Source organism: Lottia gigantea (assembly GCF_000327385.1).
Source record: "Lottia gigantea unplaced genomic scaffold LOTGIsca_4, whole genome shotgun sequence".
Lineage (NCBI taxonomy): Eukaryota > Metazoa > Mollusca > Gastropoda > Lottiidae > Lottia > Lottia gigantea.
Window position 1 is genome coordinate 1,966,858 of NW_008709379.1, and position 56,247 is coordinate 2,023,104.

A 56,247-nucleotide genomic window follows, 5' to 3' on the forward strand; every position below is an offset into this window, starting at 1 on the left:
ATTGGAAAAATTTTGAGGTGCCGAAATAAAGTAAGACAGAACTAATATATTTTAAAAGTATAACAACTTAGGCTCTCGAGAATCCTTCCTACCAGCAGGTCCTTGACCAAACCTCTTGGATTACCCGTACTTATTTAAAGATCGAGATGAGAACTCACCATTTGTTCGTACAAAACAAATGACGAAATATAACGAATCAAAGCTCTAAGTTACTGTGCTACAGAACCTCCAGTACACGATGTCAAGATCATTCATGAACAAATTTCAAACCATCAAGTAAAAATTAAAAAGTGTAAAACTATATAAAGACCTGCATACTAATTATTGGCATTGTGCAAGTCATTAAGACTATCAAGGGGTTGTTTAGCTTATAGGGATTGTAAAGAGGTTTTCTAAAAATGATAGGGCACACTCAAACTCTTACTTTTATTGCAATTGTAAGAGCCATAAAAAAAACACACTAGAGCCACACGTGGCACAGAGTGGGACTTTGCAGAAGTAGGCGACCTCCCAAATGAGAGTATCAGAAGATTGCCAAGGTCTTTGGCATTGAAAAGGAGACGGTCAACAAAAGTCAAGGTTACGAGATACAAGTCATCAAAATGTTAAAATATATACGGCTATAAAACCGGAAGTTGAGATATTACAGCAAATATAAAAGTATAAATAGATAGTCAATGTGAATGACCTTCGATCCTACAAAAGTCAAGGTCAAACAAGGTCAAGGTCAAAAATTGAAAATTTAGAATTTACAAGACATGTTCCTTTTTTTGGAACTATAAAGCTGAAACAATCGAACTTCTAAGACAAAATGTCTCAAAAGATGAGGTAATTGTATGCAAAGTTTCATTTTGAACAAATGTATTCTTTACGAGTTATGCCTCTTACCAAAAATGTCAATAATGAATAATTTAACCCGGATGTGCCACGCCCACCTCATTTATTTGACATAAGTTTATTGATATTTGAAATGTTATGTTATGTACCAAATTTCAAGCTTCTACAACACACAGGTAAAAAAAATATAGGTCAAGAAACGTCAACAAAGTTCAAAATCTAAAAATGAAAATAACCAAATGTTAAAACCCGTTCCTTTTTTGGAACTATAAAACTGAAACATTTGAACTGTTAACACAAACTGGCCAAAAGGATGAGGTAATTGTGTGCAAAGTCCCACCTCAATTTTTTTGTCATAGGTGAATTGATATTCAAAGTGTTTAGTAGTATTCCAAATTTCAAGGTTCTACATCAAATGGGTAAAAAGATATACAAACACCAAGCTCAAAGAGACACAAATATTGTAAAAAAAACTCTCAAATTTCAATTTTGCTTTAAAATAACGATTGTTATATATCTATGTAAAGTGCATGAAAAGCACATTAGGAAACCGAAAAAATTTACTCTCTATGTTAATTAGGTCACGTGCTAGAGCAGTCCAAAGTTGAGAATTTGGTTTTTCTTGGGCATCTATAAAACCGGAAGTACATGTCGGAGGTCAAATATCAAAGTATCCTAAAAGCCCTATAAAGGTCAAGGTCACATGGTGTGATTGTTTAAAGCTTAAAAAAATTTAAACCGGAAGTTGCAAAAAATCAAAAGCGAAATTCAAAATTCGGCTCCAACGTATTTTGCGCAATCGGTTGTAGAATACATTCACATCAAATTTGAGCATATCAACTTTTACCCTGAGACCCCATTTTGAGTTTTACGAAAGTGTGTTTTTTCAATATGGTGGCCTAAGTATCACTTCCGGTCTGGATTTTTTTTTCTTCGTTTTTTTTGTAATAGCATTTACTTACGATCAGCATAAATTTCGTTGACCTATTTCAATTACACCGGAAGTTATTCGACCGGAAGTAAATTAAAATATTTGACAGTTACATGTTATTTACTTTAGTGATGTCTCTTTGCATTTTAAATTTCAGATCAATCGATCCAAAAACAAAAAAGTTGGAAAGAAATTGCAAAATTTGATCGAAAAAAGTGAGCGACGAATTTTCGAATTTCGTAATTCTGCAACTGCTATCAGATCAGAAAGTCCACAGATAACCGACACGAAAATGCGCCTTCTAGAGCCAATTTTCAACTTTTTGCACATTTTGAACTGTGGCACTTCCGGTTTTGCAAAAATGTTCCAATATATATTTAAGGAACACGTTGCCACTACAGAAGGTCTGGAGAAGTTGAATTGTTGGTGCAACTATTAAGAAGGGATATTTCGATAACACCTCGATAAAACCTCTTTACAATTTAAAAAAGATAGCTTTTCAGACTATATAATCTTTTATTGAATGCTTGAACACTGCCCAATTACATATACAACAATACAATAATTCTGATATTTCCCACAGAATATAGAGCAATGGAATGGTTCTGAAACTTCCCACACAATATAGAGCAATGGAATGGTTCTGATACTTCCCACAGAATATACAGCAATGGAATGGTTCTGATACATCCCACAGAATATACAGCAATGGAATGGTTCTGATACATCCCACAGAATATACAGCAATGGAATGGTTCGGATACTTCCCACAGAATATACAGCAATGGAATGGTTCTGATACTTCCCACAGAATATACAGCAATGGAATGGTTTTGATACTTCCCACAGAATATACAGCAATGGAATGGTTCTGATACTTCCCACAGAATATACAGCAATGGAATGGTTCTGATACTTCCCACAGAATATACCGCAATGGAATGGTTCTGATACATCCCACAGAATATACAGCGATGGAATGGTTCTGATACTTCCCACAAAATATACAGCAATGGAATGGTTCTGATACTTCCCACAGAATATACAGCAATGGAATGGTTCTGATACATCCCACAGAATATACAGCGATGGAATGGTTCTGATACTTCCCACAAAATATACAGCGATGGAATGGTTCTGATACTTCCCACAAAATTTCCAATGGTTAATTTCAAAATGACTTTAAAGATTATAGATAATAAAATTCATAAAAGAAATATTGTACAAAATGTTCATGTTAGTCTAAGTAAGGTGATACGTGGAATAGGCCTATTTATCACTCACTATTTTGGTGTCCGCGTTATCTATAACCAAAACTTTTTCGTCAACAAGAGGTGCGCATTATATACGGGTAAAAGGATTTTTCCAGATATTGATGGGGTAAGAAAAGGGTGCGCATTATACACACTTGCGCATAATATTATAAATATACAATATACAGCAATACAACAGTTTTGACACTTCCCACAACATATACACCCATATAATGGTTCTGATAAACTTCCCACAAAATATACAGCCATAGAATGGTTCTGATAAACTTCCCACAAAATATACAGCCATAGAATGGTTCTGATAAACTTCCCACAAAATATACACCCATGTAATGGTTCTGATAACGTGATATTCAGACCATCGATTGTAAGTTAATATTTTTCTGGAACAGGAGAGGTCTGTTCTTCAAGATGACACAGTATTCGGTTTTTAAATTTACAGCTTGCTTCTAAAATCCATTGACGATACTTCTTCATAGAAGCCAAGTAGATGATTGGATCGACTAAAAATCCTAACATTAGCATGTATTTGGCTATTAAGATGACAGTTGTATTAATGGTCACACCAAGTAAATATAGCACCATTACTACCTGAAAATATATTACAATACAACATTCTTCAAATATTCAGTATTTAATAATGGTTTTCCGAAGCAAAAGCCCCACATACATTTTGAACTGCAAGAATCTTGACCAAAACACGTTTACCTAAAATCCCTCATAGGTGATTTGGATTTAAAAATATCATAATTGTCATCCCTGAACACTTTTCTCTAACAATAATGATTCGAAAAAACCGTACAAGCAAGATTCTCCTGTCAATCAAAAAGAAAGGCAAATTCGAGGGTAAAATTTGTGTAGTATTGGACTCCTAATAAGAAAAAGAGTAGGCTAAGCATGTTTTAATGACAATCTGCTTGATTTGAAAAACAAATGCACAAGTAACAAGATTGATTGACATGGCTTGACCCATATTTGCACAGTTTAGTTTACGTTTAGTTGTCCGCTCTCTTCAAACACTCTTTAGAAAAACAGTTTATCTGCCTTCCGTAACCTATAAAGATATGACTGGTTCCAGAGAAACAAAATCTTATAAATTCTAGAATCAAAGCGCAGGAAAGGCGTCCTCACTGCGCTGCTTGTCTTTTTATCGCAAATGGTCACAGTAGCATCAATATAATTATAATAGTGTACTAACCCCCAGTGGAACCCAAAATAAACAGTAACTGAAACATAATACCAAACACAGTTTAGTCATTTGGAACTCTGCAGGATAAAAATTCTTCTGGTTTTTTAGACCATTAATATTTGGATGAATAGCCCGGTTCATGATGCTTATTAGTCTCAGCACGACACAATTCCATATTAAGGTCAAGAAATGAAAAAATAGCCTCATTGTCCCTATGGCTATAGTAACTGTTTTCATTGACGCTGATGGTATAAGTAGCATAACAATGCATTCTGTGGATTTTTCAATATTTGCACGAATATCATTTAAACCCAGTGTCGGAATAAGGACAGAAATAGGCATAAATATAACAATCAGAAAACACACAAAAGGATATAAGATAAGTCGATGACAGTTTCTATGGTACCAGAATGGAGCTCCAAGGGAAACGGCTCTTTCCAGTGCCAACAAATTTGTCACTAAACAATGCATTAAAATCAAGAAAACCTCTGTAAATAATGAAAAGGTGCATGCGACGAAAGAGTCTGTGGTAGTACGCAGCAATAATTTGACAATCACCGCCAATAACTCTAATACATCGACAATTCCTATTAAAAATAACAATTTCTTGACCAAATTGTTTCGGATTTTTAAATCCTTCCATACACAAACTAAAACGACGAAATCAGCACACAGCGTTATTACGCATATTGAGAAAGCACCGATAAACTCAATAGATTTATAATAATCCATCGTTAGGGACGTCTGACTCTAGCAATGAGCTGCTACGAACTGAGGTTTGAATACTGCTGGGTGCGGATAAATAGCGAACTTGTATCATTCAACTCAGGAAGTCTGACTCCGCAATGCCAAAGTTTGTCACGTGTACAAATAATCTTCAGATAATTACATTATTATTTTATAACAGTTTGAAATATTTACAGTTATTGTAATAGATAATACACATTGATCTCCACGATTATCTCTTAACGACAGTCTATTTAAAATTAAACCAAACTGTCGTTCCGTTTTTTTATTAGCTTTTATATTTAATATAGCCACTTCCTTTAGGGTCTGATGACGACCTACTTTCGTCAGTTTAATGACACAGGTACCCATATCAAATTCCTGCCCTCTCCATCGCTGGGATTTTGTTTAATACTTTTCAGAATACACCTTTTGTTCGAGTCACAATATTTCTACGTTAGAAAGGACAGAAAGTTGATTGGTTAGCGGCGTCATCAGACTGACGAATGTTCACGAAGGGCGTCCTTAAACTGAAGTGACTATATTAAACTTAAAAGATAATAGAAATCGAAACGAATGTTTGCTTTAATTCTAATTGGAATGCTTTTAACGACATCCCTGACAGTTCACGAACCAACTAGCAAGACTAGCAACTAGCAAGCCTTTATATCCGAAACAATTGTTTAGCCTACTTCGAGCTTTTACGATATTATAATATGGCATCATCTGATTCGAGGAGGGGGTTTGGTATATAAATATCAAAGCAGATTTGAAATTCATTCGAATTCTACATTTTTTGAAAGAATTTTTTAAGGTGTCTGTCTTGGTAAGTCTGTCGTTCGTATCTTGTACAGTGATAGACTAGACAAGAACGAGGTGTGAAAAACCTCTTGACATTTAGACGGACTAAAGTATCTATATAGAAATCTGTTACTCTGTTATCAGAGGTGGTGCCAGTTACACAGGTATAATATTGAACATTAACCCTCATAGCTTATAGTCATTGTGGAAGATAGCATGTCAGAAAATAATATAACCCTTTAGAGAATGTTTCTTATGCGTTTCCAGAAATGTACAGCATTAGAACACTTTTCCCGAAATGTACAGCGGTAGTGAAATGGTTTCGATATTTTCCCAATATGCACAGCAATGGAATGCTTCTTAATTCCCCTTTAGATCCTTTTTCATAAAATCAGTGCTTAGGGTTAGATTTTGAATTACACAATTGTGAGAAATCATTTGATTTAATGTGGGCATGTTCTTTTTTCATTCAGGTATTTTTGAAACTCGCTTAAAAAATTGCCCAATCATCAAGAAAATCTATAGACCTCATCAAAAATGAAAAAAAAATAGGAAGATTTGTAATCTGTAAATTAAACACGAGATGGTGCCCGTCTTATAAGTTGAGCTGCAGACCAATGCTGCAAATCGAAAAATGAGTTTTACGTCCTACTACTCTACATCTGAAAATAAAATAAAAAATTTGTGTGGGTCAATGTATTCACTGTTTTGTCGTAAAAGTGCTTTATATAAGAGAAGCACTGGTATGTAGCCTTTATATTACGCTCGAAATCGGCTAAACGTTATTAAAAAAGACAATTTTCAACTGCTTTAGAGAGTCACCATTGATCTAAAATGTGTAGTAATACTAAACTAATGTTATAATATCGGCCTAAAGAAGTAAACGTCAACTTGGGTGGAAGTGGTTGTAGGCCTAAAAAAATCGTAATTACGATAGCACAAGCATAGGGTTGGTTCATATGCAATTTAATTATCACAGTTTAGCATTATCTAATATGATGCGAGTTAAGCTGTATCAGGTGGTAAAGCGAAAAGTACGAAATTATCAAAATTATTCAATTCTATTAGAAACTAATTTGTAATAATTCATACTACAAAACATACCCTCAGATCAATATGATTACAGAATTGATTTGTTTTTATTTCATTTCACAAATATTCAAAATATCATTATCAATATTGCGAATCAGTATCCATAGCTGAGACAATTTCTATATATATTTATCACACCTGAAGAAATCTCGAAGCTATCACATGTCTGGATAAGGCGACGATAAAACTTCTTAATTGAAATTTTATGTGATAGACAAAAAAGTCCCTAAGAAAAGTTTGATCACAGGATGTGAAATTATGTGAAGAAATCGACGAATTGATGAAATTAGTTAGTAAACAGTAAATAAAGGAATATACTATTAATGGTAATGCCAAAATCATCTTTAAGTTTTTAGTAGATCGGGGATTCTCCACTTTAGAAAATTCACAATGAACGTGGAATTTGTTAAAGTGATAGGGAAATAAACAGAGTTGGCCCCCTCGTTCCTCGGACGTGATAAGTTAGATACCGGCACCTTTAATGTCGGACATAGCTGTGGTCTGAAATTGTTAAATTAAATAAAAACATTGTCGGCTGTCTCGAATGTATGTAACATGCGAATCTTGACCTTATGGCCAAATTCTAGTGGGCAAACTATGACAACCAGAATATTGTAGAGAAAGTTTAGTTGTAGTCTGTAGTTGAATTAATAAAAAAAAGAGTTGCCTCCCATACATTGATAAATGAGCATATTCTAAACGCAAGTGTTATTCCACTTTACATTTAGGTAGTTATGAGGATTAAGATCTCATTCTTTTTATTTCAAAAGTTTTTTTTTTCTAAAGAAATGAAATAGACTGTCAATGTTTATGTGTTGCATTGTGCGCAGATATCGTTATGGATTATATAATCTACTCTACAGGGACGAAGATTTATAGGGGGAAGGGGTAATAGTAAAGATTACACTGGAAATAAGGATACTGCAATTGATCAAGGATCGTGATAAGGGTTATTGTAATAAAAAGGTTGAAATCCCTGTTTTAACCAGAGAAATGGCAACATCTCGGTACAGTAAGATACCAGATTTAGAATTTAAAATTTATTTGCTTTCGAAACTGATACTGTTAGGTTACTCATGCCATTTACAGCTAATTCAGTGTTACGTAGAATATTCTGCTTCTGATTGGACAGGTGAATTAAAACCAAGATGCCGCGAATTCTCATAGTTTTAACACGCATCATTATTAAAGCTATCATGTTCTAATAAGACAAAATTTTATTATTTTGCATTTTCAAAATACATTTTTATCAGAAGAGATAGCTTTTATAATTATAACTTTATAAATTATGTCCTTTATGAGTAGAACCTTAAGGATGAGCTTAAGGTGTAGCAAATAAATTGGTTTTACTCAATGGGCTTAATAAAAACAAAACCTGTATCATTTATACATTTTCTTTATTGTATTTATTACAAGGAATATAACAAATATAGTACACGGCCCACATTTTAAATTATTGCTATCATTTTCATTTTAGCTCACATTCACACTCATTTGTCACTGAGTGATCCAGTCTCTTTATACTGGATAAAATTTCTACAACTGTATAGTGTAGGTCATCCAGACCTAATTATTTTAATAGAAAATTACCACTTTGATACTTGAGAATGCTTCCAATATTTATTTAAACAATCTTTTATTCTAACCATAAATTCCTTTCATCTCTTTTGCAGCCCTTTTTGGTGCTTGTTTAAATCAAATTTTCAATCCAAAACTTGACATATATTCTATATAATAATATATTCTCTACTTTAGATAATTTAATTTTAAAAAAAGAAAAATTTAAGTACAAAATTTCTGTACATAATGAATTAAATATAGATCCACTCAAATATTCATGAGATGTACATGACCTTAGGATGAAATGAACACATTCATAACAATGACAAATTTAAATATATCAAGGACAAATTCCTCATATCTTTTCTAAAATTCTCTTCTGAATTTTTCTACCCCAACTTTGCTAGCAGGAAATTTTCTTTACAAAAAATTGCAACTGAGTATTTTCTCATTTTCATTTCTAAACAAGAATTCACAATATTTTCATGCAATAAATGACAGTTGATAAACAATATCAAATCTCTGAAAAATTATTCGTAATTTCTTCAATGGACCACATCACTGAGTTACTAAATCAAACCATCTTATTTTGAGCCTATATAGTTTAAAGATATAATCAATCCATGTGGGGTTCTATTTTGAACCTGGGTCAATGAGTTCTATTTTTTCAATGCAGAAAGAGAAATTTTAGGCTGAACAAATTCTATAAATATTGTGATAGCGAGACATTCTATTCTAATCACAATCAATCTAACAAATCACACAAAATAATCACAAATCTCAATATCTTGGGTCTAATCATGACAAGTTCATTGACATTTGGACATAGAAAGTTTGATTTAAGTAGCTTGTTATATTTTGCTGTGTATTTGGAACAATATAATTATGTTGTTTGTTTCTAAAAAATCTCATCGTTAATGATAAAGCTCACAATGGTTAAGCTTTAGGATAGATAATCCCAAGAAGAACATCATGATTAATGATAAATTTGACCAGATGGATAGATTTAGGATAGATTTGCTTTAGAAAAATATCATGATTAATGATTTAGCTTATGAATAAGCTCAAGATAATGCTTGTTGATAGTATTGGTTGATATTCCATTATTTCTGTTGATCCTCCATATCAATGTCAATAATAAACCCAAGATACTGTATTCAAATTGTCAAAACAATTCCAAGATAAAATTTTTCTGTTTTTAAGACAATCATCCTCTCAAATTTAACAAACATGCACTAAACTTTTGTTGAAAAAAAAGCTCTTTCACACATTATTTAATAAATTTATACATCTTCATACTTATTAACATAATTTATGTACATACATTATCACTCCTCATTAACATATCATTTACATATGCCTTGAGTTCAGATGGATATCAATTGAATTAATAATTAATTATGCATGCAAAGTAAAATTGTATTTTGGAAAACTTTAATCTCATTTACAAATTTCATGATTTAGAAAATGTATTCTAATTTGTGGCCAAAGAGAATTTGCAAACTTTTTTCTCGATATGGAGTGATAATGTTTCATTTGGTTTCAATTCAGCTATCACTTTTGACTATTTACATAATATATAAAAAGAAAATTATTTACAAAAAACATCAAGAAGTAAAATTTTTTTCCTATTAATAAAACATATTGAACGAAAAACTACACGATATAATGATATACACTCAAAGCTTGGAAATACTTGAAAGTCAAATGCATGTGTTAATTTCATCTTGCAGTGACTATTTCTCTAAAATTTATGAAATACAAAATTAAGACAAAACAAAAGATAAAAGGAAAACATCTTCTAAAAAAATTATATTAAAATTTCAAAAATATACATACAAGGATTTGTTTAAAGAAAAATAAATATAAGTCTCAATTGTTCCTAATTTGGCTTTGTTTATCTGGGATATCTCCAAATGGAGGGCTTTATAGTGCATCAAAATTCAAATTTAGCACACAATTCACATTCTTCACAAAACCTTGCAATTTTATATGTGCAAATTTTTGCATAGCTGAGAAATTAGCAAATATAATGAAGCACAGAATGGTAAGATATTAAAAGCAAATAAAAGCAAAAAACAAAATTTGTGATAGTTCTAGTTAAAAGTTAGCACTGCATATTGCGTAGAATAAAATACAATATTGCTGCTTTCTATTTGCATAATTGTCTTCCATTTTCAATTTCATCCATTGTCATTTGGCTGTTCACAACACCTCCTACTTCTTTCTCTGTCTATCAATAGCTCTTCTGTTCTCCTCCCTTGTAATTATTGCTTTCTGTAAATCTTTTCCTTGTTTCTATAATCATATCATGAGATTCTGCATATGAGTTAGCACGCAGTAATACTTAAAAGTTGATTATTGAACAACTAAATTCATAACTTGATGGACATGTCTATACTTTTCTTTTAGTCTCAATCACCCAGATTGTTTTGAACTTTCTGGTTTGAAAGTTCAATAAATATTTGTTATTTACATTAAGGTAACAAATGTTTTAAGTGTGGCTTCAAGCCAGAGTTACGTCATATTGTTACTTTCGTACACTCGCTAGGCGTATAAACGTTTTCTCGCGAACATATCAATCACAACTATATTGTCCACAATAGTTTATCAACCAATAGAATACTCTGAACTAAATCTATAAATAGATATACAATTCAACCAATCAGACACTCTGTTTCATTATTCTGATGAATTGAGTTGTTGTAAGGAACGATATTATTGGATGAGCAGTCTGTTATTGTAGGATCAGAACTAAGGACACTACACTATATAATATGACCTTTGGAATTGTGTATCACATGATTAAGGTTGACCAATCACAGTTTAATTTACGAACTATGATATTGGCCAATCAAACACGTCAATAGGAAAAATCAACTAATCACAGTTAACAACTATACAAGGAAACCTTCAGACATTTGGGTGCCTGCAATCTGGGCACGTAAAGTTTGAATGCTATTCATAATTTTTTTCTGGTGTCCAACAAGGTTTATGCCGAGATTAATTAAGTCTTTGACGGTGATACGTGATATTTGGTCCATGGTGAAATAGTTAGCATGTATGAAATTGTCTATATAACGTTCCATTTTGATAGAAATTAACCATTCTTCAACACTTGTAAACTGGGTCATATCAGGAATATTTGGGTCAATGAAATTGTGTGGCCTGAAATAAACAAAGAGTTTTAAATAAATTTCTGAAACAATCATGCTCATGTTTTACATTTCAACGAGGTTGTCATATACATGAATATGTGTGGATCATGCAATTTATTATACAATCATTTGGAAGCAAACTTCACATCTAACTTTTCTGCTCATTAACCTTAATATAGATTAATGAATGAAGGGTTGAACCACAAATAAAAAGTTTCTAGAACTCTGCAACTATTCCATTCTCCCATTCAACCTTTCATGTATCTGATGAAACTATGAGCCAGTTGATCTAAGATCTGCTAAAGGATGGTTGATTCCATGTTAACATCTGCTCTCAGATGACTGAATTTGGTCTAGAAATAGATTTTTATATATTTCTTACAGACTAATTTCTTACCTTGGTTTTGCCATCTTTCTCAGCAGTTCTGGTGCTCTGATTAGTTTATCTAATGTTTTTACGATATGAAAGAATTTTGGTCGATGTGATCTTTCTCTCTGCCAGCAATCTAACATTAGCTGATGTGTGGCTTCAGGACAGTCCTATAAAAATAAACGATATTCAATATTTAAAGAAGAAGGCCATGCTTTCTCACTTGAGGAGTTCACTATTATACATTTATTGTACCCGATTTTGTCATGCTTCAGACAATATTTTTGGTTAACTGAATTGTTTTCTGTGATATCCGGCATTTTTCCAAATTTAACATACCATAGGTGGAGGAAGTCTGTATCCCTTTTCAACTGCTTTAATGACATCTTGATTGGACCAATTCCAATATGGCCGCTCACCATATGACATTATCTCCCACATGACAACACCATAACTCCAGACGTCTGATGATGATGTGAACTTCCTGTATGCAATGGCTTCTGGGGCAGTCCATCTCACTGGTATCTTTCCTCCCTGGAAAAAATAGAAAATGGTTTTCAATTATTTTCAAATATAACCTAAATATGCACATTTTCTTACTATAATTTGTGTATTAATATTTTTAAAATAGATTATTAGAATAGATAGATAGATAGATAGTGGATGGATAGATAGATAGATAGATAGTGGATGGATGAAAGCAAGGAATGAAGGAAAGAATGAAACAGATTAAAATATAAAGAAAAAGCATCTATAAAGAAAAAGCTTAAAAGAATGTTTTGTTAAATGCCGATCTAAATTCCAAGGATTCATTCCACTGATGAAGCTACATTACAAGACCCTTAACACTATTAGCACCGCACTGGGAATATACACACTTGCTAAGGGAGCTAACTATAAGTGTTTGTTAAGAGAGCTAAATTATTGCATAAAATACACTACAGGAATCTACTGATAAACAAACAGGGAAAGCATGCTAGGAACCAATACCTCAGGGAAAATAAAAGTTCAGTCAGCAAACATGCAATAGTATAAACATGCTGCCTATGTTTTGCGTATATCAGAGTTAGATTTTATTGGCTTGCATGACGCACTTCAAAAGCTTTAACTTTAGATGTCATGCTAGTAGCAAATAGGTATCAAACATTATCTAAGTCATACAGATATTTAAACAGAATTTCTTGATGCATGTTTTCAATACTTACCCTGTAGAGTTGTTTATTTCATTGATTTTATACTACCAACGTCTTACCTTATTTTAACTAACCCTCATCCCTTGTTTAAGACCCCTGCCATTCCCCCCTCCCTTTTTCTTTTAAACAATCAATTAAATATGTGTGTTATCTAAATTTGGTAGTCATGACTGACAAGTATGAACGCTTCCTCAAGTCAAAATTTACAAAAAATATTCATGAATATCGAAGGCCTGCATACCTTCAATATACACTTAATATACCCTAGATCCCAATGGTCAATGTTTAATTTTTCCAGATCAAAATACATTACCTTTAATCATTTGAAAATTATTTTTGTTCTAACGAATTACATATTAATTAAGGTTATTAATTTAGAGATTATCGAAGGATTATCAATATATTAATCATGCTAAATAATAACTAACTACAACCAAGATCAGAGATAGAACTGAGTTCTTGACAACTGGAGATCAACATACAGGATTCACTTCAAATGATTAGTAACAGACAGTAGAAACTACCCAAAATCATTAATATCATGTCAAATAAAGTTTCAAGATTTTGTTTTTGCACTTGAAATAGGGATTATTGAGAATCGTGTTCTTGTGCTGTTTGAAACATTGTTCTTTTTTCCATGCAACCTCTAGTTGTCAAGAAAGCAGTTGCAGGATATAGAATAATGAGTTATAGAGAGTAAAATGAAGAAGATTTCAGATAAATTTGTTATGTTCTGGCAAGGTTTTGGTCATCCAATTTATAACGAGAAAAGCAAGTGACAATATCATAGGGGAAAGGTTAGTGTAAATCACAGTTAGTGAGAATAATAACCGACTCAAAACAGTTTCTAAGTCATAGGTACCGCATTGGATGACCAAGAACCTTACTTAATCAGGCAAAGATACTGGCACTTGTGCACAATCAAAATCATGATCACAAGTTTCCCTTAAGAAATTAAATCCACCTCAAAACAAATCGATTGCTCTTTGGAAGTGTATACATATTTTTGTTCAACAATACCTTGCTATAGTACAAAAGAGATTATTCTGAAACTATAGTTTTAAGATATCCAGAAATGACATCTCCTGTCATTAATATTCCAGGTTGAAAAGGCAGAAGAAAGGAAAGTAATTATTTTGAAGCCATACCTTAGTTGTATAAGCACCATCAGTATTGTCTGTTTCTATTTCTCTTGATAGACCAAAATCTGCAACTTTACACACCAAACTCTCATTCACTAGAATATTTCTTGCCGCTAGATCCTGAAAAACACAGAAATTTCAATAAATTAGTTTGATATTATGATCAAGCATGCTTCATGTATAGCTGGGAAAAAATAATTGAGCACATCCCTTATCTAAAGAAATTCCACATTTCATTGTCGAAATTTGAAACACATAGAATGTTATAGTGCTCAAACACATAAGGGAAATCTATTGGTACTGAATAATGATGTACGATTCTACAGATTGTCTGTACACTGTACAATATATTGTCTACTTACCCTGTGTACATAGCCCATTTCAGACAGATATTTCATACCAGAGGAAATTCCACGCATCATTCCAACCAATTGGATCACAGTAAATTTACCATCATTGTTTCTCAAGAAGGTATCCAGAGATCCATTGGCCATAAATTCTGTTACAATCATTATCGGATTATCTGAAAAAGGAAAAAATAAACCTGTATTTCAACAATTTGGGGGGTTGTGCCTTTCAACTGAAACATTTTTCAAAGAAGAAGTGAAGTTAGATTTCAGTTTTGGCCTAAAAACCATAATAATGCTCATATGCTCATTAACATCCACTTTCAAACCAGTTATCGTGAAGATAAATTCTGTATCCAAAAGGTATGTTTAAAGCCCAAGATAAACTTTTGTCTAATTGATATGATTTATTCAATTTATAATATAAAGTTTCCAAGACTTACTTTTGGTAATGACACCTTCCAGGAAAATAACATTAGGATCATCAAACTGACCCATGATGCTGGCTTCAGTTAAGAAATCCAGTCTGTTTTTCTCTGTGGCACCAGGTTTCAATGTTTTAATGGCAACAGTCATCTCTGGTCGTCCTGGAACTCTTAATTTACCTTTACAAACATCACCAAACTCACCTGCAAGTATAATTTTAGATTCAGTCATATAATTCACTATAGTAGTGTCTTTAAAAAGCATAACATTTCAAGGTGTTTTAAGGTATCGTCAACTGACATGCTTTGCCCTAAAACTCTTGGAAGTTTTACGTAACTGGGTTAATCATGGAGCCAAAAAAAGTATACTAAAAAATTCAGGCTAAATTGTCCAAATGGGTAGTATAAAATCAGATCATATTTCATATATGGTTAGTTTTTGTTATTTGCCTGGTGCAATTAAAGTTGTGTTTATTTCTTTATTTGGTTAAAAAACTAGAACTATTGGACTCAGTTGACCTTCAAGTTACTCTATATTTAACTTCTCCCAAGTTGGAATAAGAAAGTCTAAAGACCTACCTCCACCAAGAACAGATTCAATCGTTATATGGGAAATATCAATTTCTCTGGTAAATTCTCGGACAGCTTGGTTAGGATCTTCATAGGTATGTGGATCTATATAGGTTCTGACAGAACTGTGGATGGAACCAGGAGATGGAAACAGTGGCATCGTCACTGAAATAGAAAATGCAATATAATAAGTAATAAATTCCATAAATAGATGCTTTGGTATATCCTGTGTTACTATAAATAGCTTAATTCCTATGACTGTGTCATTCTGAAAAATATGTTCAGTAAGATATATCAACAAAAAATATATATCATAACTGAATCATTCCCATTGGCCAATAAAGTGATGATATTTAACCAATCAAACAACATGTATTAGAAATTCCTCAGTTAGGATATCTTAGTTTTGATCAATGATAATTCTGCTGTTTCCATGTTGTCTCTCCCATGTGCCATAAAGCAACAAAATGAAATGACTAAGCAACCAGATGGTGTTTTATATAACTGAATTGTAAAAAGCAACATGAAATGGTGAGAATATAGGGAATGGAGGCAAAAACAAAGGAACATGAATTTTTAACATGAAATAGAGTGGGTGATAAATAGATACAGATATGTAGGTAGCAATAACAAAAAAAATAGATAAATTGATAAGATTTCACTAAAAAAATAGATGATTATGATTGGGAGGAGGAAATTTAAAACATGAAAGAAGGTTGATAATGAAGAGAACAGATGAATAAAATCAATTTGGATAAAAACATGAAAATTTAAAAGATGAAAAGAAGGAAAGGACAAGAGAAAACAATAGGAAAAGGAGGGGAAGATAAAAAGAGAGGATGAATAAAATGAATGAATGAATAAAGCAATGATACTTACACCCACCATTGATATGAGGTTCCAACTGGGGATAGTGTAGAACTGGAGAGAAAATAAAATAAAGCAGATGAAAGCAAAGCAATAAAAAAAATCACAATAAAAAATTCTAAATTTTAGCTCAATATTCAACTTGTGCATTTTAACCACAATAATTTGCAGAAAATGACACCACCACGAATTAGTAGGATTATTGTCTCATTTTGTTAAAATTCCAGAAACATAAAATTGCGTCTGACCCTGCCAAAATCAGGTCAAAGGACGCAAATTAAATGAGGCATTGTTCTTTTCAAACCTCCAATTTACAACTGAAGAGTCTTCAAATGAGCTCAAATAGTAATGATTCTTCAAAGTCAATTTAGAAAGCAAATAATAATTTAGCTAACGAAATTAACGCCAATTTTTCTTTCTTTATCATTCAGTTTTCTCCTAGTTATTTTCTTTAAGTCAACATTTCACGTACAATTATTATTTGAAATTCTACAGACTCAAATCCTGTGACTGAATCTTCCTGATTTCCTTAATCAAAAATAAAACGGTAATAATATTTAATTTCTCTCTGAATATTTTGTCAAGTTTAGATTAATCAAAACAGACATGTAACAGCATTATTGTCACTGTAACTGGCATTACGTCTTAACTGACATGTCAAATGGCATGTCAGCTGACTTTATGACATCCCAAATTATATTAAATATTCACAACAAAGGTGTTCAATAATGTTCTGCCTTGTTACACATTTCTTGTAAAGATTTACTTGTAAAGATCTGAATGTATACTTTTAGATTGAAATCAGAAATTTTTGTCACATTTTTTGAAAGTTTAATATATTTTAGTTGTCATGGTAATCATATATTGAGCTAATATTTATCAAGTAAGCACAACAAGCATGATCTATGGTATGGTATGCACAACAATTAATAAAGCATTATCAAATAAATGGTACATTTCTATAACAAATTATGCTTAATAATGAAATTGGACAATACCCATAGCATCTCCTTAGCCAAAATCTTAATAAAAATGTACCCTTTATTGTTTGAAGTAGAAAAAATCAAAAACTTGATGAAAAAGATAATGGTCTGTGTAATATTTGAGTGAAACCAAGATATTATAGTTATAAAAGGAAGAATGATTAGTAAAACAGAGGGTACCTAAAGATATCTATTCTTCAAAACATGGTATATGTATATCAACTTGCAAATAATTTACCAAGTTTTCAATGCTGTTGTTTCATGAAGTTTATCTTTGAGAATTTATCTTTTTTAAAATTGATCCATCTCATGATAGTTTTCATTGTCACTATGATTTGATTTACGCCCGGAGTTAAAACATTAAAATATCTCATTAAGAACAAAGAGATCAAAGATGGCGGTGATCAACTACTGATTGTTTTGTTGTTTTTTATTGATGTTTTTGACAAGCCTTATTAACATGTACTTTTTCTAATTTCCAAAGAAAGGAATTTATTAAGTTGTAAAAAAGGCCATCAAAATGACTAATTAGCTAGCGAGTTAATTGCCTCGCATAAAATTTGTTGTCTCCTTGTCAGGACTCGGTTAGAGATGGTTAAAAGACGAAGATTAATGATGGTGGAGTGAAAGACAAAACACAGTGATTAGTGCTAGTGTTAGTATGGCGGGACAATGAGAATGAATTGTTAGCATGGAGTGAAAAAGATGTACAAACACATAAAACAAGGGGTGGTTATGAGAAAGGAATATGATGTGACAAAGATCGGGTGAGGCGAGTGTCCCGATAGGGGAGATAAATCATATAATATGGTAGAATGAATTACATGCAGGATTAACCAAGATAGGAGAGAGACATTAAAAACAGCGTCGTTACGAATATTAATAAGAACAAATTTAAACAATGCCATGTCAGGGGGGACACAATTTACACCAAGACAAACTGACAACTTCTTATAATAACCATCACAATTGATGCAATGTTCTATTCAATTGTCTTAAGATTTCATCAGATAACGACAATTTCTAATCTGTCAGAAAAATTTAACGTCATTTTTCAGAACAATAAAACTCTCTATGTGGACATTTAGGCCAACAGATGAGATTAATTAAGAACTGACAAAAAACTGAAAAGGGAGTATTTTGGGTGAAAAGATTAAAAATTCCGATTGTTGACTCTAGTGTTCTTGCTTCGGTTGATTTGAATATCTTTTGCTTGTGAACAATAAAACAATGGTTAATGAATCACCATCAGCTCCTGGTCAACCCAAAGACATGACAATAACTTTCCATTAGACAAGTTTACTTTCTAAAACAGGACAATAACTTTCCATTAGAACAGTTTACTTTCAAAATATCTTTCATGTTCCACTGCAGACTACAACTATGACAAAGTCCCTTTCAGTAAAAATTCAAAAACTTTACCAATATTTCTCTTTTCTGTTGAAAACATGACCAGTAATAGACTAATGAATAACTCAAAATTGAAAAGTATAAATTTGATATGTTCTCATTATAATAAAGTTAATCAAATTGTCATCAAACTACCATCTGGTTTGAAAACCAGAGATTTTCATGACAAAAAAAAACGACTTAAACCTTAATCATAACACACTTTATGATCTAATTCTATCTAAAACACATCAATTTTATCATAAATTGTCATATCTATTTCTGATTTGAATAAAAACTCATTTCAGGTCATTAACTATGTCTTTGTTTATCAATTTTCAATTAACTATGATGTATCAGACACAAGCTTTATGACAATTACATTATATTTATGGCCAATATTTAACAAATCTGATAAAAAGATTTTAAAGCATGAAATCATCACTGCTGGACACTGGTGCCTGTGATCTAATAATATTTCTATTAAAATAATAATTCTATTTATTATAAACTTCAGATAAACCATTTTCAAAAGTCAAAAGTCATAAGCAAAAAAAAGTCTAAAAAGGTGCACATATTAGTAAACAGAACAAAAGCCAAAGGTTGTAATAAGAAATATAAAATCAAAAAAGCATATCACAATGACAGCCAAAAACCACTCATATTTACTAATAATGTGGGGTTCATTATTAACAACAGAGATATTTTAAAAAGGTGTTCAAAGGGACACAGACGTCAGTAAACCAAGAACAACACAATAAGGAGGAAGGAAGAACCTTATCTTTTCAACCCTAATGAACAATAGTGAGAAACTATATATAAAACTATGATTTGAAGACTATCACCAACTCACCATGCAGATTCAATGAAGAAATAGAATAATGAAAATATTTTGATATAAAAAGTAGTAAACTTACCATGTCCATACGGTGTATCACATTCTTTCTTTTCATTACAATTCTGACGATTCCTGAAAATAGACATCAATTAGTTACATACACAGTAAAGGACTGGTGGCATTGGACCAACAGGATACATGTAGTATGTAACATAATTCAAGTAGCATTGAACCAACAGGATACATGTAGCATTGGACCAACAGGATACATGTAGCATTGGACCAAAAATAAGGAAACAAAACTGATCTGAATAAACACACTTCTATTTTGATAATTGGATAAGACATCTAATAATCAAATAAGACATCTAATAATTAAATCAGACATCTTATGTAAAATTATCATCGTGAAATCTTTTCAAAACGGGCAATTACTTCGATTTAGAATTCCAATAGAAAACATACAACATAATTCATGGGTAGGAAATCTATTGAAAGGACGATTTGCCAGAACATGAACATACATCAAAATAAAGCTGAGTTGAATACCAAATCAATTGATCTCGGAATCTAACACAGTCACTAATAACATGGGACTACTTTTATTTATCGTAGTAATCTAAGCGTATTAATATTCAAGTCACGTTTAAAATATACAAGTTAGAGTAATGAAGATGTCAAGACAGCAATAAAATTCTACGCCAGAACATCATTCTAAATCAATTTCTGCCTCCACTTCTGCAACGGACATGAGAGCAGACGCAACTTAACGAGATTTCTTACCTTCGGAGGAGAATAATAATCATGATGGTTGCTATGGCCATACATAGTATCACAGCTACAATTGATCCTGCGATTATTCCAATAGGGGGATCTTTTAATTCTTTATTCACTGTAAAATATGAAATGTTTATGTAAATAAAGAACTGTTGGTAAATGTCAAATTACTATTTATAGACTTGTTGATATTGACTCAACACTCAACATCTTTCAGACTGTTTCCGGATATGCAAGTCGGAACATTTTTATATCTTATGCTCAGTTACATGACTTGATAATATTTTCAGCTTTCAAGATGTGCTTTAAAGTTCTGTTTTAATATTTCTATATCACTCTACAATTGATGTATTGAGCACTATCTTAACAGTGGTATTTCTATATCACTCTACAATTGATGTATTGAGCACTATCTTAACAGTGGTATTTCTATATCACTCTATAATTGATGTATTGAGCACTATCTTAACAGTGGTATTTCTATATCTCTCTACAATTGATGTATTGAGCACTATCTTAACAGTGGTATTTCTATATCACTCTACAATTGATGTATTGAGCACTATTTTAACAGTGGTATTTATATATCACTCTACAATTGATGTATTAACCACTATCTTAACTACAATTGATGTATTGAGCACTATTTTAACAGTGGTATTTCTACATATCTCTGCAATTGATGTATTGAGCACTATTTTAACAGTGGTATTTCTATATCACTCTACAATTGATGTATTAAGTACTATTTTAACAGTGGTATTTCTACATATCTCTGCAATTGATGAATTGAGCACTATTTTAACAGTGGTATTTCTATTTCACTCTATAATTGATGTATTGAGCACTATTTTAACAGTGGTATTTCTATATCACTCTACAATTGATGTATTGAGCACTATTTTAACAGTGGTATTTCTATATCACTCTACAATTGATGTATTGAGCACTATTTTAACAGTGGTATTTCTATATCACTCTACAATTGATGTATTGAGCACTATTTTAACAGTGGTATTTCTATATCACTCTACAATTGATGTATTGAGCACTATTTTAACAGTGGTATTTCTATATCACTCTACAATTGATGTATTGAGTACTATTTTAACAGTGAGAATTTTTGTTATTTTTCGTATATATTATTGTTTGATACTGTAGTTTCAATTACTATCATTCTTCATCAAATAGAAATGGATTGCTCATGTTTGTATTTTGAATCAAAACTAAATGTGCACAAACATCTTTGTTTAACTTTCTTACAATATATCAGTAAACAAAAAGTGAGTATTGAAGTTAAGTATTGTAGTAAGGGTTTCAATTTCTATCTGACTATGTGAATTTCCGAATTACTGTCAAACTGAATAACTCATCAATAAATAGACCATATATTCCCCTCAAAGAGAATCAATTTCTACTGTATTTTCTTCTCATTCAGCGAAATTTGTAGTAGTAATAATTGGCAGAGAGAAGAGGGACACTCGAAACTGAGAAAGGCTGGCAGAAAACATTAATTAGTTGTTCCAGGAATTTTACATGAGGAGTTTCAGCGCCATAGAAAACTGACAAACTCATTTCCAATTGGATGTGGTTAATTAAACCTAAAGAGATCATCAGACAAATACAAGCAAATAGTGTATCGATCAAATTGCATGATATACTATAACACGCTTCTTTAGATTAATATAAATAAAGCTGTAAGAGTATATTGATCAATTTCCATGATATACTATACGCAGTCCTTGTAGGAAACTGGAATATTTATATCTTAAACGTTTGACAGTCTCAACCAATATAGATATTGAGTTTTGATTAAGCGCTAAGTACGACCATTTTCAGGAATATTGTAATTAATTTTGGAGAAGAATTTCCAAGAAATTTGTTTTTATGAGTAATCAATATTTTTGATATGAAATAAATGACGCTGTTTTCGTGCTTCGAGAAATTGAACGTGTAGACAATCACGATAAAATGAAATGAATACTTGAAAAAATTGTCAGAAACTGTGGAAATTTGAGTTGTTTAAGTCTATGAGGAAAACGTACAAACAATTCAATTAATTCCCTGCAGGCTTTTGAGAAATTAAGGTTAAGAAAGTTTGATATGAAAGAATCTGAATTATAACTATTTCTCTTTTTATTTTGCTGAACTTTGGATCTTATTATGTAAGTGCAACTTTCTCTAGAAATTTCAGTAGCTTTTGAACTTTAAATCATAACTTAATTCAATCAATAGTAATGTAATATTTTTGAAGTATTACATATTCTTTAAACAATGTGTTTTTGTTTAGACAAAGCCAATTGTTTCATTGTGAATCTACTCTGGAGGTTGATGCTTGTTCTTTGAGTAACATGACTGTTCAGTCCCCTAATTATATGACCTTCCTGTGAGTAATACAATAACGTGGTTTGGTTTGGTACTTTGTACTAAAAGAGGCCAAAAAGGTCTAACTACAGGAAGATATGCTTACCATATTCGCCCTTGTTGCCAGTAGAAACTGGTAGGGGATCACTATATACTCCCCATCCCTTGTCAGTATATCCACGAACCTGAAAAGATAAAACCACACATATTAAAATCTCATTGTAATTAACCAATATTAAACTGCTTAGGCCTACACTATGTGATTTCATTTTATATATACTGGGCTGAGATTGAATGTGCCCATTCTTTCCTTGTTTCATACATTCATTTTGAATGCAATTATTCATTCATTCATTCATTCATTCATTCATTCATTCATTCATTCATCCTTTCAATCATTTATTCATTCAAGAGATTTTGTTGAATATAATTATTAGGATGTACAGTGATTAAGGGAAGCTGTAAAGAGTGGAAGGCACTTCAGACCTTGATCATTCTCCATATTCACTAAGCTTTTAAAGCTAGCCTAGTCAACAAGACTTTGTGGACTAAAGTAAAACAGCACTGGAAATGCATTTTGATTAAGTCTTATAGTCTTTTAAAAGCCTTGTTGTAGAATGCTAAAACCTGCGTTAAAAGCTAGAGTGTAATTTTGCGTATTTCAATGTAGTTGTGTCGGTGTAAGAATATCGTGAGAGAGTAAAATACATTTAACTTGATTAGCCCTAGCATTAATCTATTAGTTTGTAATATTGACTTGTACCAAAACACTGTCCTTGTTTCCGAGTCGTTAATAATACTTTTAAATCCTACTTTTACTTTATATTTGCTGTTTCCATCTGATTTATAGCATTTTAAAAAGGTTTAAAACAATTTTTATCAGATTGAAATAGTATTGAATTGAATCATAAAGAACATACTTTTAATACTGCATTATTTCTGCTTTTGCTTTTCAATTAAAAATTCAATATATGTCAATCAATAATGCATCTGAACTTGTTGTTAAGTCATAAACAAAAGTCAAGTAGAATTATCTGTAAGCCACTATTAATGAAACTCATTTAGAAATTCCAAAACAGAAAATTTTTATCTATTATTTGACCCGAATGCTATATGAATTCAAATTGCTGAAGAGAGGAAGTAATTATCAGTAGGAATGCCATATATAACAAAACCTAACATAACTATCAAAAAATCTAATCGTTTGTTAATTCAATCTAATTATTCCAATTATACATCCAAAAAATTCATAATGCAAAAAGTGTAGTCTAAGCCACTATTAACTCATTAAGAAAACAGAAAACAGAATTCTTAATCAACGTGCAATTCGATATGCGATTTACAAGTATCTTTTCTCCTGAAATTCTATAGAAATTGCATATTGATATGGAAATGGAACTTGAAACACCATATTTCTAGCTGGAGTAATCGGAAACGTTGAAAACGTGAATTGATTCTAAGCTGTTAAGAAAACGACAAGTTGTAAGAAACTACAAGTATCTATTGTAACCGTTGACAACTGAATGTTGTTATATTGTTAGTCGTATGATAAATGAGATTTGCAATGAATCACCAAGCTAAATTACTATTCCTTGATTTCTACTTTCCAATATCACAAAATGTCTTCAAGTTGAAAAGTTATCAATTGACTGCTAGGTATTGAAGCTTGGACTTGCAGTGAGACTTGAATTTATTCAATTACTGTTAATGCACTAAGTCATATGACAATGTGAGAGCCGCTGGGAAACTAGAACTGATTGGAAACAAAAAAAGTTCACTGAAATTACAGTGTCTATTCAAATCTGCAAGTACTTTCAGTTAGTAAGCGTCCATTTTCATATTGAGTTTGCACTTTTGTAAGAAATAATTTTTATCCAAATCTTATTTTTATGTGTCTTACTAAGAAACGTACAACAGCTGCAAGTAAAATCCCATTTTGGAATAGAATCTATACTTGTCAAACTGCATCAAGAAATTTAACGAGAATAAGATAAGATCCAAATCTCATTATTACACCTAAAAAATTGACGTCTGATTCATTAAATGGGGTCAAAGGTCAGAAATTGATGATGATATCAAGGTAGTTAAAGAGAATTCTATTGACACCTATTCTATTAACCTATCAGTTGGAAATGTCAACATATTTATTATTCAATGTTCAATGACTAACATGGTGCATTCAATAAGTTAGAACTTCAACTAAAATGACCTTGCTTCTTTTCTTTTCTTTTTATAAAATTTTTCAACTTGGCTTCAAATTGACCATTTCTTTAACTTGAGAGTAAACTGTGTTGTATATTCATCAATTTCTTTTTCAATTCTTTAAGATTCTTAGTTTTAAAAATATATACATAAAGCAGGAACAAAAACTATCATGCATTTGTTGTTTTCAAACTGAAAAGTTAAACATCAACCATTTTTGACTTTCAAAACAGCTGAAGCTAAAAATAGAAACAATCCATGTCATGTGGAATATTCATACATCAATATGTATCATTGTGCTAAATAAATCATAGCATATGGTCAACGTGTAAATAAAATGTGTTTAAGGAACAATAAAATTACTCATAAATCATTGCAAACACTTCAAATTTCCAACACCTCTTGACAACTTCATTCAAATTCTCCCAACATTCAGCTATAACAAATTTTCCTTCCTAATCAATTTTTTTTCTTATTCCAATAAAAGTTTGACAGTTTGCGATAATTTATAGACTTTAATATGCTAATTCTCTTATTGAACGCGCTGTGTTGTTCAATCGTAACCAAGCATCTGGTTTTAGCCATCGTTAATGGTGACTTTCCTGAATTAACCTGCTTTTTTTATCATCTTATACAATGACTCACTACTAGAAGAACATAAACTTTATTTTTACGAGTTTGTAAATGACAGATTCCCAGGTTAAGAAAAAGATAAATAGTCCATAGGTCCAATAAGTGATTTGGATTTATCACTGCTGGTAACACTATAAATGATTTTTTATCAATTGGACAAGTTGATTACTTCAAAAGATGGCCAAGTTAAGCCTTTAATTTCAATTTAAGTCAAATTCAAAGACTTCAACAATTTTGCCCTGTACATGTACAAGACTTTATCTACATAAAAATGAAATTCTATGTTTTTCATCCTTTTTGCTCCAGATTGAGGAATTGAAATTGGGCACTGGCTTGCAGAATCCAATTAGGAACTTATTTACTACATTTTTCTGTTACCAACTCTTCGAGGGATCTTTAACCAGCACACCTTGTAACATAAAAAGGCCCTCTTTTCATTGTTATCAGTCACTTCTTTCATAAATATTATCAGTTGCTCTATAATTTAATACAAGCTATCAACCTACCATACGCCTCTTCTTTCAAGGAAGACGATTCTAAACAGGAATGAATAGGTTAATGCGAGAATAGATAGGGTCCTTCTTGTTATTAATAGAGCGAAGCCACAAAAACTGATCATGTTTCATCCTTGCTTGACTAGTTTGTTTCCTGGTTTAAGACACTTGCTCTGTTAATCAGACTGACACACATCCTGCTTTCAATATCATGTATTAAAGTGGAATATCAGATTCCTCCAAAACAATCCTTTGGAATTGCATATTTTATTTTCAGCCTACAACATTGCCTCCTGCAACCACATGGTATATTTCTTTATTGAATATTAAATATATCTATAATTGAGAAATATCAAAATTTAATCGTATCAGCAGAAAGTCAGGAAATACAACAGAATATAGGCCATACTATAAACGTCAAATTATAAAGAAAGTGTATGGTGTTAGCATTGTGACATCACTTGGCACCGTCCACTTCATTGGCCTATAAGGTGTGTGGAATTGAAAGTCCATGACCAGAAATCCTAGTTCTAAGGACAGTAGACCTATTTCTTAAAAAAATTCGTCAAAATAGAAGCCAATAGAAAATTTTGATAGACTAATCTCCATTACAAACAACCATTCTAGAAATTTATTAGAGAAGATTGTAACATGAAGACAGCCATTTTAAAATATCAATTAGTTAAGCTGTGTTATTTATGTGAGTGCATCATGCAGTTAGACTATCGACAAGTCCACCATATCTTAACACTTTGACTAAACAACGTAATTCAGTTAACTGACAAGGAATATTATTCCACACCAGATCAATTACTTTTCTCATTTAAATTCTTGCTGCCATGTTTGTCTGTTTTTTACGCTGAATTCATTTTATACGATATCTTTACAGCATGCAGTGACATGCGTCCAATTTCTTTCTTCCACCATTTCGAATCTGTCCATGTTTTTAAATTTCTAATAAAAGAAAAGTGATAGCAATAAAAGGTTTCCGACATAAATTCAAGTCACAAATTTCCAGTGAATGTAATCTTCAGAATTTCCAATTTCAATAAGAGGCTGCCTCCAGCTGGAATAACATCTCAAGAAGTTTATCCATTTCTTTTCAAAGGTCAGGGTCAACTCTAAATTGACATGTTGATGCCAAAAATAGAATCAATTACCTCATGTCTTTTAAAAACAATTAAGTTTCGATTTCTAAACTCGGTTAGAAAATTATTTCGAAATTTCGTCAACAAATATCCCATAATGAGATTCATAACGTTCCGATGATATTTATGATGTCATTTTCTGAAATATTTAATCCCTCAAATAACCATTTACAGCAGAACTGTAACAATTTTCTGCGGCCCTATAATGGTTCGGTGTGAAGCTATTATTGTCTCATATTACTCCAGATCATAAATTAACAACTTTGCCATGAGCATTTCGATCAATTGAACTGTTCAGAGTTTCTTTCAATACAAAATATAAATTGCATGACATTCAACCAAATACATTTCATCTTTGTATCTGTTTTGAAAAGAATAAATTGATAAAAAAAATGGACGCCAAGAGGCAAAAATATTGACGTTCGTTTATTATTGTATCTTTTCACGATTACTTTAACTCTTTCAATAATGGCAAGATAATACCTAGAAGGCATGACATCATATTGCAGGCTATTATTCCTGCCAATGCCTTTCAGAAAATGCAGCAGACTTGAATGAAAGTTTCCGATCACATAAGAATACAGAACTCCCATTTCTAACAAAGTTGAGAATAATGAAAGTATTGACTTGAATAGTATAATTTAGAAATCCAAACAGGATTGAATTACTGTTTTTTGTGAATCATAGACATATGTATCCATCAGATTATTTTGTTATCATATAATTTTTAATTCTACAACTTTGAGATTTTTTTCAGTATAAAATTCCCAATTATCAAGAATCAATTTGGTGATATGATTATGGTGCAATAAATATTTGATGACATTCTCATACATGATCAAGTCTCAATATTTTGACAAAATGATGACATCACCACCGCCATACTCATTAGGAAAAAGTTCAAGCATAATATTATTCTTGTAAAACCATCAATTAGCATATAAATATCCTTAACTAATAGAATAATTCAAACAGATTCGGAAAAAATATTTTAAATTTCTACATTGATCTACTCTTTAGGTATTGAGAACTATTTCAACAGTGAAAATGTTTGTATTTCTATGCTTAATAAACGTGATTCATTTAATACAATTTTAGAAAAGAAAATGTTTTCAAATTGCTATACCCATTATACTCAACAGATGATAACTTGGTCACATTCAGCATTGACTTATCATATTGGTTCCCGTCAGATTCTATGACATAAACATTACAACTGAAAGGTTCTATTTCAGGTTGCAGATAATTTAGAGTTTGGTAAGATATAAATCTCGTCTAAGCTGTGATATTTTACGTATAAAACACGTTAATCTTCATATTCCATCATAAATCTACAAGACTTATCCTTAGATCTCATTTGTTACAATTTTCACGCAGTATCGACATTCAAATCAATCTTAGTAATAAGTTAACGTTAGAATCAGTTAACTTGGGAACTCCCTGTGGACTGCCAGGCCTGATATCACTAGTATTTAATCAAGTGAAGACCAGAGATTCCCCAGAGATGGATGTTTGCGGTCAAATCCATTTAGGAAATATGATGTATTATTATTCCCTATACAAAGACACCAATATTTACAGAAATAATATGAACTTTTGTCATCCTCCATCTTGAAACCTCAGTGAGGATGGGTACAAAACCATTGTTTTAGTAAATTTTTAATGACTCTTGTGCTCAGAAGACGGCTACTTTCTTACGAGTTTGTCTACATTTGTATGAAATTCTGAATGTCAAATTGATTACATGACATCTTATATTGGTATTGTAGTTGTACTGAACACAAAATACCAATGCACCCATGATGTCCAATTCAACAAGTAATTCAAAATAGTTTAAAAATTTGAAATTCTGTGGTTAATCTGGTTTCAAAATAAAGTCAAGAAGACAAAAGATTTCATATTTACTCCTGAAATTACTTCAAAGTCCATGACCTTTTACTGTCAATATCATACCCCTTCAAACCAAACAACTCTGAAACAACCATTTGTTTTGTCATTTCAAATTGAAGATCCAATCAAAGGGAGGGAATTAGGCATGTCAATATTAAATCAAGGGCAATAATTCAGAGTAACACTAATGGTGTTAATAGGGTGTTATATTATATAAGATATATTAAGGAAAGTGTTATGAGGCCTCAGAGAATTCTAAATGGATTCAGTTGTAAAGGATTAACAAACACTGTTAGACTATAGATCAATGTCAGGTGACTAAATGTCATCAAAGTCAGCACAATACTTAAAATAGAAAACACTACTGCAAGGACTTGAACCCTAAAGGACCCACTAGATTGTGCCGCTCTAAAATATTCTGGATTTTTTTAGATCAATACTATCTGAAATTTTAAAAAATCTAAAAATTACTTTATAAACTTCAGAAAATTTCCTGCAGAACCTTAATTATCATATTGAAGTACAAAGGTCAAGAAAATATACAAAGATTTCATTGTAAAATAATTTCCTCAGTTTTATCATGTAGAGTAGCTGTCATGGAAGCTTTTAAAAGTATTTTTATGGGTTGAAAAATTGCTGAGTTTTGTAGGGAAATGGATGGAAAGTGTCAAATTGTAGAGCTATAATCCTAAATACCAGATTTTATGACACAGTGAAAACTTTACTGGTTGTTTATATATCACTTTCTAATGTTTTTCTTGCCAGTTTTTTATTGTTTAGCTTTATGATTTGACAATTGAAATGATGGTGATTAACTATAAGGCATTTTCATGACAAAATGATGCTATTTAGCCATGTTTATATATGAGCTGTTGAAATTTTAATATGTTTATGATGGTCAAATTATTTTTAATTGCAGTTGTACAAAGTTATAAAAACAAGAATCAAATAATTTGAAATGACTTGAATATGTGAAAAAGAAGGATTGGGGGAGCTACAAGTTGCTATTTCATAAGAATATTTTATTTCAAATACATTTTTTTTTAAACAATATGTCCAAAATATCTAACTCTTTTATTAAATATATTGAGTATTATTCACAATCCAGATTGTGTCAAGTTCACTTAATGATAATAATGCCCTCTCCCGAAGATCAGCCAAAGTTTCTATTAATCTAAATTTTGAATACCAGTGAGCTAAAATTCATCATATCTCATGCAGGGTGGGAGTATATTTTGGTATGTATAATATGTTCTACAAGCTGTTTAGGCAAACATCTAACAGCTAAAATATATCCATCACTGTCATTTGAAGTAATATTTCTACTTATTCATATCAGAGAATAGATTAACTTGTAGCAATATGACAAATTGCCCTGGCATCCAAGTTTCCTGAAAATATGATTGGTAGTTACAATGCTGGCCAGAATTTTGACAAACCATGATTAATGACAGTAGAATGTACAGAGAATTTATCATGCAGAATTTCATCCATCAACAGAAATAATAATAGTTTCATAAATAAGTTATTTCACAGGCTTATAACTCTATATCACATTATATAGACCTTATAACTCTATATCACATTATATAGACCTTATAACTCTATATCACATTATATAGACCTTATAACTCTATATCACATTATATAGACCTTATAACTCTATATCACATTATATAGACCTTATAACTCTATATCACATTATATAGACCTTATAAATCTGTATCACATTATTTAGACCTATCACAAAATAAGTAACTCTATTTAGACCCATAAAATAATAGTAACTCTAAATAGAACAATCTAAAAATTAATGGCTTTATATATATAATGATTTATGATAGTCAGTAAATGTAACTCTATATGGACCACCATATACCTAATAACTCTACCAGTAACTATATATAGGCAACAAAACAACTGGTAACTCTAACCAGATCACCAAATGATCAGCAAGTGACTGTAACCTTTAAAATCTATAATTTGGGTTATTCTATATAAACAACCAAATAATAACTACATAGATCCCAAATAGACCCAACAATTAGTAAATAACTCCAAATAGTAACTCTAAATCATACAGCCTGTATGCTAGATTCTTTGTAACACAGAATTAAGAATATCCAATGGAATGCATAAGGCAAAACATGTTTTGATGTTATCAGATCATATCACGGTTATTATATTGTTATTAAACCATACTGATCAATAACTAGACTTCAATATGGCTATCTGCTATAAAAAATATTGATAACAATCATCAATTTCAATATAAAACTTGATGCATATCTAGATTATTAGAATAAAAAATGCATGTTATTAAAGATAATGTGTGAAAATTGATAATTTAGATTTTTTTCTATTAATTGATATTTACATTATACCTGTCAATCAATAGAGAGACCTGTCAATCATATGAGGTTTTTATTACTTTATATTTAAATATTAAACATTACTAGTACTTTTAAACTGACAATTTCGTGCACTTACTAAAACAATTACTTTTCACTTCAGGCAGTTTTTTGGGACTTATTTATTATTTTGTCCAGTTTTGATTAAGGTATTTTTGTGTAAAAATAAGGAAAAACTTTGAAGAATTGTATTTTATAAATGATTGTTCTGCAGTAAATTTCAATATAAGATTTATATACTTATAAGAAGAAATTGTTCGATGGAATCTCAAATAGATTAAAGACTTTACTTTTTGGTCCTAGTTTAGAGTTTCTGTGTTATCAGTTGAATAACTGTTTTTGGTTGCATATCAAATTGAATGAATGAATGAATGATAAGACTGATCAACTAACTAAAGAAGTCCATTAGACTGAAAAAAATAATCTTGCTCAAAGATAAAAAAAAAAACTTACTTGAAAGAAGTATTCTGTATCAAAGCCAAAGTCAGTCAGAGTAAAATTGGGCTCTGTTGTTGTCTTGATTTTATGATGTCCTTCAGAGTTAATAGGGAAGTATTTAACCTCGTAGTTACGGACTGCTGTATTGGCACCATTAGGTAACTGAACACCCCAGGTTAAAGTGATATGATTGGAATCCTTGCTGATAACTCTCACATTGATTATTTTCACTGAAATTAAAAAATTCAATAAACAATTAAATATTTTTGCAAAAATTTTACCGAAGATATAAAACACTCAAAAATATAGTGATCTGATATTGAAACTGATTTGACCAAAATTGACCAATCACACGACACAAAAATCATCTTTAGTTTTTGTAAAACTGTCTCCAGGAGCCCCTTTACAATATCTACCGTAACATCACATATCTTATCATCACTAGCATAATACCATTATTTATAAAATAATTCATATTTGGAAAAATGATTCATTACACAAACAAAAATCCCATGCAAAAAGCAAGCAAAATTCTCCATTTAATTCCTTTGAGCTACATGAAAATCTAGACATCTATTCCTAAATCAAAGAAATTCTTAATTACGTTGCTTGTTATAGAACCAATTCAATTAACTAGGTTTATCGGCATCTGAAAAAAAATATGGCCGCCCTCTGGACTTACTCTACACGATATTCTTTCAAGCAAAAGATGATAAGAGATATGATTGACCTTGTGTCATGGCAAATAGAATCATAAGTTCAGATTCGACAGGATCAAATGATTCAGTAGCATAACAGATTCTGGCAACTCTAATATACAATCTTGTTTTGACCAAATCTTGAATGAGATATATTTGAAAGAAAGAAGCCTAGATTCTAAGTGTGCCATCATGACTCTTTACATTACCGTAAATTTGTGCATGCAAGGTTTTTTTGTGTCTAATAGAGTTCAATTAATTTTTGATATGCAAGAAAACATTGATCTGACTTATTTTTTACAAATGAAAACATAAAAACAGAACAAGACTGGAAAATTGTGACTAATGAGCAGAAGGCAAGAGATACAAGCATAGAGAGACTTGTAAAACAAGGCATATAACAAGAAGTCCAGAATTTTTAAGCCAAACAATCTGGTGAGGCAAGGCAAATAACAAGAAATCCAGAAATATAAAACTGGTAATGCAAGGCTAATATCAAGAAATCCAGTATAATAAAACAAAACAAAACTGGGAGATCAAGGCTAATATCAAGAAGTTTAGAAACATAAAGCTAATCAAGACTGGTAGAGCAAGGCTCAACAAAAACCAGAAACATAAGACTGCCGACTGGTAGAGCGAGACTAATAAATACAAGAAAAACTTGACATACAAAGCTGATAAATTGACCAACATTTTCATTTAATTCTAATAAATTGAAATAATGAAATATTCTGGTCGCCATCAAGACAGAAGAAGGATGTAATAAATCTAGGTATGGTCACAGTAGAATGGCACGACTCAATGCTGATTTTAACAGAGTAAATGATCTATTTTCTTATTATTTCATCAACCTAGATGTGTCAGTTCAAATTTTGGCTGCTTTTGCCCCGATTACAGATACTGAGAGCACTTATCACCACTCTTTTCTAGAGCTTCCATTTTTCAGTTAAATGATATCTTCAATATAATCTAGTCAAATAATATGAAATTACAGGAACCACGGAAGGAAGACATAAATTGGATAAGAGATATTTCAGTGTGATCAGACATGATTTTTCAAGATTGAAATTGAAGGTATAAGTGTCCTTAAACCTTTGTATAGTTTTAATAAACATCTTTTGACATGTGAGAAATACAGCATCAACAACACTCAGACCAACAATTGTTTGATAATTACTAGTCAGAAGACATTAACTAAAGCCAATAAAAATGTTAAAAACAATACCAAGATATAATCAACTATTTCTAAATCCTGTCACATAGCAGACAGCAGTGAAAAATGACGGTGAATAATCGGAGAATGTTTGGAAGGTTGTAATGCGATAATAACAATTCAAGTCATGCATGTTGAACATTTATCAGATAAAAACTATGGTGATAAGGACTTTGTAAATAAAATTATAGGATATAGGCCTAATAACATGCAATGATTCAACCTAGGTCAAAACAATTCACAGTTACTTTTCAATGTAAAATATACAAGATGTCTGCATTAGTTAACATTAATGTCACAGACAATGCAAATTACATGGATAATTCAACATAGGTCAAAACATTTCACTATTAGTTTCAAATGTTGTAAATAATAGAGGTCTGCTTTCATTACTGCATGCATGACATGACTGTCAGGAACAATACACATCAACAATAATATTAGAAAATCTTTGAAAACTCTACTCTACTGAAAATAATATTGTGTGTTATAGCCCACATGTAGCAGAAAAGTAGGATGTGAAACTCCATTTCATTTAATTTCATTAAGAAGTACTGATCACAAGAATAGTGAATTACATGAAGGTATTTGTAGAATGACTGGGAATGCTCTCCCTTGTCAAACACTATATACAAAATACATGCTAATTTCAGATCACATGCAACTTTTCTATACAAAAAAGAACAAATTTCATTAAGCCCCAACACACACGAAATATCACAAAATTTTGCACATGCAAAAATACCAGCTCTTAATCAAATACATTAAGCAAAGAACACCACAAATATAGTCAAACAGATTCTAATAGTCACAGCTATTTAGCTGGATCCAACTGAGAGCTGAAATAATCTTGATGATCAAAAATGCTGAAAATAAATCATGCTGCACAGTTCTAGCACTAGGACAAGCTGAAAACACTGACTTTGACTTACCCAATGTGAAACGGTTTTCATATAAATTAAGATTACTCGATTTTCGACCTGAAATTGGTGGTGCCAAAATGGTCATTATTTCAGCAGAGTAATTCCACAAGTAAAATATGTGATATATAAAAACAATTTCAGTACACTAGAAGGATAGAGACATATAGCTCTATATCCAGATAAAACCTTCCCCATTGATAAGCAAACCATTGGAGAATAGAATGACTGAAGACTATTTTTCAAGAAAATCAGAAATAGAGAAGAAATATAAGACCAAGCTCCCTCTAAGATGATATTTGAAATGAAAGATGTACTAACCATCAGTATTCTCGAAAACACCATTATTATTATTGGGTTTATCTACACCTCCTAAAAGAAAGACACCAAATTTCAAAATAACCTTATGATAAAGTGGCACACACACAAAATTATGATTAGTAAATTATTGGAGATATAAAGACTTGAGAAATATGAAAGATGTACTAACCATCAGTATTCTCGAAAACACCATTATTTGTATTGGACTGTCCAATCTGATCACCACCACCTTATAGAAAGAAAAATATTCAAATGTTAATTTCATGCAATATAAATATTAATGAAAAAAAAAGGTACAAAATTGGGCAAGGATTAATGGATTATCACTATGAAAGTTTTAAAATTTACAACCTAATGTTACAGTGGCACAAAAATAGTCAGTTATGGTAACCTGAATATGAAAATCTGAAACAGGCCTAAGAATTAGAATTTTAACAGAAATGAAAGGAATATAATCCAAAAACTATAAGTCTGGTAAAGAAAGATAGATTTCAACTTTACTGCCAAGCATTTAGCAATTGTGCATTTTTAACATAGTCAAACACCTGAATTAGTATGTATCAGCTTTCATAGAAAATAAATACAGTATACCTTTAAAATATAAAGTTAACTACTCATTACTGAATCACCTGTTATTGAGTCAGATAGAGTTATTGAGATCAAAGACTAACAAGTTTATAACAGGCTTATCTCTAGTTATATATATATTATACAGACACTAATTAAATTGAGATTTCCTTCCAGATATTCTTACTGCAACCAGAGTCACTTGCTAAAATCATCAAATTTCATTCAACAACTTTCATTTATGAAAGGTTGTTCATTTTAAACAAATTATACAGTTTTCATTGACATATTATATTTTTTTTTTTTTTCATCTCAAAAAATCAAAGAATCAATTTCACTGAATTCTGTTATTCTTCCAACTCACAATGATAACAAATTACAATTTAATTATTAAGTATTGAAATGGCATATTTTCAGAAAAAATTTCTTTGAAGAAATAATTGTACCATAAATCTAATTTCCTACTTTAATGCATTTACCTACTTTTTCTATTTATACCAAATTGACCCAAATCGTGTTCCTTTAACTGCGGAACTAATAGCCTGTCAATCAAGCTATATACCCTACATTATATCATGTTATTTAATACTCTGAAACCAATCACATCCTATTACCGTATTTCTATGCTGACTTCAACAGTTCTGCTTTTGCTAAGTTCATGCTTACATTGCAAATATTTGACTTTTTTTTTTAACTTTATCCTTGCTTTGAGAATAATTCCTTGGGGTAAAGATAAGGGCATGCTTCAATTTGTTTACTTAATAAAGTTACAGGTCCACTTATATACATGTTTCGGCCTCATCTCTTTCCAAATACACAAGGGCCTAGTAAATGTTTAAATTTAATTTGCCTATGGGAGTGTTTTTCTATGATTATAGGTCATCATTTTTATGGTATAATAGTGTGTCTTTCTCTACTGATTTTCTGTCAAACATAATATGAATGTAGAGATGAAATAATGTCAAGAGTAGATTATTTATATGAAAATTTGAAATTTGATACCATGGAAACAGGTTATCAATTATGACAGGTTTCAGATATATCAGGCAATTATTGAAAACCACTCTGGAACTGTCAGTTTATATATGTTTTTGCTAAGAGTCCAATGAAAATCTCCTGTAGGATAGCCTTGAAAGCTTTTTCAAATTATTTTCTTGTAGATTACTGAACCTACATTACTAAACAGATGGCCTGATAGAATCATATTCAAAACATGCTTGACACCAGGCTGATGTATTGCAAGGTCTTGGGGTTACATAAAACCTCTGGAAAGAAGGGCCCAAAATACCAGAGGATGCGAAATGGGAAAGTTGGGGCAGAATTTCATGGATAACAACATAAATATTAAATTATTATTAAGGCTGAAGAAGTTAATAAAAACTCCTATGTAAAGCACTGGCTGAGGACACAAATAAAGTACAATGTAATTTGAAATACTGCAATGATAATATGTGTGTCATTATCACAATTATTTGTTAGTAATTGTTATCCATAAATTTCTGTCCAGTTATTCTCTATCCAATTAGTTTCTGTCATTCAATAAATAACATACAGACATCATTATATTTGTATGGCAGTCTCCATCAACAGAGGAACAGAAATTTAGCTCTGGTAATTGTTTCTCATTTTGTCCATCTTTTGGGACCCTAAACCATGATTGTTGGGGACATCCTCTCTTCAAAATGAACATATCATAGGGATTGAACATAGTTAAAGCAAGAAACAGCAAATGTTTGAAATATGAATGGTATGAAAAGAGCTTGCCCCTCGCACTCTAACTGGTAAAAATATACCTACCATTAGCATCAGTGGTAATAGTAATATCAGCTGATGAGATATGACCACTGATATCACTGGCACCATTCTTAGCATAGATTACTATCTGATACTGGGAGTTCGGAGCTAGTCCCTTTAATGTTACCCTGAAAAAATAAACCATCAATATTACAAAACGTAACATTGGCAAAATTTTTGTACAATTACAGTGAAATATTAAATTGTACGGATGTTGAAGAAAATATATAAGTCTTGAAAGAAAGTAGCAGTCTTACTTTTAGATTATCTGGATGTTCTAAAATAGTTAAAATGATAAAATTACAGCCAGGTTTCTTAACATTCAACTGCATTTCTGACCAGAACATAGGTATTGTCAAACAGGTTTTGCATCAGGAGAATTGGTAGAACTAACTGAATTTGACAGATTTGCCAGTATACTATAGAAGTTGGTTTCCAATAATGACAATAATTACCTGGTGGTATTGAACGCTCTCCAACCTGGCCGAGCCTCAACTTGGCTATTACACAGACGACATTCCACCTGATACTGAAGATCAGTTCTGCCACCTAGTTCCTGTGGGGGTTCCCATAGTAATGTAGCAGTTGTTGACTTCATAGATTCTAAGATCAGATTCTTGGGAGCTGAAGGTGGTTCTAAAAGAGAAAACAATTGGTTGCATTAAATATTTGATAAGTGTATATCTTGGACATTTGTAGTGAATATAAACCTTGAACTTTCCATAAAATATCCATCATAATGTCAAATATAAAAACCATTTTATTACTTAGTCAGGTTGGAAAATAGATTCAGGAAATTTTAGGTAAGCACCTTTTCTGTGAGGCTCATCTGCTTTTCAAAAAAAACTATTTAATTTCGTAACATGATAACAATTTCATACTGTAAGTGAACTGAAAATATCTTGGAATTTCTGCAGATTAAAAAGCGGAAAATTGACAAAATATTGACATTTTATTTCCAGCTGATATAAAACTCTATAGATATTATTTGAAAGACAAATAACATGAAAGTGTAAAATAACAAATAATATGTTTTTAAACATTAAACCCCAGACAGAAATTGTTCCACTTTATTGACATAGTTCCATTTATCAAATTGTCTTGTTGTTTTTGATAAGTTTCAATTAAAACGCTATTTCATTAAAATGTTTCTCTTACACAAGGAAGCGTATAAAGAACTAGGTTTTCTTGTATGAAATATGATATCCTAAGTACATTATAACAAGAAATCTGATTGGCCGATACCATTAGTTACAGTAATAACCAATATGTCTAGAAATCATGATTGGACGCTGTCGCTTTTAATATTTTAATGCAATATTTAAGCCAAGACAAAATTTTGACTGAACAAATCAATTCATTTAGAAGTGACATAAGTTTCTAATCTATCTAAGTACCTACAAACTGAGATACGTTGATATGTATCGCAATACTTATTGTCTGATTACCACATTTATTACCCATAATTCCCTACTGATATATCGGTATTTTATTCCCTGTATTCATAGCTAGACTAACTTCAATTAGACGAAAGAAATATCGCCAATCCTGGTTAACAGATAAGAAATACTCAACGAGTTTTGTAGAAAGATCTAACGATATTCCATCAATTCCCTCACATCACATGATCAAAGATCACCGTGGAAACATCAATTCTATATACGGTCATCTGATACTGACAAGACGTGTTGCAAAATTTACGTATTTTAGTCTCCATTGACAAGTTTTCTGACAAAATTAACGATATTTAGTTTTTATCAGTTTTACAAACATTGATCGACAAGTCTGCACTTCTTATCTGTCTTTCGGAGAATTACTTCCGAGGTCGAAGTTCACAGATTTATAAAGTAGTCAGGATTATTCAGAACACTTTTATAAAGCTTTATCAGATTTGTATTGAAAGTGATGAAGTCATGAATACTGAAATTTACGCATTACACATGGTAATACAATACAACTAAATTAGCTTGTTTTTTTAAAACAGGATAATGGGTTGTGAAATGTTATGATCATTATTTACTACAAGTGTTATCAATAAAACTGTTCCTTTTGCCGATCATGTCGGAAAGGATTTTAAAAACCGTATCTGTAGCTGAAAACTCTATAAGCAGATTGATATTCATGTTGCAGTTTCTAATAATTGAGCCTGAATTTCACCCCAATATTAAGATTTTTTGACCAAGAATTGTGCCTTATACAGCAATTTTTGTTTTATCATTTTACTTTCAAACCTAAAAACAGAAAGTTATATTTGAAAGTTACAGAATTTTCACATCATGATATCAGCTTCTCGTAAATATTATTTTAGCCTTTGACCACAGAAACAAACTGTTACCAAAATAATCCACAAAATTTCAACATATTTGTGACAAGGTTTGGTAAATGACTAATTAGCTGTTTGAAATATAACTTGACATATTGTATATTAAATGAATCATTTATATCATTTATCATCAATTTTGACAGCCAATTCGCATATTTAAAAAAATCATTATGGATTACGTTTTTAAACAAAGGCAGGCAATTTAATATTTAATCAAATAAAATACATCATTTTGTTTTATAAAAACATGTAAATAGCAGACTGTAATATTTCTAAATAGCAGATTACATTAGTTTAAACTATAATATTAAATTCATCAAATTAAACTATGCTTAAGTTCTATGAAAAAAAAAAAAAAATTTGTTGAAAAAGCTCGATAATCATGTAGTTGGTCAATTGTTTGAAAGTCTTGTGTATTAGTTCACAGATTTAAGATAAACTTTTGATTTCTGCATTTGGATAATGTCCTGTTATATGTGTATGGTATGCCTACTATGTACCGATATATCTCATCAGCACTATACATAATGTATACAAGCAATTGTGCATATCACATACCCAAATTCATTTGTTACTTGGATAAATTATCAATGCATTAGTTCTGGAATGTAAAAGACTACTTACGAGTACACGCCATAGACTTCTCATCTTGGGGACTTCTGAAGTAACTATGTTCACAGTTACATTCTACTGCTCCAGGAGAGTTGGCATAGCTATGGTGGGGGCAGGGTTTACACGCTTCTTTGCCCTGGGACCATTTATACATTCCTTTATTACAGGCTGAAATAGACAGACGGTAGAAATGAATAAATGATAATCCAGATATGAATGAATGAAATATTAATATATTCAATTGTCATATGCAAGTAGAATCAGAAAGAATTGAATGAAAAATGAATGAATGAATGATTCATTAATAACTTTTAAATTGAAAAAAAAATTCATAAAAGTGCATTACAATAATAAAAATTGAAAAAAAAAACATAAATCGAGGGGGCAGGGAGTGTAAAAACAATTGTTTTTCATTTGAGTTCGACTTATTACGTTTTTTCTCACAGATTGTTCTCTATCTTAATTGGACTTGGCAATGGATTTTCTTGTTATGAAAACATTACGATAAAAACACAGCCATTTTGACACCTTATTTTCAAATAGACTTAGTTTTACAAACAGTTTACCAAGATAGAATTCAAATATGAATATCGTGGAGGTAACCAACGTCATGATGTCATGGCGCACGTTACAAGATAAATATTGTCAATCAACGTCAGTCAGAAGAATTCATTATCAAATATCTTGATGGTCATTATATTTAGAATTTACACAGGATCATTATAGTAACTTAACACACATATACAACAAATAATATTAATTTAGTTGCTATCCTGAGGGTGGTCTACCTTTATTAGCAGTCAATGCCTGTTTGCATTTTCTGCCTGTCGATACATCATATGTTTCAAAAGTACCTCAGACTACAACTTTGCATTTCTCGTCTTAAAACTTATAATTCTTTAATTGCATGAAACAAGATCTTACAAAATTAATGAAATATTTTTGATTTATAAATAAAATGTTCCAAGTTCATTGAATTGAGGACATCAGAGAAAATTTTAACAAGTGCAGATTGTTTTCCATGAATTCTAAATGTAAAGTTTGAATTAATACAAAACAATGATTCGACCCCTCTTGACTAGGGTAGAAAAATAAAACAAAGGCTTGGAATTGTTGAATGAACAACAAAAAAATTGTTAACAAACAAACGAAGAAAACACTGTGAGCCAGGTTTGAGAACAAAAAGTCATTTGTCATTTGTGGATTTTAACAGTCGTATTTGAATTTTATTTACAAGCCCTCGATGTCAGTCTGAAAGACGGTGCAATATAAACGTGTTTACTTCGTGAAAAAACAAGAAGAAACGACCCTGCCAAAACAAAGTTGACCTAACGCTTTATCTTATTGTCTTTAAAAGCTCGAATCAACACGAGCATTACTTGTTCAAACATACAGTTCCTTGTGCCAAAATCACAGCTCAAACAATGTCCACTGGGGTCTTGTCTAAATTTTACGATTTTAACGTAATCAAACATCACCCACACTTGTATTTTCTATCCACTGTTCATAACTCATGGTCAACATATTGGTCAGCATGACAATTCTAACCAGTTTTATTTTGAAAAAACATACTAAATTTATGACTTTCACAAGCTAATGATAATCTCAAATAACTTAAAACGATTCCTTTATTTTTTAGAATAAATACCACAAATAAATGACTTTAGTCCCATGCTTAAAATCATTTTTGGAAGCAAGAAATCTTGATATTATACTGAAGACCTGCCCTTGTATTACCTTACTACCATAGGTATATGACTTTTGTGTGCCGTTAAAATCTTTCTAGAAATTCAGATATATTTCAAGTGCATTGAACAGAACATATTTTCATGTGAAAATGTCATCAAAATAAACAAATCTTGAGACATTCAAGTGATTTGAACTCCTTGATACCAAAATAATCTCATTTTATTCAAAAATTCTCTTTAGAATGTATTAAACTAAATCCAAAATTTTCTTTAAAGAGGACCTTCAAACTCTTTGTTACAGATTGGTCCCTTATAGCCTTAAACTAAGTTGCTCTAATTAGGAAGTATTTAAACAAAATTATGCCTTCTCTTTATAAGCAATTTACTAACCTAAAAATTTCTTCCCGATGTAAGAGATCATTAGTCAACATATTTCTATAGACGTGAAAGCCTAATAAATGATTCTTATTATAGTCCAGAATAGAGTTTTAATTTGACCCCAATGTTTCGCATACGACCCCACCCAATTAATTGTTACCAGAGTTCATTAGGATCAAGAGGTTGTCAATTATAAAAGAATATCTTCGCTTCGTTACAAATGAAATGTAAGTGGATTGTCAAGGAGAGAGTTTAATTGTGGGGATGATTTTTATTTTGTGGCTGTGAAATCCTGACTAATTTAATAACATGTTACCCCGCTGTCACGAAACAATCCCACAGTTCATCATTTTCCTCTAGATAACAGGTGCGATGAATAACTTTACATTTTAAAAACAATTTTTTATCCTATATTTTGTCAAGACAACTGAATAAATAAATTCAAGAGCAATGAGTTATCCTATACCCTTTTCAACTTGGGTCTAACAAAATACAGATAGAATATATAAGCCATGTGAACTCTCTAAAAACAGAAACCTAGCAACTTATCGTTTAGGGCAGTCATGTTAAGTAATTTATTGATGCTTTTGTGGTATAGAATATCTGGTAAAAAGCATCTTGAAGTCCTGAAAACTTTGATATGGATTTCTATTGCATGTTATTCCTAACCTATGGTTACAGAGTAAACATTTTAAGAGCATTTCATGTTCTTACCAACTACTTAATATCTAAAGAACATCTACCTTTTCCAAAATAGTTAGAAATTGAGGAAAAGCTTCTTAAATATAAGAAATTCACCATCATAATATTATACACATTACTGTTAATTTACAACAGAATCTAATTTTGAAGTGTAAACTTGCTTTGTTCAAGAATCTGATATTTAATCCTTGTTTTCATGTGTTTTACTGATAAAATATATTTTATTATCTCTAACAGCATATACACTGAATACTACACAATTACATTTATTAAAGAACCACCTTCAAGCTTTTGTTTATGCAAGCTTCAATAATTATCATGAAAAATGTATCTATTTTAAAGCCGAGTGAACAATGTAGATACATTATGTATTAATCAAGTTCTTGTCATTAACACAATAACAACAGGTAACAATATATAACATTGTCACAATCTCACAATGTCAGTAGTGATATCAGGTGTCTGATACATTGATAATTACAATGTCACATCATCAACTCAGGTGTGAAGGATAACAAAATATTCATCCTTTTGTAACCCATCCCTTTTTGGATTTTTGCTTCTGTTCCCTATTTCATACCAGCTGAGGTTTGATCTCCTATGGATACTTGAGAGGAATCAATGCCTTACATTACCCTTTGCTGCTGTTCCCTATTTTATATCAATGGAGCTCAGTCTATTGGTCTATGCAAGCTGATATTATAGATACTTGAAATGGATCAATGTCTTATGAAACCCTTTTGAAAGCACACCTGTGTATAGTTGGTGTAAAGAATCTTAAAATAGAGAGTTGTGTTATGGACATCACAGACAGAATTACAGCATAGTCCTTTTCCACAAAACCATTAAAGATTTACTAGCAATTTTGTCATACAATATAAAACCTAACAATAGTCTCCTCATGTTGAAATAGACTAATTTTCACTGAGCCTTTCAAAATAAGCTCTAAAATAACTCAGAACCCCTGCTTTCTCAGTCCACACATAATAAGGACTTTGACCTACCCCCTCCCCTTGGCTTGTCAAACAGGCATGACTTGTGATGTTCCTAGCTAGAAATTATCTATTGTCTGACCACTGTCCTCTCACCTGTAATTAGGGGCTGTGTTCAGGTCAACTTGATCATCAAGACCCTATTTTAACCCTTGTCATTATCAGACATACCTATCACCATCAAAAGAAAAATATGATATCTACATTCTACTAGAGCTTAACACTTTAATCAAAATTGTCAAAAATTGTCTGCGCTGGAGAGCCTTTGAATGAGTTGGTGTCAAAATAGGGGCCAACATTGGTCAACAACATGTAATAAAATCTCTAAATATAACAAAACAATTTATAACTTAACTGATTTTCCAATAAAAAGACATATGATCAGAATTATGACTTTTCAACCATTTACCCCCGAACTTATCAAACCATATATAGTTCCAGATTTGTCAAAAGTTCCAGATTTGTCCCACTATAAAAAGTTTTGACTTATCAAACCATGTAAATTTAACTTTTAAAACAACATCCATTACAGGTTATTGAAACCTTATTATATTTATGCAACAAAAAGCTAAATTAAAGAATTTGAAACATACCAGTACATTGTGTAGAATCACTGGTGCCTTCATATCCTGGCATACACAAACATTGACCTTTAGGATCCTGGTACCATGAGCCATCACTACGGCAAAGATAGGTTGGTGGCTGCATTTCGATGGCGTTCCTGACACACTGACCTTGACGATCAACCAATGAGGATTCAGAATCACCAGTTGGAGTTTCTGGGAACGAGGCAAAGTTCATAGTGATATTTGGACACACAACGTAAAATACTTTGATGGAAATTAGTGTAACACAAGCACCTTCATCTTGGAATGCAAAATACACCCCACGTAGGTTAGGTCGTAAAGCGATTCTTCGAGTTTCTGTGTTGATCTTGATTTCTGTTGGTTGCTCGTATAAATGTCGAGCAGGAACTTTATCAACTAAAGTATATGTCTGGGCATCCCATGTTGGTCTCATTTCATTTGCAATGTCCATATCAGCTTCATAATAATACAAATTGAATGTTTCTTTACACTGCTGAAGGCTGCTGGGATCTGTAATTCGTGAACATTTTCTCATAGTAAATTTCACTTCTATATGAAGACTGTTAGCGTCCCCACGTTCTATATATGGTGTTCTTAACCAGTTATTCACATTAGCATTTTTCACGTAACAGGAAGTGTAAACTCGGTATCCACGACGATCTTGATTAAAGGAACCTTGTAACCACTGAAATGATAAAATAAATACAAAATAAATACACTATACAGGAATTTTTAAAGAGAAATATTAAGCTGAAAACATATTCTAAAAGTTTCAAAAACTATCCTTACTGATGCCCTTCTATTGTAGGATGAATGAATGAGAGTGGACACCAAGTCAACTCCTTCCTAATTATTAAATGTCAAACTTTCATAAGGGTCAGTCCTAAAATTAAAATTAATCAAATTATTGTGTATTTCAAAAATTATCATAAACCCTTAGAACTTGTCTTATTAATATATTATGTCTGTATGTATGTACATAGCCATATACAATACTTAAATTCTTAAACCTTACATGTTAAACTGTTCTACTATAAAGTTCAGATGGACGTATTTCCAATACACTTGTATCTAATAAGTTGTATTTAAAACTTTCAAATGAAGATTGACAGTTGATTCCAGAGAGAATAAGATGAAAACCAGGGTTAAAAATATCTCCAGTTTAATATGTCAGATTTAATTTATCTATTGTTTTGATATTACACTGTAGAGATATCATAGTAAATCCTTTAGTAGAACTTTCTTTTATCTGATGTACAAAATGTTACAGTTGTCAACAATCTCTGTGCACATCTTGAGAATTTCAAAATCATATTTATTTTGAGAAAGAGAGAATGGATTTGAAGTAGAACATCAGTGCGTTATCTAGCAAGTCCAATTTCAGAAATTACACCCTGTTTCAAAACTAGATGTTCTGATTAGGATTGTTCTTGTCTGAAACACATTCAGCAGCATAAGATAAGCTTTAGTAAATCAATATAAATGATTATACTGTTTGATAATCATTCAGTTCATTGGGAAAATGGAATGATGAATATATTCCAGTATTTTCTATAGTAAACTGCACTTTCTTTCACACATATACTATAAACATGAAAGAATGATAATCCCAGAGTTACTGCCCTTGTCAATGTGACGAGTCAACTCGTTAATTCAGCCTGATTGAACGGTCAGATTTCAAACAAAGTTGACATAAATGTTATTAATCAACATCAAAATAGATTCACCTTAAAACAGTAGCGCCACCTTTTTTAATAATGTGCAAGCATGTCTGCAGTTTTAGTTAAATACTGTATTTTTCAAGATTAACCTTTCTGCCATTTTGTCTCGTGTCTGCCAAGGTCTCTACTGCTCCTCTTTGATTAAAGCTATCATCATCCGTCATTTTTTCCAGCAATGACAGAATTTTTCTCTGCATCACTTGATACCATGTTATTTCATGAAATGATGTGTTTGGATTAATGTTAGTCATATTTCAAGATGACACTTTTTTCATCTTAAAGAATTTCAGATTACAAATTGTTAATCATCTTATGCACTGCAGAAGCAGAAAGATTTCAATAATAGGAGAACTGTCAAGGCATTTGCAATATTCCCCTAAAAATGAAATCATATTTTGCCAGGTTTATCCAAGGTAACTAATACTACTTTTTTTTTCTTAGGAAATATTCCATACACCATAACTTTGGCAGCTCGGACCATTTTATACAACAAATGTTTCCACTATGGCTATTTATTTTATATTGCATACTGGTACCTCTTTTCTTGAGACCATCTAAAGTTTTAAGCCATTTATAATGTCAGAATCAAAAGTGTCGAGAATTTACCGCTGTAAAATGTCAACCAGTGAAAGAAACTGCACCAGTGTATTCTTTTAAGTTATCTAAGAAATGTCATGCTAGGACTATATATGACAAACTTAAAAAGAAACGGAGTTGATAAACTATTGATTATGTATGTCACTGCACATTTCTCATTTTCCTTTCCTTTCATCTTAGATAGCGGCAAATTAATTTCCCCCAATATATCTTGTATGTTATTTTCAAACCCAATCACTTTCATGTAAATATACTTAGCTATCAACATGCTAGTCGAATCAACATTTCATTTTCTATCTCAGACAGAGTTTGTTAAAACTTCTCAATGTTTTCTCAATTTGCAGAAAAGCAAACATTCAATTCCAAACTTAGACAAGTGCCATTTTACAAAATTACACAAAAACCGTTCGAGCTTGTAACAAAAATATCTTTAAGAATGTTTACTTCCTATTCATACTAGTCAACAAATTATTAAAACCAAACAAATTTCTTTATGCAATCTTTTTTCATAATGCAAACCAATCATATTTTAAAACTAGACATTAACTTTGAAATTAAAAAAAAAAACACTCTTCAAATTTACAAATAATGTTCATATGAAGTCTTTTATGGCGGCAATTATCTGCGATAAAAATCGTTATTGAGCACAGAAATCAAGAAATGCAAACAAATGGGATGAATAGCGCAGACATTAAGTGGTATAAAACGTTGTATATGACTAAAAAGTGTTATTATATGGTTCATAATATTTATATTGAGAGTCTATATCACATGAAGTAGCTAGAAAATGTGTCGTAAAACGCGCAAAGAGCAGAGTTACAAGACAGTTTCGAGTGGTCATAAAAATTTCTTATTACATGTTTATGTGTTGAATTGGAACAGATAAGTTGAAGATTGTCCCCTAAAAAATGGCTAATCGATACTCTCAGCTTTTTTGATGTGTCAAACTGAGACATTTTCCTCCTTCAATACTGAAGAGTTCTCAACAAGGGTGACAAGAGTTCAGCAAAATCTGTAATTAAGGGACAAAAACATTGTTCATTGACCATAGATACTGTGTGAAGGAGAGCTCTTATGGAGTTGTTAAAGAATTGCCAGCTATCAACCATAAATTTGAAGCAATCCTCCAAGTTGTACTGAGAAAACTGACAATACAAATTGTAAGGACATGCAAATGATATTACTAACTTGGTTAACCAACTCTATAACTGCAATTGTGAAAACAAAATTAAGGAGCCATGCCTCCTCTAAATGCAGAACTAGGATTCAAGGGTTGGCTGAAAAGTCCTAAACATAAGTGAGACATCCCCATCAGACTCAAACTCATTTAATGAATCATAGACATAATAAAAAGCTGTGACAAGAAATATAAAAAACTCGCTTTTAGGGTCATCAAATACCTACAACAGAAAGAGCTAACTCAAACATACTCGAGTCCAGACTTATATTTCAGGCATAAAAACAATGGTTAATGTTGCCTATGGTGAAATATAGTTGATCAATTTGAAACAGACTAAAAAGAGAATTAAAGGGAAACAATTTTCATTTTCCGCCGTAGTGAATCTTGTATCTGATTCTCTATGAATAGCTGATTGGTTTATATGGCTAATACACCCTCCATATTTGGTCGTTCTATATTCATAGAATTTTGTAGCTGGGTATTTAGAACTAATGTAATTTAATTTCTGGTCTTGTTTTCTGCACCTGAACCCGTGGCTAATGCTGGACAGGAAGACAGGAAGTAGCTCCGCGTGGAAAAGTGACAGGATTTGTCTCGAAGGTTTTGATAATCCTGTGTCTCTCAAATGTCAACATTTCCAATTGGAGGCTTAACGAACAAATAGCGGATAAATTCCTTTCGATCATTGAGGCATGATGAAAGTAACGAGATTCCGTCAAACAGAATACAGAAACAAATGAGAGATTAAAAGAACAACTGTACGATTTTAACCAATTTGACGAAATTAACTTGATATGCGGAAACTTGTTCACCAGGAAATTCCCGGAAGAGTTGCAACCGGAGAGTTTCATTATAGAATGAAATTAAAGCATATTGAAGAGTGATTGGTATAAACATTGTTTTAAATCAACCAGTGGCTGCGATACCCAACTTCCTCTGGTAACTGTGGTGACTCACATTTTATTACCTTACCCTAATCCATTACTTGTCATTTTTCTGTCATTTCTTTAATCTTAAAATTGTCCAGAGCGACATTTCTTCAATCCCTTTTTTCACATTTCTTAACCAATTTGGTGATTATGACATTGTAAAGTTTAATTAATGCTAATAGCTTTGTGATGTCAGAGTGGTTCACTTGCCATATTTCTCTTCTGTCCTGAGCGTTATGAGTCTTTGAAATTAAGGAATAGCAGTACCGAAGAGGGCAATAACCATTATGAATTAATTTTACTGCAGTTTTTAGAAAAGGAATGCTTTTTAGGGAATTCCTATGGTGATTTTATGAGGAAAACTTTTAAATTTGATGACTTTTATCTGCGACTTAGATTTTAAATGGGGCACTTGTGAAACAAATTCCAATACTTTTTAAACAGCATAAATGACTTTGTGATGAAAAAGAGTAATAAAAGAATGCTTCTTAGTTAACTGTGACAACGTCATTCCCACAGTACTCTTCTTTTGTTACACTTGAATAAATGAGTGAATGAAGTTTCATTACTTATCAAGCAAATAAAGTCGATGATGCAAATACAACAAATGAATGGTTTATAGCTCTTAAACTCTATAAGCTATTTAACTTTTCTTCACAATTAATAAAAGATTGACAAATTTCTGAGGCAAAATCTCTATCATTTAAATGTTAAAGTTAAAAATGATGATTCTATGAATTACAGTCCAGAAAGTCGAGATAAATACAGAATCAATAGACAGAGACACAATTTAATACACCCCCACTTAGAATAAATTCACATACAAATCTACTAAGTATTCACTAGATGAAATGTAAGTAATAAGCCGTATAAAAGCCAATTATTTGTCTGAAACGCTGAGAAAAGACCGTAAAATTGAGAACATTAAAAACCTAACTCAGCCAGAGATAATTACTTCCATGTAAACTCTAGACATCAAATTCGGAAATCTTTTTCTCTGTCATGTATCATTTTAAAATCTTAGACCAATTTTCTCAGAGTTTACAGAAAAAATTACTTGCTGCTCTCAAGAGATTTGAAAGGAGACAAATTTTCTAAGATTTTGTTGGCGAAGACGGTAATTTAACGTGATTTGTGTTGAATGAAGACCATCAATACATTTTGGTAACTATCATTATATTGAATTTTTATTGGATAACAGAAAAAATATCGCCATGGTAATAATGCCACTAAAAATTACGCTGATGAATTCTGCAGGGGATTATGGGTCAAAAATATACCCTATAAATAATAATAGATTTCATTATGATTACTCTGAAACAGCAGAAAACGTGATCATTAGTTCATAAAATAGATCCTGTGTATGGATACACATCTTTAGAAAGTAGTTCTTGTTGCCACTAAGACTGCTTAAGTCGTATTTTATGAGAATAAATGACCTACGGTATCGTACATCAATGCAGAAAATCACATTACAGAGAATCAACAGGAATTGTATGGCATATTAGTAAGTCACATGACTACATTAGAATTGTCTACCCTTTTTCTTTAGTGCTTGAATGTGAATTTTATCATAGACCAAAAACTATAAAATCTCTGGGCTTGATGTCAGAAAACATCTTCATAGTGAAAATATTCACCATACAAATCTTAGAATTTTGATTGGTTGACCTTATATTTAACAAGCTAATCTGATATCATGTATCATCAAGAGTTTTGTTTCTTGTCCATGTCAAGATTTTATGAAGGGTCTAAAATATTATCCGATTTATTAATTGGTGGTTAAAATCAACCAATAGTCATGTCTTCAGTATTCAAGTTATACATGCCAAGAAAAGTAACTCGGGTTTTTAAAAGATCAAAACCACTTTTTGTCCATATTTATTTCAGATTGGTATGAAAAGATATCTGATGTTTGTTGATAACAGTTTGAGATTGCTGGTTAACGTTAAAACATGGCTGCCAAGTGAAAGGTTATCACCATAACGATTAAATAAACTCTTCAGAGTCGTTTGATATCATTTAGTAATATTACTCTTATTCTCAAATACATTCATATAATGCATTTGATAGCCCATTAAACAGCATAGAAAAGAATCTAACACCTGTGCCTGTTTTAAAGGCTGGCACCAACTGATAGGCACAATGGAACCTTGGTCAGTTCAAAGACTCTTTGATCTCGTCCTAAGTCAATGCCTTTATTTTTATGTTAATCCATTCTATGTTGTTATGTTTTCCTCTATTTGTGTTAATGTTTTAGCTTGTAAAGGTCTATTTTTAAGTATGGTAATATTATGAAGTGTTGTTTGCATGTGATAGTCTAATAAAATTAGCAAGATCTACTTTATTTCTCTTCTTGTTAAAGATTTCAATCTAAGATACAAACATAATAATCTCAAGGATGAATTTTCTAACTAGACTGCTAACATATCTTTAGTATTTAATTCAAATATTCAAATAAAGACCATATTTCTTTTCTTAAACAAAAATGAATTTGAAATTTCAAAAAAAAGGAAGCAATTTTAAATCAAAATGTGCTGGAATTCAATATATTGTCTTCATAACACACTTATAATGCATAAAATACTTCAGCTAAATGTACCAAAAAGTTAAAGACTCAAAGGAATTTCAAATCAAAATTAATTGTTAAAAAGTTAAGTGGACAATTTATCACCTGTAACCTGTCTTGTACTCCTCCGCCCTATAGCATTATTTTTATCATTTCAATTGAGGTAGACATATTATATATCTGAAATTTAACCCTACATCTCAGACAAATCATTAATTTCCGTCATGATAAGATTTTTAAATTCCCATCTTTTGTCAGTGAGACAAGAATGGATTAAATATTTTCTGTTTAACCCTGTAATAGCCAATCAAATGGCCACACATTTACATTATATATACGTCTGCAACTTGCCAAGTGGTTTTTACCTATTGAAGTTACATAGGGTTAATATCATGTACCCCAAACAATACATTTGATCACTTTTTTCTAGCTCTCAATGTACAAATGGTTAAGGTAACAATATGAATCTCTTGGTACATTTTGCAATATTTCAAATAATAGCTGTAGTTCATTTTAATCTAATTTCTGATGCACTTTCAACTGGTACCTCTTTCCTTTTTTTTTTTATCTAGTATGAGCTTTTACTGAAGTCAGATTTAACTTATACTGTATATGGGTAGAGTAATATAACGTAGATATTACACCATAATATTATTATAGATACTCTCTAAAGGTCATAGATAATTATAAAAACATATCCTTGTATATTATATAGCTAGCACATCTGGTGATATACACACACTGGCATTGAATATAAGAATTGACATTTGGAATTATGCATTTTATCCTCAGCACAGCTTACATTTGATGCTGATTTGGAATATTTTTAGAATTTGAAAAATTTATATTTTCAAAAGAGTTCGAACAAAATTATTCTGGGTCTAATAATCTGATTATATCAAAATCTGTTTTCAAATTTGAAATTCCGAATTAAGGAGAGCTCGTCATGAACTTTAAGAGTGTCTAACATCTTGAATTTGCAAGGACCGGAAGACCACCATCACGTGAACACAAATCAAATTCTCCTTACACTGTTTATGTAACTGGCTGAACTCTTCTGTCTGCAAGCGTAACTAATTTAGAAGTGAAGGGTGAGAAAAAATGTGCCAGATTTTACTAGAAAACTTGGTAACTTTAGTCTTACGTTAGCAACAAAAGTTCTGGTATCCATGCCGTCTGCTCTTAACTCAATAAGTATGTGGGTAACACTACCAGATAAATAAATAACATAGCTGCTTCCTGAATTTCAGCCAAATGATAAACAACCTATCAAAGATGGCTGGTGATATCTCTAAGATCAGTGGTATAACAATACACAATATTCACTCATCGCTAGTGTCCACTTTCAAAACAATTCGGGCCAAATACTCTGAGAATTTGACCATTAGCCATATCCATTACCTGGTATGATTGAATCGCTTGACCAAATGGACTCAATTTATGGCCATATTTTTTTGTTTTCAAGACATAAACCAAGAAACATTCCTTACCCTGATTGATTTAGTCAAAATATCAACAAATTTATAGAAGATTTCCGGCTTGGGAGCATGAATTTATGGCAGTCTGTTATGGTTCTTTAGAAGCCAAATAATTAGGAATTTTCAAGAATATTTTTGGAATGGGATCTTAAAAGCTCTCTACTCTACATGATTTAATAGGTAAATTTCTAAAACTTTCACAACTTTTAGCAATATCTCTTAAAGAACCTAAAAGTTGTTTTGAATTATGTGGTGCATTTTGACAAGCAATTTATATTGTTCTGTTTTGTCTATAAGTTTAAATAATCAGAGAATCTGATAAAATGTGCTGAAAATAGCAAAATAGATGGTAAAAATATCTTGACAAGCACTTATCTTAAAATAGACAGTCAGCTAATAAAGAACAATACACTGATTAAATGAGTATGTTAGCATCTATAACAGTAGACCTTGAGTTCTTGAGGTATTGAAGCTAAATAAAGAATCTTTATATTCAATGATCGTAAACAATTTTGTTTTCTCCATCTCGGACATATATTAGTAACTTTTTACAACTAGCTTTACAAGATGGTAATACATAATCAAAAATTTCAATCTTAAGGCAATACTTAAGCAATTATCATAAAAAAGTTTTCATGCAACTCTCAACATACATAATTCAGTTATGATGTACAGAATACAGTGTAGTCTATCTTCCTTTCACCATAATTTCATCAAGAAACAGCAGAATATAAACTAACTATCAGGTGCCAAAAAACCTCTTAAACTCTACTTCACCCACTGTTAGATTTTATAATGGTAACTCTTAGAAATAAGACTTCCTGTTCATTGTAATTAATTTTATAATAAAAATATCATGATCAAATTAGTTCTTCATAAAATAATTAGCATGTTAACAATAAGAATCATTTTTTTGGAAAAGGTATATAAGCTGGAAAAAGCAAATATACAGCAAATTCTAGAGCAGACTATGTTCTAGATGTTCCATTAATCAATAGTTTTCCATCATTAGCAAACAAAATTGAACATCTTTTGAAACAGATGTCTGGTATTTCTGGGAGCTATACAGTCATATGTACAACTATTATCCCCTACTCTCACTGAAAATCATACACAAGCTACTGCACTGAGTAGTCAAACTAGGCAATCAGATTAAGAGTAAAATAGAAACAAACAGTAATTGAATAATGTTTTATTCAGTAGAAAATATGAATACAACTCCCCCAAGTGTTAAAATAAATAAACATATTAAATCATTAGGATAAAACTCATTATCTATAATTATTTCAAGTATAAATATGTTTTATGGTTGGTTCATTCTGCCATGATTTTAATATTGTACTCAGTACAAAATATATCAGCATTTACTTGCATTTAAGTGGGAAATACCAGATAACCACCCTTTAAAGCACAATTAAAGCAAAATTGGCTAATACCCCTACAGTTCTACAGTTATAAACTAGTTTTCCAGATCGCAACTGAAAAGTGCAGGATGACAAAAAGTTCCTCATTATTTGCAAGACTCCCACAACATCTATTGATCTTGACAATTCTTAGTTGAAGGAATCTAATGACTTATTTTATGATGCCTTTATACCCAAAGGAGATCTTCAGCATTTCATGGAATTTTCAACCATTAGGTTGTTTTTACCGATTCCATCTGTTTTATTTGTAATTTGTTAATCAGTAACACAGGTTTTGATCAAATTCTGATTTAGAATCTATCTTGGGAGTAGAGAGTTTACAAGTTTTATATCTAGATTTAATGAAGCATTGCCACTTCTTTTATACAAAACAGTAGTAATGAATCCATTCAGCAAATGTTGCATGAATCACACAAAACACTCAATTGCTTTCACAGAAATTCCAGCCAGCAGAAAATTGCTATACCAAATGCTGCAGGAATTAAAACAATGAAAAAGAGATTTAAACCCAGTGGTGCCACAATGTTTCTGCAAATGTAGCATGAAGATAAAAGAACTATAGCACCATCTGGTTTGGATTAGAATATTGAATTCCACCAGCAGTGTATAAACATTTTTAAAAATTACCTTTTACACTTAGACACCTTTCTATATAACTGCACCAAAATTTGTCACATGATATCGAGATGACATCAGTAACTAGTTACTGGCATTAAATGCAGAGAAATTGAACTTTTTTGGTACACATTATTTATTAACTAAATCAAGTTTTTTTAATTTTCAGAGAACACTTTGTCAATTCAAGAGATTATTATGTCAATTTTCAAAAAAAATCATCCAATCTGTGTTTAAGTTAAACAAAATAGATTGGATTTGTCAAACATGATCTATCTCTATGTTGAAAGTTTTATCTCTACTCCCACTTCTGTCTTGAATCAAGTTTTGGTAAGAAAACGCGAATAGTACAGAGTAGAAATGTCAGACCATCTGGCTGGTTAAGTGAGATACTTCCTTGTTTTATTTTGAATCAAATATCGCAGCGTTTTATCACACCGTTAAAAAATATCTCAGCGTCAGTAATTAATGAGATTTTGATATCTTAATTACACTGTCAAAATCTCTTAATAATTCTTCACCAGTCAATTCTGATCATTCTTCAATTTCACACAAGGCATTGCATTTATAATTCGTATAAAATTTGATTCTGTAAATTGGCTATTTAGAAAATGGAATTCCATCAGATCAAAACTGGACTAGGGGTTTGGATAGAAATACAAACTTTATAGAAATGTAAGGAATTTTGATGAACGCGGAAGGAGAATGAAGGAGAATTTGTTGCTTGGCAAATGGACTAGATTATCTTAAATATGGTTTATTAAATACAATATGGATAATATAAAATGACCTATTTGTTTATTATGTACCAGTCTTTATAATAAGTACCATAGTACCACAAGTACATCTGATAGTTCTCTATTTATTATTGACTATTCCATACTTCATGT

The 56,247-nt window shown here is 31.3% G+C and overlaps 2 protein-coding genes across 2 annotated transcripts; both read right to left on the minus strand.

Moving 5' to 3' along the window:
* Window positions 1–11,307: 11,307 nt before the first annotated feature.
* LOTGIDRAFT_105499 (hypothetical protein) lies at window positions 11,308–11,622 on the minus strand (the record flags this gene model as incomplete). Its single annotated transcript, XM_009059693.1, has 1 exon — window positions 11,308–11,622. One exon carries the CDS (start codon window positions 11,620–11,622, stop codon window positions 11,308–11,310), a length of 315 nt encoding a protein of 104 aa, XP_009057941.1.
* Window positions 11,623–11,961: 339 nt separating this feature from the next.
* Window positions 11,962–45,529, minus strand: LOTGIDRAFT_105485 (hypothetical protein; the record flags this gene model as incomplete). Its single annotated transcript, XM_009059694.1, has 14 exons — window positions 11,962–12,108; window positions 12,278–12,472; window positions 14,280–14,393; window positions 14,636–14,796; window positions 15,064–15,249; window positions 15,625–15,780; window positions 19,772–19,824; window positions 20,476–20,575; window positions 22,940–23,018; window positions 32,065–32,279; window positions 37,566–37,690; window positions 38,018–38,198; window positions 40,510–40,665; window positions 44,851–45,529. Coding segments are annotated over 14 exons (2,547 nt in total), but the record flags the coding sequence as incomplete, so codon positions are not given.
* Window positions 45,530–56,247: the final 10,718 nt, after the last annotated feature.